At 47.8% G+C, this 72,089-nt stretch overlaps 3 protein-coding genes across 3 annotated transcripts; 1 reads left to right on the top strand and 2 right to left on the bottom strand.

The window, feature by feature from the left end:
* Positions 1–23,617: 23,617 nt before the first annotated feature.
* Positions 23,618–25,346, bottom strand: LOC109747310 (cytochrome P450 76M5). Its single transcript, XM_020306390.4, has one exon. The coding sequence runs from the start codon at positions 25,239–25,241 to the stop codon at positions 23,733–23,735; it is 1,509 nt and encodes a 502-aa protein (XP_020161979.1). The 5' UTR covers positions 25,242–25,346; the 3' UTR covers positions 23,618–23,732.
* A 24,913-nt stretch (positions 25,347–50,259) lies between these two features.
* Positions 50,260–50,836, bottom strand: LOC109747309 (histone H4). The gene has a single exon (XM_020306389.3). The coding sequence runs from the start codon at positions 50,734–50,736 to the stop codon at positions 50,425–50,427; it is 312 nt and encodes a 103-aa protein (XP_020161978.1). The 5' UTR covers positions 50,737–50,836; the 3' UTR covers positions 50,260–50,424.
* A 6,335-nt stretch (positions 50,837–57,171) lies between these two features.
* LOC109747307 (uncharacterized) lies at positions 57,172–61,686 on the top strand. Its single transcript, XM_020306388.4, has 8 exons — positions 57,172–57,360; positions 59,148–59,195; positions 59,625–59,762; positions 59,845–59,988; positions 60,524–60,600; positions 60,691–60,748; positions 60,807–60,908; positions 61,020–61,686. The coding sequence occupies exons 1-8, from the start codon at positions 57,172–57,174 to the stop codon at positions 61,341–61,343; spliced, it is 1,080 nt and encodes a 359-aa protein (XP_020161977.1). The 3' UTR covers positions 61,344–61,686.
* The last annotated feature ends 10,403 nt before the right edge of the window (positions 61,687–72,089 follow it).

The following is a 72,089-nucleotide window of genomic DNA, read 5'->3' as shown; positions in this document are numbered from 1 at the left end:
ACACTGCGGCATGCCCTACTACAACAAACGACCCCGACAACGCTGGCGCTCCTTCATCAACTTGATATTCTTCAGGGTGTTAGTCCTCATTTTCGAACCTTTTGGTCATTCGATGACAAAGGGGGAGAAATTTGAGTTAGTCTTCAAGCGGGTCTATCATATATGGGCGTTTTTTTTCTTAAGTTACAACTCTCGTTCTTCTGATGACTTTGCTGGATCGAGTTGTAAACTTAAAACTCTATGGTGGCCTGATACTTTTGTTGTTTCTTCTGCATGCTTATTCCTCGTTAATGTTATTGCACGCATGCTGAATTACATCAGTCACCATATTTCATCATGCATTTCAAATTCTTCATATTATATGTCAAATGCGTGTATGAATTACAATATATAGGGGGAGATCTCCATGATTCAACTCTTCAAGTGTGCATTGCTTCAAAAACAAATTCCTCACTATGCACATCTTCAGGGGGAGTTCTTCTATATCTTGCAATCAAATTCCTCGATATCAGTATTTACACTTCATATGTTTATCCCCGTTGAAAACTTAACCTATATTGTCATCAATCACCAAAAAGGGGGAGATTGTAAGTGCATCTAGTGCCCCTTAGTGATTTTGGTGTATTGAAGACTTATAGGTTAAGGGACTAATGTGTTTATGAGTGTACATAGGTTTATAAGTCTATGAGGAGTTTGATATTTACAGAGAAAGTCGACCCCTAAAAATGAAGTTCTTCGACTGAAGACTTTGGATTTCTGAAGACTTTCTGAAGACTTTGAAAGTGAAGAAATTGGTGTGACCTTGAAGACTTGGTATTCATTTGAGGAACATGAAGCGTGAAGACTTTTGTTTTCGTAGTTTCATTTTCTCTTTCTTGAGTCATAGGAAACACCGTACTATTAAAGGGGGTCGAGGAAATACTAAGGAAAAATTTCCATGTGATGCTCAACTCAAAATCCTACACCTACCAATCCCTTCGAGTGAAGCCATTGGAAATCTCATACAGTTCAGTCATATTCTTCAGTGATAGAGACGAAGTTCTTCTGGTCTCTGAGGAATTTGTTCTGACTGAGGAATTAGGAATTCGCCAGTGCAGATTGCCTACACAGTGAGGAACATGATAGCCCCGAGGAATTTGATACTCAAATTTCCGACCATTGCTATGCTATGCGCCAGCTGTCCCAAAATATCTACCCACCTAACGGTCATATCATTGAAGGGCATTTATGTCTTATCATGCCGGGTTGCTCCCTAGGCTATAAATAGCCGCCCCCTACAACCACTAGCTGGTTGGCTGCTCCGAGAGAAACTGACACTTGTCATTTGAGAGCATCCCATCCTCCGAGGACTTTGAGCGAAAATCATCAAGTGAGGAAAACCCAAACCCAAACACCTACAAACCCCGAGTGATTGAGCATCACTGAAGAGATTGATCCTGCATGGATCCGACACTTGTTACCTTCGAAGACTATGCTTCTTCCAGACGGTTAGGCGTCATGGTCTAGAGCATCCAAGAGGAAATTGTGGATCGCCGAGTGACCGAGTTTGTGAAGGTTCGGAAGTCACCTGAAGACTTACCATGAGTGATTGGGCGAGGTCTGTGTGACCTTAGCTCAAGGGGAATACGGTGAGGACTAAGTGTCCTGGACTGCGTGTTCAGGACTGGGTGTCCGGGACTGTGTGTCCTCAGGTTTAAATACCTAGCCGCCCTAACCAGACGTACAACTGAGACAGCAGTTGGAACTGGTCTACCAAATCATTGTCTTCACCAAGCTTACTGGTTCTATTTCCTCAACTCTTTCATTTCCTCATTACTATGTTGTGTGCTTGTCATATCTGTGTTTGAAGACTTTGACTGAAGACTTTCTCAATTTCCTCAGTTCAATTTCTTCAGTCTGTTTGTCTTCATCCTATGTTATCCTGTGTTTACGCTTTTTGTACTCTGTGCCTGTCTTCATTTCATCATGATGACCATGCTTGTATCCTGTTATGTTTACTTCTGAGTACTTATTCCGCTGCAAGTAGTTCTTCGCTAAGGAATTTCCTCACCCGCAAATTCCTCAGTGAAGAATTCATAAAAATCGCCTATTCACCCCCCTCTAGTCAATATAATGCACTTTCAGTACTGCGGGAGATAAGGGTTTGTGATGGGTACTTGGTATGTTGACTTTTGCGTAGACCTCCCCGGCAACGGCGCCAGAAATCCTTCTTGCTACCTCTTGAGCACTGCGTTGGTTTTCCCTTGAAGAGGAAAGGGTGATGCAGCAAAGTAGCGTAAGTATTTCCCTCAGTTTTTGAGAACCAAGGTATCAATCCAGTAGGAGGCTACGCGTGAGTCCCTCGCACCTACACAAACAAATAAATCCTCGCAACCAACGCGATAAGGGGTGTCAATCCCTACACGGTCACTTACGAGAGTGAGATCTGATAGATATGATAGGATAATATTTTTGGTATTTTTATGATAAAGATGCAAAGTAAAATAAAAGCAAAATAAAAACAGCGCCAGAAATAGCTTGTTGTCGGGAGATTAATATGATGGAAAATAGACCCGGGGGCCATAGGTTTCACTCGTGGCTTCTCTCAAGAGCATAAGTATTTTACGGTGGGTGAACAAATTACTGTTGAGCAATTGACAGAATTGAGCATAGTTATGAGAATATCTAGGTATGGTCATGTATATAGGCATCACGTCCGAGACAAGTAGACCGACTCCTGCCTGTATCTACTACTATTACTCCACACATCGACCGCTATCTAGCATGCATTTAGAGTATTAAGTTCTTAAGAACAGAGTAACGCCTTAAGCAAGATGACATGACGTAGAGGGATAAACTCATGCAATATGATATAAACCCCATCTTGTTATCCTCGATGGCAACAATACTATACGTGCCTTGCTGCCCCTACTGTCACTGGGAAAGGACACCGCAAGATTGAACCCAAAGCTAAGCACTTCTCCCATTGCAAGAAAGATCAATCTAGTAGGCCAAACCAAACTGATAATTCGAAGAGACTTGCAAAGATAACCAATCATACATAAAAGAATTCAGAAGATTCAAATATTGTTCATAGATAAACTTGATCATAAACCCACAATTCATTGGTCTCAACAAACACACCGCAAAAGAAGATTACCTCGAACAGATCTCCACAAGAGAGGGGGAGAACATTGTATTGAGATTCAAAAAGAGAGAAGAAGCCATCTAGCTAATAACTATGGACCCGAAGGTCTGAGGTAAACTACTCACACTTCATCGGAGAGGCTATGGTGTTGATGTAGAAGCCCTCCGTGATCGATGCCCCCTCCGGCGGAGCTCCGGAATAGGCCCCAAGATGGGATCTCACGGGTACAGAAGGTTGCGGCGGTGGAATTAGGTTTTTGGCTCTGTATCTGATCGTTTGGGGGTACGTAGGTATATATAGGAGGAAGGAGTACGCCGGTGGAGCAACATGGGGCCCACGAGGGTGGAGGGCGCGCCCAAGGGGGGTAGGTGCTCCCCCCTACCTCGTGGCTTCCTGGTAGCTTTCTTGACGTAGGGTCCAAGTCCTCTGGATCACGTTCGTACTGAAAATCACGTTCCCGAAGGTTTCATTCCGTTTGGACTCCGTTTGATATTCTTTTTCTGGGAAACTCTGAAATAGGCAAAAAACAGCAATTTTGGGCTGGGCCTCCGGTTAATAGGTTAGTCCCAAAAATAATATAAAAGTGTATAATAAAGCCCAATAATGTCCAAAACAGAATATAATATAGCATGGAGCAATCAAAAATTATAGATACGTTGGAGACGTATCACATCACTATGTTGATCATATCTACTATATGATTCACGCTTGACCTTTCGGTCTCAGTGTTCCGAGGCCATATCTGCATATGCTAGGCTTGTCAAGTTTAACCCGAGTATTCTCCGTGTGCAAAACTGGCTTGCACCCGTTGTATGTGAACGTAGAGCTTATCACACCCGATCATCATGTGGTGTCTCAGCACAAAGAACTGTCGCAACGGTGCATACTCTGGGAGAACACTTATACCTTGAAATTTTAGTAAGGGATCATCTTATAAAGCTACCGTCGTACTAAGCAAAATAAGATGCATAAAAGATAAACATCATATGCAATCAAAATATGTAACATGATATGGCCGTCATCATCTTGTGACTTTGATCTCCATCTCCAAAGTACCGTTATGATCTCCATCGTCACCGGCATGACACCATGATCTCCATCATCTTGATCTCTATCAACGTGTCATCACATGGTTGTCTCGCCAATTATTGCTTTTGCAACTATTGCTATCGCATAGCGATAAAGTAAAGCAATTATATGGCGCTTGCATCTTATACAATAAGGAGACAACCATAAGGCTCTTGCCAGTTGCCGATAACTTTAACAAAACATGATCATCTCATACAACAATTTATATCTCATCACGTCTTGACCAAATCACATCACAAAATGCCCTGCAAAAACAAGTTAGACGTCCTCTACTTTGTTGTTGAGAGTTTTACATGGCTGCTATGGGCTTAGCAAGAACCGTTCTTACCTACGCATCAAAACCACAACGATTTTTCGTCAAGTTTGTTGTTTTAACCTTCAACAAGAACCGGGCGTAGTCACACTCGATTCAACTAAAGTTGAAGAAACAGACACCCACTAGCCACCTGTGTGCGAAGCACGGCAGTAGAAACAGTCTCGCGTAAGTGTACGCGTAATGTCGGTATGAGCCGCTTCATCCAACAATACCGCTGAATCAAGGTATGACATGCTGGTAAGCAATATGACTATTATCGCCCACAACTCTTTGTGTTCTACTCGTGCATATAACATCTACGCATAGACCTGGCTCGGATGCCACTGTTGGGGAACACGGTAATTTCAAAAAAAAATCCTACGCACACGCAAGATCCGTCAAGGTGATGCATAGCAAGGAGCGGGAGAGTATGTCCACGTACCCTCGTAGACCGAAAGCGGAAGCGTTTAGTAACGCGGTTGATGTAGTCGAACATCTTCGCGATCCAACCGATCCAAGTACCGAACGCACGGCACCTCCGCGATCTACACACATTTAGCTCGGTGACGTCCCTCGTACTCTTGATCCAGCTGAGGCCGAGGGAGAGTATTGTTAGCACGATGGCGTGGTGACGATGATGATGAAGCTACCGGCGCACGGCTTCGCCTAAGCACTACAACGGTATGACCGAGGTGGAAATCTGTGGAGGGGGGCACCGCACACGGCTAAGACAACTATCAACTTGTGTGTCTATGGGGTGCCCTCCTCCCCCGTATATAAAGGAGTGGAGGAGGGGAGGGCCGGCCCTCTCTATGGCGCGCCCAAGGGGGAGTCCTACTCCTAGTGGGAGTAGGTTTCCCCCCTTTCCCTAGTGAGAATAGGAGAAGAAGGAAGAGAGAGAAGGAGAGAAGGAAAGGGGGGGCCGGCCCCCACCCAATTCGTATTGGGCTTGGGGGGCGCCCTCCACCTGGCCACCTCCTCATCTCTCCCACTAAGGCCCAATAAGGCCCATTGACTCCCCGGGGGGTTCCGGTAACCCCTCGGTACTCCGGTAAATGCCCGAACTCACCCGGAACCATTCCGATGTCCAAACATAGCCTTCCAATATATCGATCTTTATGTCTCAACCATTTCGAGACTCCTCGTCATGTCCGTGATCACATCCGGGACTCCGAACAACCTTTGGTACATCAAAACACATAAACTCATAATATCGATCATCATCGAACGTTAAGCACGCGGACCCTACGGGTTCGAGAACTATGTAGACATGACCGAGACTCATCTCCAGTCAATAACCAATAGCGAAACATGGATGCTCATATTGGTTCCTACATATTCTACGAAGATCTTTATCGGTCAAACCGCATAACAACATACGTTGTTCCCTTCATCATCGGTATGTTACTTGCCCGAGATTCGATCGTCGGTATCAACATACCTAGTTTAATCTTGTTACCGGCAAGTCTCTTTACTCGTTCCGTAATGCATCATCCCGCAACTAACTCATTAGTCACATTGCTTGCAAGGCTTATAGTGATGTGCATTACCGAGAGGGCCCAGAGATACCTCTCCGACAATCGGAGTGACAAATCCTAATCTTGATCTATGCCAACTCAACAAACACCATCGGAGACACCTGTAGAGCATCTTTATAATCACCCAGTTACGTTGTGACGTTTGATAGCACACTAAGTGTTCCTCCAGTATTCGGGAGTTGCATAATCTCATAGTCATAGGAACATGTATAAGTCATGAAGAAAGCAATAGAAATAAACTAAACGATCATAGTGCTAAGCTAACGGATGGGTCTTGTCCATCACATCATTATCTAATGATGTGATCCCGTTCATCAAATGACAACACATGTCTATGGCTAGAAAAATTAACCATCTTTGGTTAACGAGCTAGTCTAGTAGAGGCATACTAGGGACACTCTGTTTGTCTATGTATTCACACATGTACTAAGTTTCCGGTTAATACAATTCTAGCATGAATAATAAACATTTATCATGATATAAGGAAATATAAATAACGACTTTATTATTGCCTCTAGGGCATATTTCCTTCACCGATGAATTGTGAGTTTATGATCAAATCTATCCATGAATATTATTTGAGTCTTTGTTGAACTCTTTTATGCATGATTGTTATAGCCTCGTATTTCTTCTCCGAACTTTGGTTTGGTTTGGCCAACTAGATTGATTTTTCTTGCCATGGGAAGAGGTGCTTTATGATGGGTTCGATCTTGCGGTGCTCAATCTCAGTGATAGAAGGAGACATGACACGCATGTATCATTGCCATTAAGGATAAAAAGACGAGGTCTATTCCTACATGAATAGATCTTGTCTACATCATGTCATCATTCTTATTGCATTACTCAGTTTCTCCATGAACTTAATACACTAGATGCATGCTGGATAGCGGTCGATGTGTGGAGTAATAGTAGTAGATGCAGGAAGGAGCCGGTCTATGAATCTTGATTCTTGAACGTGATGCCTATGTACATGATCATTGCCTTGGATATCGTCATAATTATTTGCTCTTCTGTCAATTGCCCAACAGTAATTTGTTTACCCACCGTATGCTATTTTTTCGAGAGAAGCCTCTAGTGAAATCTATGGCCCCCGGGTCCATTTCCTATCATATTAAAACCAAAAATACCTTGCTGCACTTTTTGTTTATTTATTGTATTTTGTGTTTTTGCTAGATCTATTTATCTAATCTCATACAATTTAATCTATCTCAATACCGAGAAGGGATTGACAACCCCTCTTGCGCGTTGGGTTGCAAGTTTTTGTTGTTTGTCTGCAGGTGCTGTTTACATAGTGTTGTTTGGTTCTCCTACTAGATTGATAACCTTGGTTTTATAAATGAGGAAAATACTTACCTTTCATGTGGTACATCATCCTCTCTCTTCGGAGAAAAATCAACGCAGATACAAGCAATCAATGAACAAAAAACTTGACACAACGAGAATGAGCATGACACTTGTTTTTGCGAATTACGAGCATGACTCAGAAGCACGTGTATCTAAAGGTATACGAGTTAGATTAAACATTCAACTCTCATCTAGATGAGAATTAGCAAAACCAATCCAAAACAGGGCCACCAGATCACGCCGCGGAAAACGGTCCAACAAAATACGCACGTGCAAACAGGTCGACTAGTAGACACAAGACAGACTACGCGACACGGGCCCCGCGTGACAAAAAGGACACGCAATAAATATTTGCACAACAGTTAAAGTTAAAAGATGATAGAGTGAAAAAGGTTGATGAATTTAAAACAAATAAATAAAGAAGAAAGAAACGGAAAATAAAAAAAGAAAAGGAAATGGTAAAATACAAAGCATAATAAAAAAACCAAAGATCATGATTTAAAATAGTTCATAATATAAAACAAATAATAAAAAGGAAAAAAGAACCAAACAAAAAAACAAATACAGGGTGTCGAATGGAAGTGGACAAAAACGAGAAAAACATCCTAGTCATAGCACGGCCTTAAAAAGAAAAGGAAAAACGCAGACAACGGCCAAAAAAACAAAGCACTATAGTATAATAAAGGCATGAGGCCCAAACTCGGAGGCACTTCCACGAGCGGACAAGCGAACGGCCCAGGCTCGCACATGGGAGACACTCTAAGGAGGTTATTTGTAAATTGCACAAATCTTATAGCAGTTTGATCCTGTGGTTGTGAACCTAGACGTGAGATAACTATTTTACATCTAAATGTGAAATAGTAAATTTGTTTAGCTAAACAGGCTTGAAGATTAATTGATAATCCTGATTCTCTTTGTGCTATCATCTTGAGAACCAAGTACTTTCCGGATGGAAACCTACTTAATGCTACTCTCAAGAAAAAGTCATGTTATACGTGGGAAAGCATTATGGTAGCAGGGGTGAATATTATCAAACGTGGGTATGGGTGGAGAGTAGGTGATGGTAAGAACATTAACATTTGGAGCGACCTCTGGATCCCACAAGCTCCAGATAGGAGGGTAATTACTAGAAGAGGAGGCATCTTACTATCAAAAAGTTATTGATCTTATTAACTCCGTTACAGGATAATCAGATGAATCACTTATAAATCAAACCTTCTGGCATGTTGATTCAAGAAGCATACTTTCCATACCATCACCGATCCATGAGATATCTGATTTTATTACATGGAGCTTGACGAAGACATGTGTATTCTTCGTATGAACAACTTACATTTAGAGTGGGAGCATCAGTTTCGTAACAGAATAACTGAAACAAATGACATGGGCGCAGTTGAAAATTGCGCTGCCCACCAAAGGTTAAAGTTAGGGCCCGTTCGGAAGCTCTCCAGCTTCCGAAACGGGCCAGCTTCTCGCGGGAGCCCAGCGAGCTGGCTTCTTGCAGGAGCCCAGCTAACGTTCGGCAGCGACTTGGTGGCTGTAGCGAGAGAAAACGCTTCGTGCGGGACTGTAGTGAGAGAAAACGAACCAGTAGGCTGCCTGCAGCTCACTTGGCGGTGGCACATCAGGTAATATTGTCCAACTTCTCCTCCTTCGATTTTTGGGAGCTAGGCTCGTCCAGCTTCTAACTTTTGCACTGCGAGGACGCTCTGCTCCACGAAGCTAGCTTCTGGGAGCTGCGCTGTCCGGCCCTGCTCCTGCGCGGAGCGGATGAAGCTGGGAGCTGGAGACGTTCCGAACGGGGCCTTACTATACGAAAAACTTTACATAGATCGTTACCATGTTGGGTTGTGCTTGTAGATAGACATTTTAATTAAATCCCTCCGCAATGCCCATCATGTAATCAAAGCGTTGAGACCATCAAACATATGCGGTTTGAATGCAAGAAAGCTAAGGGAGTGTTAAATCAACTTGGACTTGATAACGTTATCTGCAAAGCATATGCCCGTGAGGGTGCTGGTGAATCGATTCTTTAATAGTTTATTTGCACCCCTAACAAAGAAGCTTTGGTTCTCGGTCAAGGAAGTTTCTATGAAACTTTTGCGATCATAACCTGGTATTTGTGGTGGGAACACCACAAGCTGGTGCACGGTGAGCAAACTCAAGATGCTTCCCAAATCCCAAATTAGTATGGCCGTGAGAGTGCTTACTAGCAGTTAGTTTCTGGCAAATTCACCGAAAGCTAGCCGTAAGAGCGAAGAGCACTAGTAGGAAAAGGACTATAGATGAAATGGTCACTAATGGCGCACCAGACATGTGGTGCTCCATTGCTATATAGCAGTGGCGCACCATGTGCTGGTGCGCCATTAGTGTGTGGCGCACCAGACACACGGTGCGCCATTAGTAACAATTTTTTTTCCAAACATACTAATGGCGCACCAGGGCACAGTACGCCATTACTAGTTCTAACTAGTAATGGCACACCAGCCACATAGTGCGCCACTACTATATTTTTTTTTGCAAAACTACTAATGACGCACCAGAGAACAGTGCGCCATTACTAGTTTAAAATAGTAAACTAGTAATGGCGCACTGTTCCCTGGTGCGCCATTAGTGTCTTTTTTTTTGCAAAACTACTAATGGCGCACCACCAGCAGGTGCGCAGGGTTACTAATGGCGCGTTAGGTGGTGGTGCGCCATTAGTAACCTGGGACAAGCTAGATATTTTGGACAGCCACACCTACCCACTCACTTTCCCCACTTCATTCTCTCCACCTCCTCCTCCAAGCTTGTCTCGGCTGCCTACTCCTCCTCACCTCATTTGCACCATAAATTCATCCAAATTAAGTGGTTAAATTACCTTTTTTTGATAGGTAAGTAAGGGGGAAGCTATCTTTATGTTGTTCTCCCTCTCGAACAACGTGCACATGCACTTTTTATGGCCTAGCTAGATCTATGTATGTTAGTGGTGTTGCATATGTTTGTGGTGTTGCATATATGTTTGTGTTTGCAGGTACCGGTATTTGAAATGCGATAGTTGCCAATATTTTCCCGGAATGTTGATTCATTTCCGTTTCGGCGAGAATTTTGGCACTATGCATTCTTTTTTGTCCTATTTTTAGGGAAAGTCATGCCAAATTTTTTCTTGGTTCTAAAATATCGTTTTGCTCTACCCCGCAGGCGACCGTCCGCACGATGACCGAAGGCATCGTGAATAGGTTTTTGAGCTCCGCGAAGGCTGAGATGCTTGAAAAGAACGAGACGGAGATAAGATGTCCGTGTCGAAGATGCAAGCTGAAGAGCCTTATTGCGGACCCGGATTCCGGGCAGGTGCGGGACCACCTGCTCTTGCATGGTTTCATGGATGGCTATCGGTGGCAAGGTGATGAAGATGACTATGAAGTCGTCCATGGGGGTCGGGCAAGAAATGAGGATGGGCAGCAAGACAACCACCGCGGCTCGGGCGGGCGAGAAGACGAAGAATCTCCAGGACATGATCACGACGGTGATGCTGTACACAGTCATCATGTAGAAGATGCCGGACATGATGATGAGGAAGATGCGGGAGCAGACGAAGGGCATGATCATGAAGATGAAGATGCCGGCAGAGCAGACGACGATGGACCATCGATGGGCTGGGTGCAGGACCCTCATATTCAAGAGCTGCTTCTCAAGCAGACGGATAACGCAAGAGCTGCCGCCCGAAAGAAAGCCAAGCTGGATCAACTGGAGATAGACGCGGTTACTCCATTGTATGAAGGATGCAGGCCCGAGGATACCCGCCTGAAAGTAACGCTCATGGCTCTGGAGATGAAGGTAAAACACAAAATGACCGACGCATGCTTCGACGAGAACATGTCATTCTGGCACGAACGTCTTCCCAAGAGGAACAAGTGCCCGACCAGTTTCGAGGAGGCGAAGAAAATCGTGTGCCCTCTGGATTTACCGCACATGAAATACCATGTGTGCATGAACAATTGCATCATTTATTGGCACGAGCACGCGGAGTCTACCATATGTCCAGTGTGCGGCTTCACTCGATACAAGAAGAGGAAGAAAGCTCCTCGAAAAGTGGTGTGGTACTTTCCGATCACTCCTCGTCTGCAGCAGTATTTCGCGGACCCTAAGGTAGCAAAGCTCCTGCGTTGGCACGCGGATAGGGAGGAGAAGAAGCGAGAAGATGACGCAAATGATCCGGAGATAAATAAAAAAGACAAGATGCTGAGTCACCCTAAGGATGGGAGCCAGTGGCAAGCGTTGAACTTCGAACACCCAGAATTTGGGAACGATCCAAGAAACATCGTGCTGGGCGCGAGCACCGATGGAGTCAATCCGTTTGGCAGCCAGAGAAGCACACATAGCACCTGGCCTATGTTTGTGTGGATGTACAACCTTCCCCCCTGGTTGTGCATGAAGAGGAAGTACATTCACATGAGTATGCTAATTAAAGGGCCGAAACAACCAGGGAACGACATCAATCTGTATCTGGGGCTGCTGAAAGAGGAGCTAGACACGCTGTGGAAAACGCCAGCCAATACGTGGGACGCCGCAGAGAAAGAATATTTCCCTATAAGTGCCGCACTGCTCATGACGGTGCACAACTATCTCGGTTACGGATATCTCGCGGGGCAGGTGGTCCACGGATTTTATGGATGCGTCAGGTGCATGGATGACACAACGTATCGCTAGCTAGATAGAGATCCCGGGTCTTCGAAAACCGTGTTCATGGGACATCGAAGGTAGCTTCGCGACGATGATCCGTGGAGGAAACGCAAGGATCTGTTCGATGGTGAAACCGAACCCCGAAGACGCCCGCGTACGAGGAGCGGCGAGGAAATAGACGAGCTGTTGAAAAATTGGAAAGATTGCCCACTGCCGGGAAAGAAGCAAAAGGCGCCAGAGCCGGGAAAGAAGCGAAAGGCGCCAGAGCCACTGCTGAAGGTATGGAAAACGAGGTCTGTTTTCTGGGACTTGCTGTACTGGAAGATCCACCGTGTGCCTCACAGCCTTGATGTCATGCATATCACGAAGAACGTGTGCGAGAGTCTGCTTGGTACCCTGCTCAACATGCCAGAGAGGACCAAAGATGGGCCGAAAGCAAGGGCAGACTTGAAATCAATGGGCATCAGGGAGGAGCTTCACGCTAATGATGATGATGATGATGAGGCGAAGCAGGACACGGAAAGTCGTCGCAAAGGCAAAAAGGCCAAGAAGACCGGAAATGACTTCCCTCCCGCGTGCTTCACTCTAAGTCAGGAGGAGATCGATCAGTTTTTCACCTGCCTCTTAGGAGTAAAACTTCCTTATGGTTACGCGGGGAAGATAAGCAGATACCTAGACTCAGCGAAGCAGAAGTTCAGCGGGATGAAGTCTCACGACTGTCACGTGCTGATGACGCAGATACTTCCAGTTGCAATCCGTGGGATCATGGACGCGCACGTCCGTGAAACGCTATTTGGCTTATGCAACTTTTTCGACGTCATCTCTCGGAAGTCGGTTGGCGTGAGGCAACTCAGAAGGCTACAGGAAGAGATCGTGGTGATACTATGCGAGCCTGAGATGTACTTCTCGCCCGCATTCTTTGACGTTATGGTGCATCTGCTGGTCCATATCATGGAGGATATCATCCAACTCGGGCCGACGTTCCTGCACAGCATGATGCCGTTCGAAAGGATGAATGGTGTCATCAAAGGATACGTTCGCAACATGTCACGTCCAGAGGGAAGCATAGCCAGGGGCTTTCTGACCGAAGAGTGCATCTCCTACTGCACGAATTATCTAGGCATCGAGAACCCCGTTGGTCTGCCCGTCAACAGGCACCTCGGCAGGCTCGCTGGATGGGGTCACCGTGAGGGTCGCCGCGAAATGCATGTCGACTTCGATGGTCGACTCGCCGACTTTGAAAGAGCAAACCTAGTCGCGCTACAACACATAGACGTGGTCGATCCTTGGGTGGTAGAGCACAAAACGTTTATTGAGAAGACGTACAATGACCGAGGCCAATAGAGGACGGACGGAGATATAATCAAAGAGCACAACTCATGTTTCACTCGTTGGTTCAAGCAGAAGCTTCTGTCGTACCCTTTACATGAGGATTCTTCCGCGGAAGAACAAATCATATTCGCCTTGTCACAGGGCGCCGAGCACAACCTATGACGTATGAGGCGTACGATATCAACGGCTACACATTCTACACCGAAGACAAGGACATGAAGAGCGATGGTTATCAGAACTCCGGGGTAACGATGGAATCCTACACCGGTAACGACAAGGACAGATACTACGGAAGGATCGAGGAGATCTGGGAGCTGAGCTACGCTGGAGAGAAGGTCCCGTTGTTCCGTGTCAGATGGGCCAAGAGCGTCATAAAAGAAGACCGGTATTTCACCACCATGGTTATACCCGAAGCCAAATTCAAGACCGCAGGCACGAACGTCACCGCGAAAAATGAGCCATGGGTACTGGCTTCCCAAGTGGACCAATGCTTCTTCATTACCGACCCGTCAAAGCCCAGTCGTGTTGTCGTGAGGAGAGGCAAAAGGAAGATCATCGCAATGGATGGAGTTGCCAATGAGCAAGACTTCGACAAGTACGGCGACCCGAAGATGGAACATGACGACGACGATGAAGTATCAGCATACACCACAAGAAGAAGCAGGATCACCCTACCTAAAGGACGTCCGTTCAAGAGAAGAACTCCATTTACGAAAAATAAGGGCAAGAAGATTGTGAACAGATAGCTAGCTAAGATCGATTGTATTTAAATTGTAGCCTTCATTTCTCGATTGTATTTCATGGGCACTTTTTGAACTCATGAATATTTTTAAATTTCATGAACACTCGATCTCGATCCCCCTCCATCTCGATCGCTATCCCACCTCGCCAGATCCGGTCCCCCTCGCCGCCGAGCACCCCCCGCACCCTCTACCCCGCTCCACCGGCCGCCGTCGTCGACCCCCCGCACCCTCCCCCGCTCCACCGCCGACGACGACCCCCCGCACCCTCCCCGGCCCGCTCCACCGTCACAAATGAATGCAACTAAAATTGCAAAAAAAAAAAACAAATTTGATTATATTTTCAAATAATAAATTTGATGATTTTTTTCATATTCATAAATATTATTACTGTTTTTATAAAAAATTATTACTGTTTCATATTCATATTCATTTTCTAAAAAATTATTAGATGCAACAAAAAATAATAATAATAAATATTACTAATGGCGCACCTCTAGCTGGTGCGCCATTGCTATATAAAAAAAAGTTTACTAATGGCGCACCGATCGTGGGTGCACCATTGCTATATAAAAAAACATTCTAATGGCGCACCGCTTCGTGGTGCGCCATTAGTAAGCTTCCCCCCACACTAAAATCCCCAATCTCTCACATTTCTCTCTAATCCCTCCCCTGCCTCATCTCACCCGCGCCCGACCACCATCGACCACCACCGCCCCCGTGCTCGCCGTCCCGGCCGTGCTCGCTGCCCCCGCCACACCCGACCACCACCGCCCCCAACGCCCCCTCCCCAAGCCGAGCGCCGCCTCCCTCGCCGTCCCCCCTCCGCCCGCGCCCGCGCCCTCGACGTCCTCCCGCCCAACCGCCCCCTCCGCCCGCGCCTGCGCCCTCGCCGTCCCCTCCCCCCGCGGCCCCACCTGGGTCAACCTCGTGCTCGCCGTCCAACACCGCGCGGCCTGCCCAGGAGGACCGCCGCCATCTTCCTCTTCTTCACCCCCCCCCCCCCCCCGGCGTGAGCTCGGCGGCGACAAGGAGTGGCGACCGCAACGACCCCGTCGCCGGCGTGATTCTCCCCCGCCGGACTCCACCCCCGCCGCCCCCGCGCCCCCCACCACTGCAGCCGGCCGGCGCCGTGTACGCCCTCGACTGCAGGTGAGCCCCTCCCCTCCACTTCCTTCTTCTTCTTCTTCCTCTTGCCCTCAACCTCTGCTCTGAGTCTCGACCGCTGTGCAGGGCCCATCCATCTCCGGCGAGCTCACCACACCGCGCGAGCTCAACGACCGCTGTGCAGGGCACCTCCACGCAGGTGACCCTTCTGGGTTTTTGTTTGCTGTTGTAGCTGTAATGTAATTTCAACATCAATAATCTATTTTATTTTGATATGTGTGTTCTGTGCTTGCCTGTAGTCAGATAGGAGCAGAGGATCACAGCCTCCCCTGCTGTGAGATAATCCCCTGATAATTAGACGCACCCGCTAGTAATGCTCCATCTTCGTCTTGGTCATTGCTTACATCTGCACATAAAATCTATAGCATTAAGACAGCTGTGGTCTATTTGTTGTTATCGCCAGCAGCATCATTTGCTTTCTAATGATGGTATGCATGCTCGATGCTTGTCTGTAGTTTGGTAGGTGTAAAGGATGATACACTTGTCAGTTTGCGGCTAATCGCCTGCAAACTTCAACAGCAAGAATGGCCTTTATCTGCAAGTATCGTTCAGCATTGCTTACATCTGCACATATATGAATCCTCGGCTGTGACCCATTTGTTGTTATTGTTACATCATCATTTATTTTCTGATGATGGCTTTGCGTGTTCGGTGCTTGTCTGTAGTTAGATAGGAGTAAAGGATCACAACCTCATTTGTTTGTGGGCTTAATCACCTGTGAACTTTTATAACAGAAGCATAAATGGTGTTTACCTGGGAGCATTGTTCACCATTGCTTATATCTGCACATATGGTCTATTTGTTATTACTACAGCACCATGTATTTTTCTGATGATGGCAGTTCGGTGCTTGTCTGTAGTCTAATAGGAGCAAAGGATCACAGCTTTGTCTGTTGTGGGGTAATCACCTGTAAACTTTAACAGTTGCTAAAAATTGTAGTAACCTGTCCACTTGACCCAGGAGATCTCCTTTGGTGTGGTGTTTAAAATGGTATCTGGATAGGCTGGTCATCTGTAGCGCAATGACATTTGCAAATTACTGTAGATGGCCTTGATTTCCTACTCCTTTTGCTGGTTTGTTAAGTCTATTCACCTTTTATTGGTTTGTTTGCCCCTTGGACTGCTAATGTGCAGTCTGTAGACCAAATGATTTGATTTGCCCTTATATTTGCCAGTATTTTTTTTGTGAAACATATATTTGCTAGTATCTAGTACTGCCCAGGGTATTTTGTTTGTCGTGTATGTGGCAAAGTGATTGAATACAAGGTCTATGCTGCAGTTCAAAGGTGTAAAAACATCATCATGCTTTATGAGTGAAGTAATGTTTGTTATACACAAATCTCCAAACTCTTTAAATGTGTAGGCTGGCATAGATAGATCATGGCCATGCTATGCACTGTGTAGGCTTCTTGGCCATGGCGGACGCTCTATTATCAACACAATACCAGCATGTCGATAATGATTTTGGCAGCAGTGTGAGGCAACAGTGTGCGGCGCAATTCCTTCATTGGATAATGATTTTGCAGGTACCCCGAGAGGCCCATGAGTTTGCCGGAATGTCGATTAACTTCCGTTCCGGCAAATTCGGGTACTCCATATGTCCTATTTTCAGCAAAGGTCATGCTGAAATTTTCCGTGAATTTTAGCATGACTTTGCTAAAAATAGGACATATGGGGTACTTGCGACTAATGCATGGGCCGGGGTATCTTAGTACTTAATTAAGTAGGATCAACTGCCTCTTGTGTTATTCATATAGAAGTGTGATATGTTTACTGTCTCTTGGTGTTTGTCCTTAATTAAGTAGGGTATATTATTAGAAGATACCCATATATATCAGTCAACCTAGGGTGCCTCGGCATCGATAAACCCTAAATGATGAAAACTTAACTTAGCATTTAGGGTGCCTCGGCGTCGACAAACCCTAAATGATAAAACCTTGGCTTTTAGGGTGCCTCGGTGTCGATGAGAACCTAAATGATGTACGCTTAGGCTTTTAGGGTGCCTCGGCGTCGACAAACCCTAAATGATAAAAGCTTAGCTTTTAGGATGCCTCGGTGTCGACAAACCCTAAATGATGAGACCATGATCTTGTTCCTTGACAATAACCAACTTTTTGACCAAACTTTTTTCCTATTTAGAGCGAAACATGGCCCACAACGATGAGGCCGGCGGTTCGGGCGGCAAGCAATTCTGGGAGCTGTCCCAGGAGATGGAGGAAGAACCTCACCGCTATGAGGACGCCGCCGCGGAAGACACCGATCCTGACTACACAACCCCTAGTGGCGTCGGGGATGACACCACTAATGGTGCCGCCGAGGATGCCACCACTGATGATGGCGGCACACGCACAGATGGCAGCCAACCGAAGAGGCAACGGAAGGATCAGCGCCCGAACGTGCTCGGCACCGTCAAGGAGGAATTTACTGAAGTGAACTCCAACGGGCATCCAACGGCGCCCAAACATGTAGTCAAGGGGTACTCGGTTCAGCTCGGGTGCATTCTCCGGAGCACCGTCTCGATCAACACCGAGAACCTAAGGCATAAGGACCGAGGGAATTTGCGCAGCCTCCTCTTCACGAAGCTGCACGAACGATACAAGTTCCCCGCTGAGTTTGCAAACACACGCCTCTCAGGGAATAGAGTGAACAGTGCCGCCCTCACGAGGATGAGCACGGCCCTGTCTACATGGAGAAGCACGGTGAAGGCAATGATTGAAAAAGGTGACAGATATAAGAAGATCAAGGCGAAATATCCTTTGATGAGCGAAGATGACTACAAGGAGTTCAAGATCAAGTGCGAGAGCAGCGCAACCTCCGAATCAAGTCAGTGGGGGAAAGAAATGCGGGAGTTGAACTTAGGGGTCCACCAACTCGGTCCCGGTGGTTACAGAGTGGCGGAGCCTATATGGGACAAGGAGGACGCGGAGCGTGCCGAGCAAGGCCTACCGCCCCGCTTCGAGAAATTACGTGACAAGCAGACCAGGAACTTTGTCAGGGCCCGGTACAAGGAGGACCCGGTAACAAAGGAGCTTACCACAGATCCGAAGACCAGGGCGCTTGAGCTTGTTCCGGTAAGGAATACACCCCCGCGTAATTAGCTCCATATGGTTGCATTCTAATTAATGAAGCCAAATTTCTAAATGGTTCACATTCCTTCCGCAGGAGGCTGAAAGTAGTAGCGCGGGGTCGTCTCAGAGCTCCCCTTTTGACACCCCTTTAAATAGGGCGTTGAACGTAATGAAAAACAAGGATAAGCTCAGTAAGCCGTCGTCAGCTGGTCGTGTGGCCGGCAAAGGCTTGTCCACAAAATGGTCGTCATACTATACCGCTGGTGGGCGAAAGGAGAAAAAGACCAGCTCGGAAAGCCTGTCGCGCGAGGTTCAAGAACTCAAGGCACAAGTGGGGCGGATTCCGGAGATTGTCCAAGAGCAAGTGCAACAACAACTGGGAACGACGCTCACCGCCATTGTGCCTACCTTGATTCAGGGGCTGACGACATGGATTGCGGGCGGCCAACAGGGGCCTCCCCCGGTTCCTAGCTTCATGGCCAGCAACTCGCACAACGCACAGGCGGCGCCATTGGTGTCTCCGGCGGAGGCGGTATTCGTGTCTCCGGCGCCGGCACGGGCATTGGAGCTTAATGCACCCGGGTGTACGCCGGCCGGCACCTCGCCAGCAAGCGGCCCCTCCGTCAGTTGCACGCGCACGCCCGCCGTTGGCGGTGCCTCGACATTAGCCGAGCTCGACGGCATCACGATAACTAAGCCTCTCGGCCGATGACTTCATCTCCTTGCCTTTGACTGGGCATCCCTGACGCCCTACATGTTTTCGCAGGGCGCCACCGATGTTCCTTGCACTCTCCTGCACTTCGTGGGTGGCGAGTTGGTCGATGTCGCCAAGGGCAGAATCGTTCAACCGGGCAACCGCGTGTTCCACGGTAATCCGATGCCACCCACCTTGTATAGGGTTGAACTGGTTCGGGTGCTGCCAGGCTGCGACGAGTTGTTACCTCCGATTCGACCCGCTGGGGCCGACGAAGATGATGTGATGACCCTCAGCGCCTGTGTAAGCTGGCCCCTGCTTTGGCCGAAGAGCCAGATTCGTTTGGGGGCGGGGGACACCACTCCACAGACAAGACCGCCAGTCGTGCCAGCGCCAAGCCATGGCAAGAACGCCGCAACGCTACCGGACATGCCGGACATCCCTATGGCACAGGATCCGGACATGCCGGACATCCCTATGGCACAGGATCCGGGCGACGACGACAACGACGACGGTACATTTTCCAACGTCGATAAGTACTTTGCCGAACATGGGTACGGTGACGAGTTCTGCGGGCCTCCTTCTCAAGAACCCAACCCTGAAAAAGACGACCGCGATCTAGCTGGTACGGCGGAGAAACCCAATTGCAACAGGCGTCGTCTGGCGTTCAGTTCTCAGGAGACGCCTCCAGCTGCCGCCTTCACCGAGCCTCAGATAGCTGAGGTGCCAAATATTATTAGCCCTAACACGCTCAAGAAGGCGGTCTGTGAGCAGAACTCGATCCCATTACAGCAGATCAGGAAGAAGGGACGGAAACGAAAGACTAACAAGGGTGCCAGTGCGAGCCAGCCGGCACCGAGTACGATCCGTGCTCAGGACGGGCCACCTTCACCTAAGGATATCTCGAGGAGGGTGCATGTGGCGGGTAGGCCGATGCTACCGACAAATATGCTCAATGCTGCAACCGGTGCTATGCGGAGTCTCCATGACAGTATTCTTTCTTTGGAGAAGCGGCGTCTCAGAGAGAATGATGTGGCATACCCGGTTTTCGTGGCCAAGGTGCCAGAGGGCAAGGGCTTTGTGGATAGCGCCGTCGGGGGTACGATCGTCTTGCGGTTTGATGACATCTTTGCTATGCTTAACCTTCATCCGCTGCACTACACCTTCGTTCGGCTGTTTTCGCTGAGTATGGAGATGCGGATCATTAGAGAAAAGACCCCGGACATTGTGATAGTCGACCCCTTCTACATGCGTGCCAAGATCTTGGGCAGCGCTGGGGACCGGCAAGTCACGAGTTCACACCTCGAAGGCGTCATTCTGGCAAACCCAGATAAGGATAACTTCCTCGTGCCTTACTTTCCCGAGTAAGTCATCTCCTAACCGCCCCGTAACATATGATTTCTTAGATTTCGATCGTTCTTTTTTTTCTAACATTCTGTGTTCTGTGCAGTGACACACATTGCACACTCATCCTCTTAAGCCCGAAATATTCCATGGCCACGTATTTCGACCCGGACCGTGACTCCAAGATAGACTACACAAATATCAAGAAAGTTCTTGATGATGCTCTCCCGGCTACGCCGCATCTGGAGGCACCTTTAAAAGGCCATCTCGTAGGTACGACAGGCACGTGTTCACCCACAATACGACGTTCCCCTGCGTCAAGCAGCCGCCTGGCGGTCAGAAGGATGCCTACTACGCCCTCCATCACATGCGGGCGATCGTACGGGACCATAATCACCTTCTGCTACCAAATAATCTCAAAGATTGGGCCGCAAGCTTGGCGGCAATCCAGGACGCGGACATCCGACAAGAATTCTTTCGCATCCAGTCGGAGTTTGCAGAAATCATCCATCAAGATGTCCTTCGTACCTCGGGGCAGTTCTACCTCAAATTTCAACCCTCCAACAGTGAGATAGACACAACGCTACAAATGCAGGCTGACAACGCCCGTGACTTCATGACCATCACGACAGACGGTGGCTTCATCCACGCTCCGGTCCCATGAGTCGAGTCGAAAGTAGTGATGCTATGTGTAGTTCTGAAACATTGATTAGCTCATGTTGTAATTAAACTTTAATGAACTTGTATGTCTCTTTGGTTTGGACAGTCGTTCAACTTAGATGTAATCGATGCTATTTATTAGTAGGAGCATGAATCGTGCTATTAATGTCTTGCTTTTCTCTTCCGATCCTTTTGTTGCATACTTATATATTGCTTATGTATTGTCTATTGTTTGGCTAGTGCATAGAGATGCCGTCGTATGTCGTGTACAAGGGTAAGGTTCCCGGAGTCTACGACGACTGGGAGGAGTGTCGGAGATAGGTTCACCGTTTCAGCGGTAACAGTTACAAAGGGTACACCACTAGGGCGGAGGCGGAATCTAGATACGCGCGCTATCTAGCGGGAGAGAGGAGGGAGCATTGGAGGAAACCGGATGAAGACCAGTTTCATCGCGATGATGCTCATCGTGATGACCGCAGCTCTCTTCTATGTGATGGTAGTTTAGATGATCGATATCGACTTGTAATGTGAAGACAAACTCGCTACTCGCGGTCTGGAGACTTGTAATGTTCTATCTTTGTTCGGTCTTTTGAATTCGGAGACTAATATGATGAATTGTATTCGGAGACTAATCTTCTATTGTATTCGATGAATCTGATGTTGCTGTGTGGTGCTGCTTATATTCTGTCCAATAATATATTTTGTAATCAGTGCAAAAATCAGAAAAGAAAAAAAAATCCCTAATATACATACTAATGGCGCATCACCCCAACGTGCGCCATTAGTATGCCAAAGGATACTAATGGCACATCACACCGCGGTGCGCCATTAGTAAAAAATACCAGATACTAAAGACGCACCAGTAGTGCGCCATTAGTAAAAAATACTAGTGGTGGTACTAGTGGCGCACCAGTAGTGCACCATTAGTAGGCAAAACTGGTACACCACTAGTAGGCCTTTTCTTAGTAGTGGGGTGGTCAAAACCGAAGCGAAACTATGTTAAACTAAATGTTGATAATGCTTTTGATTTGATTCTCTGAAGGGTGCGGTTCGTGCTGTGATGCGAGATAGCAATGGAAGATTTCTTGCAGTGAGCAATAACAATATTAATTTATGTGTTGATACCTTAACACAAGAGATCAGAGCGCTAAGGTTCAGTGTGAATCTGGCCTAGATAACATGCCGTTTGGGGAATCAATCATAATATAACAATAATAATATAGTTAGAGCATCTATAGCCAGGCGTCCCAAACCCTTCTTAAACACCTGGGTGGCCTGCCCGGTCACTGACTAGTCACGAATTTTTTACCCAGATGAACGCCTCAAACGGGCTTTAAACGTCCGGGCTGACCGGCACCCCTCATATCTAGCCCAAATATGGGGCGGATAAGGGGGCGCCCGGGCGTGTCGGCCACGTCGGACCTGGCCCACGCTGGCCCACCCGTCCCCACATATATTCGTCCCCACCCACGCGCCGGACCAAACCCTAGACATTTCACACTCCTCTCCCCTCCTCTCCCTCTGCCACCCGAGCTCACCTCCGGCGATTTTCGACCATCTCCGACATGGCGGGCAGCGGATCTGACTCCGACCAGTCTAGATCCGTCGACTGGGGTGTCATCCCGTGCGGGTTGGAGGAGGCAATGGCGGTACACATTGCACTCCGCCGCTCCCAGCAGGACAACGACCGGTTGACGGACGGATCTGTCCGGCATGACTCCATAGTGTCGTCTCAACGGGCGCTCGGGTCCTCTAGGGCTGGATCATCGCGGTCCCAGCTGCCGGAAAATCTCTCCTTCCCCATCACCGGTCGGGCAGACTATGAGTGCCACCGGGAACAGGCAGCCGTCATGGGAAGGACAGGATAAGGGCCGTCGAGGCCCGTATCGCGGCGGAAATGGCGGCAGCGGAGGCGGCTGATGAAGTGGCGGGGGCGGTCGCTGAGGAGGAAGCCATCCACGCCCGCATTGTGAAGAAACGGCAGCGGAGGAGCACGCGCGCCCTCGCCCGATAGCAGAATCGGGCAGTCCGTGCCATGGCCGGGCTGCCACCGAAGGAGGAGGAGGACAGCTCCGGCGAGGACAACTCCGACGACGAGCAGATCCGGCTCGATCCCTACTGTGTCTTCAACCGATACTTCCGCGAGAAGGACGGCAAGGGCGTCGGGAAGGGCAAGGGCATCCGTGGATGGTCTCCACCATAGCCAAACATGCCAAATTTTGATAGTCCCATGGCATGTTAGTAGTGATGGAGTAGCCGGATGATGTGTGCAATCCATCACCGTAGTTGCATGAGTTTGTATGGATTTGAGATATGATAATTGAGGAGTGCGGATGTGGATTACATTATTTGAGACGTGACCAGTCAGTGTCCACAGACACGTCATCCACGCATCCGCGTGCGTTTAAGGGACCGGATTTGCCCATCACGGCTATAGATGCTCGGCTCCGATGGATTTCAGAAAAGTTAGTGAAAACCACCAAATCTTGTACTAGGATCTAGAGCGATGTTATGTGCTACAAGATTGGCGAGTGGCCACAGATGACCGACGCGACGTCTAAGGAATGTCTGGCTACTCAATTTTCATGTGATTTTCGATACAGTGTAAAGCGGGCCCATCTCGTCCGCACGATACAAGATAAGATTGCATGCATACACAAGGCTAGCAGCTAGCTAGGTGACCACGACGGGGACGGCCCTGAGGGGCACCGCGAGCGTGTTCACCGTGGTGAACTTCTCGGTCACGTCCATCTCGTCGGCCGAGACGCCGTCCGGGAGCCGCCACTCGAACGCGTGCAGCAGCGACGCCAGCACGAACGGCACGACCCGCTCCGCCATCGGCAGGCCGGGGCACAGCCGCCGGCCGGACCCGAACGGGAGGAACTCGTAGTCCTTGCCCCGGAACTCCACCCCCGCCGACTTATCCAGGAACCTCTCCGGCACGAACTCGTCCGGCCTCTCCCACGCCGCCGGGTCCCGCATGATCGCCCACACGTTGAAGATCACCGTGGCTCCCCTGGGCACGGCGTAGCCGCCGATCTCCACGCCGTCCTCCGCTGCCTGGTGCGGCAGCATGAGCGGCGCCACCGGGTGCAGCCGCATCACCTCCTTCACCACGGCCTGCAGGTACGGCAGGTTCGCCGCGTCGGGCTCCTCGAGGGTGTCCGTGCCCTTGCCTCCGAGGATGTCCGCCATCTCCGCGCGCACCTTGGCCATGGCATGCGGGTGCCGGAGCAGCTCGGCCATCGCCCACTCCACCGTGATGGCCATCGTGTCGGTCCCGGCCGCGAACACGTCGAACAGTATCACCGTCACCTTGTCGCGACCGATCTTGCCTGCGGAAACGAGCTCCAGCAGCGAGTCCAGGAAGTCGCCGTGGGCGTGCTCGCCCTTGGACGTCCGGGCATCTGCCAGACGGCGGTCGATTATGCCGTCAAGTATGCCGAAGACCTTCTGGTAACGCGCCCCCGCCCAGCGACGCCAGCCCTGCAGGTCCAGCGGCCGGAGGAAAGGGAAGATGTCGGAGACGTTGGGCTTGGCTAGCGCGGCGATGATGTCCTCCACGACCTCCCGCAACCCGCTAGCGGACTCGCCGCCCACGTCCACCACGTCAACGGAGAAGAAGGCGCTGGACACGAGGTTCAGCACGCCGCCGTACACGGCCTGGCCGACGTCCACCTCCTCCCCCGCGTGGCGGCGGAAGTAGCCCACCATGTCGCGCACCTTGCGCTCGCGCACGCCGCGCGCGGCGGCGAGGCCACGCGGCGAGAATATGTGCGAGGCCACGATGCCGCGCAGCGTCTTCCAGAGCGGGTCGGAGCTGGGCAGCCAGATCATGGACCGCCCGGAGTTGCCGACCGCGTTGGCGGCGTCCGGGACCGCGCGCGCGGCCAGGTGGCGGTCGTACCTGGTGTAGGCCTCCCGCGCGGCGTCACGCGAGGAGACCACCACGGTGGTGACCAGGCCGAGCTTGAGCTTCATGACGGGGCCGTGGGCGCGGGCCAGGCGCGCCAGCGTGTGGTGGAGGTTGCCGCCCAGGTCGAGCAGGTTGCCGAGGACCGGGAGCGGCGTCGGGCCCGGAGGCTGCCGTCCCCCGGTGCCCCCGCTGCGGGCTGCGCTGGTCAGGTGGTAGAGGAGCGCGGCGGCGAGCGTCGCCCATAGCAGCCAAGCCTCGCTCTGCATCGCTGTGTGGCCTGCGATAGTACGTACAGTACGTCAGTACTGGGTGGTGTGCTCAGGCAGGAGGCTGGCCAGTGGCCTTGTATAGTGACGGCACGATAGAGTGCTGGTGCGGTACGGGAGTGCGATGCCGTTTGTCTGGTTGACAGAATTTTGTGGAGGTTTGAGAGTGATGTTTCTATCACGTGCTCCCTCCGTATCATAATATAATACAGTATGTTTTTGCATTTCAATTTCAAAATCTTCTTTATTTTTGACGAATTTTGTCTTCTTTCAAATCATTACATCATGTTTCTTTCGATCTGATGCATTCCGCAAAAAAAAATTATTACAAGATGTTTCTTTTGGGCCCTATCTTGTTCCGAAGTGTGACGTAATATTTCGTTATGTACTAGCAAATCCACTTGAAATATGTGCACTCTTATTAATTGTTGGTACACAACGAAACATTATGATATACATTGAAATGGAAAAGAAAGATACTATGATACATTATGGAACACTATGAAATCAAACAATTTTTGTCAGAAACTAGAAAATGCGGCACAAATCTTGAATCGGTGATATGCGATGGATACATGCACGGGATATCCTAGAAAATGGTAAAATATCATTTCTCCTACATTCTTGCACAATTGTGTTGGTTAAGGCATTCCGTAGCCGGTGGACCCATGGTGTGCCTTGATACACTTATAGGTTCCTTGTGTTGGGATTTGGTCGGTCCCATATCGTTAGCATGTGCCTCCAGTTTACTCACCTACACCTTATTTTTGTCAATAACCCACCCCCCCCCCACACCCCCCCCCCCCCCCCCCACACACACACACACATACACAGTCATTGTCATTATCCACATCCTCTACCTATTGATGCCACTCATCCCACTCCCTCATCGCTCCCCTTCCTACACCATGGGGATCTCTGCCGCCCAGATTATGTGCCTTTGTCTTCACCTTTGGACCGCCCTCCGAGCAATGCCGACTAGCCTTTTGGCTTTGGGATCTTCCTCATCATTGGTGATGACCCATGTTAATTCCTCGCACTAGAAGATATCTGACCATGCACTTGCCGCCTCCACCGCCAACCTATTGCACAAAATGAACACAATTTTCATTCTTGGAATCGTCTTCGAAGATGTCGCACGGTACTCTCTGGTAGCGGATACCTTAGCGGTTGAGGAGCATGATTGGCTCGATGCCAAAAGTTCGTATGCCGATATTTGGCAAATGCCAAATGTTGACTAGTGATTGGTTCCCTACCAATTTTTCTTATCAACCTCACCAAAAAATTACCAGCTTTTGACGACTTCTGGTTTTGCCAAATGTTGGCCTCAAACATTTTGTTTTTTTTAAACGGAATGGCATCAAAGATAAAACTAAGTAGGGCATGGCCAATGTATAGTCCCAGACCTACTGCCCCATGAGCCAACTAGGTTTGGATGCCACCATGGGTTGAAAGTACGTAGATGCCTCAAATCTATTAGTGTAGCTTGCTTGCGGAAAAAGCAAGGAAAAAGATAGATATGTGGTCCGGACGCATAGGCAACAACTCACCCATCCATCGTGGCTCACGCCATGAGGATACATGTGTGTTAGATAAACGTGAAACCGGACGGTGCTTCAACTCTATGTGCTGATGTAGCTGGGTTGGGTGCTGTCACCGTAGTTCATGCCCTTATGCTCGAGGTATAAATAGGCCAGCGTTGCATCTCTTCAGCTGTTTTACGTTTTCAGTTTTCGCCTACTTTTCCTCCTAGTCCGTCCCAATGTGTGATTACCTTTTTCTTTTTCTATCAACTCCCTTCATTTCTAAATATAAGTCCTTGTTTAAACATTTCAATATATACTACATTTGGATTTTTTTTTTTCAAAACGGAACATTCGGATGTATTTTAAAGTGTACATTCACTCATTTTACTTTGTATGTTGTCCGTATTGAAATCTCTTAAGGGCTTAGATTAGGAACGGAGTAGGGTATATAAAATCGCAGAAGAATCCTACACTCTGGCGAGGTTACGTTGGAACAAAAATGGATGCAAGAACGCTTGGCGCCCGCTCAGCCCCCTGTCGCCGCAGCGGTGTCCCAGGCCTCACGCTCACGGGGCCGCCGCTCCCCAGGTTCCTGCTCGTGGATGCCTACTCCTCAAGCTCCTCCGCAAGCTCAAGTGTGTCACTTGCCGGCGCCTGCAGTACCTCGGCCTGGTGTCACCTCTGGGATCGGGGTGATTCCAGCTGCTCCAGAATTGCAGATGGAGGCTGCTCTCGGTTCCACATGTGCGGCGGTCGTTTGGCCACGTGTGCAAGCCTGTGCAGCAGTCCGGCGTCGTCGACATTGCGGAGTGCAGCCGCAACCAGTGTCATCAGAGACGCTCGCCATCCTCCCCAACCTCTGTGCTGCCCTTGCAGGCAACATCCCCAAAGGACGGCTCCGGGCTGATGCTACTGCTCCATCGTGCTAGCCCAAAGGCGTCGTCACGCATTGCAAGTCCGGTCAGGGCCAGCAGTGCCTGCGGCCTTACCCCGGAGCGCCCACCTGGCTTCGAAGCCTCCTCTGACGCCACGCCTGCTGCTGTGACGGCCACAACCCCGCTGAGTGATGTTCACAATGCGCCCAACATCACAGCCATTCCACCGGTACCTACACTGGCAGCTCTGAAGATCCGGACGCCGTCACGCCTCGCCGGTCCTCTGTTGTCTTCATTGTGTGCGGACACGGGCGAAGACCGTGAGCTACATCCAGGTCTCGACTCCTACTATACGCCGGCAACGTCGCCGCTTGCACGCGACTTTGAGGTGTCGAACGACTGGCCGGAGACCTTAACGCCGCTCTTCGCGGATGGCTCGCCGGCACGTACTCCCTTGCCACCTCGTCGTGGTGACGGCAGAGTGTTGTCCAGGTCGCTGTCCCCGGTTTCTTCAGAAAGGGTGTTGGTTGACGATGCCTTGTTTGTACCTGCACAATCACCTCTTATCAGCCCGGCGCCGGCGCCTCCACCTGCGAACAGAAACAGGAGGAAGACATTTGCTGTTGGATACACGGTGCGACGGAGCAGTATCAGGATCAAGAGTAGCCACCGGGGCATGCCCATAACGAAGATGGCTGAGCGAAATTTGTGTCGTCGTCTTGGCATAGTGGATGGCGCGGAGCAGGTCACCGAGCATGCCATTGACGAGTTCGTCTGCATGTTCAAGCAGAAGCTCCCCTCTACAGCTGTGGCAGCCCTGCGTGCCCTTTTTCTCCTGGATTGTGAGCAAGCCGGGGCCATGGAGGAAGCCCTGATGCGCCGGGGTGGGCAGGACGCCCTGGACCAGGAGGTACATGGAGATGATCCAGTGAGCTAATGTGTGCAGCTATGCTGTTGTTTGGGGTCGTCCAAGTTTCAAATGTTAGTACAACATACTATGTATGTGCTAGTGACCACGCCCAAGTCTGCTGGACTCATGCTTTTGTGCTTTGGGCTGTGTATGGATGTATTATGTCTCCTGATCTGTTTCGTCCAAAGCAAGATTGCATGTGTTACTTTGTTCTCCTTATTGTTGGCCTGTTGGTGCACTACCAAGTTTCCAATGAATGACGACGGTCTTTCTATTGTCAACTGGAACGTCAGAGGTCTGAACTGTCCGGCCAGGCGGACTGCAGTGCATGAGTCCATTGTCGCATCGGCTTGCAACATTGCTTGTCTTCAGGAGACAAAATTGCAGGACTTGGACGCGGCAACATCAGCTTATCTCGGCGGTTTTAGGATGAGAGGATTTGAACAGAGGTCGGCAACCGGCACTAGAGGAGGGACTGCAATTCTCTGGAATGACGATCTCTTCCGCATCTCGAACATCATCATGGGCATCTACTGCCTCTCTCTTACAGTTACCACTGTCCGGGAGGAGAGCTCCTTTAGCCTCACCTCTGTGTACGGCCCAACTGCGAGCAATCAAAACGAGATTTTTTTCGAGGAGCTTGTGGCTCACAAGCCGGGGCATGGAGGAAAGTGTCTTGTAAATGGGGATTTCAATCAAATTTACTGTGCAAGAGACAAGAACAAGAGGAACGTCAACCGCAATCGTATCAACCGGTTCCGCGCCATGCTTCATGGTTGTGATCTACGCGAGATTCACCTTCAAAATCCTCGTTTCACTTGGAGTAATGAGCGGCAAAATCCCACCATGAGCAAACTTGACAGTGTGTTTTGCAACGCCGAATGGGACACTGAATTCCAAAATCACATCTTGCATGCCTTATCTTCGTCCCTGTCTGACCATTGTCCCATGCTGTTGACACCTATAATTGGCCCCAAAAAGCCTAGAAGCTTCAAGTTTGAGAACTTTTGGATCAAGATGCCGGGTTTTCAAGGGGCTGTCTCTGATGCTTGGGCTGCTTCGACCCCCCACTACGAGCCTTGTCAAATCCTCTTCCATAAGCTTCGGACAACCGCTGTCCGGTTGAGAAAATGGAGTCAATCCTTCTCCTCAAATGCAAGGCTGCACCTTCACATGGCACTTCAAATTATTCTCAGATTGGACATCGCTCAGGAGTCGCGCTCCCTCTCGCCGGAGGAGTTTGACCTTCGTAAGCGGCTTAAGAGGCGCGTCGTCAGTTTGGCGGTTCTTGAGAGGGCTAGGAAAAGGCAGTGTGCCCACATCCGTAACTTGAAGGAGGGGGACGCCAACACCAAATTTTTCACTTGAAGATTAATGGGAGGAGGCGCAAGAATTTCATACACAAGTTGAGCAATGGGGCTGGTTGGGTTACGAAGCATGAGGATAAGGAGAATATTATGTACCAGCACTTCACCACCGCTTTGAGCAAAGGGCCACGCAGAACCACAGACTTCAATTGGCAACTCCTCCACTTTACAGATTGTGATCTTTCCAGTCTTGGGGATGAGATGACGGACGAGGAGGTGATTGCAGCCATCAAGGCTATGCCTAGCGACAAGGCTCCCGGGCCTGACGGCTTTACTGGGGCATTCTTCAAGAGCTGTTGGCCAATTATAAAGGACGATCTTATGAAGGTCATCTCCGCCTTCTCGAGTTTGCATCCAGACAACTTTCACTGGCTCAACTCCACAAATGTGGTTCTCTTGCCAAAGAAGGAGGGGGCTAAGGCAATCACGGACTTTAGGCCTATCAGTTTGATCCATGCTGGCGCCAAGATTGTGGCCAAGGTGATGGCGATGAGGCTCACCCCTTTTATGAATATCCTGGTATCCCGTGCTCGGAGTGCCTTCATCAAATCTCGGTGCATCCACGACAACTTCATGTACGTTCGCGACTATGCTCGCCGACTCCAACGAACAAACACACCATCACTCCTGCTCAAGTTGGACATCAAGAAGGCTTTTGATTCAGTTAGATGGGAATATCTTCTCGACCTGTTACAGAGGAGAGGTTTTCCTTCGAGGTTTCGTGAGTGGATCACGGCCCTTCTTCGGACGTCTACATCGAGGGTTCTTCTCAATGGTGTTCCTGGCAATCCTATCCAGCATGGGCAGGGCCTCCGGCAGGGGGACCCAGTGTCTCCCCTTTTGTTTGTCCTTGCTATTGACCCCCTTCAGCAAATCTTGGACGTGGCAACAGAGAATGGAGACCTACATAGATTATGTGGCCGTGGTGCCCGCCTTCGCACCTCCCTATACGCGGACGATGCTGCCATATTCTTGGCGCCCATCAAGGAGGATGTGGATATGCTTGCCACCATACTTCAAAGCTTTGGAAACGTCACCGGCCTAGTTATGAACATTAACAAGAGTTTGGTGGCCCCTATTAGATGCTCCAATGTCGACCTTGACATGATTCTGGGTGCCTTCCCAGTGGTCAGAGCTCATTCCCCTTGCGATACCTCGGCCTTCCGCTATCCATTCATCGTTTGCGGGTTGTGGACTTCCAGCATTTGCTTGATAAGATTGCTAGAAAGATCATGACTGGCCAGGGAAAGTACATTACGATGGCTGGGAGGAGCACGTGGGTAAAGTCAGTTATCACTTCGCAGGCCATCCACCACCTCACTTCGCTTGTGGTGCCTAAAGGAATGATGGCGTCCATCGTCAAGCTGCAGCGGGCTTTTCTTTGGGGAGGCACGGATAAAGTTTCTAGAGGCAAATGTAAGATAAGATGGGAGAAAGTTTGTACGCCCAAGGACATGGGCGGCCTAGGCATCCTGGACATGGAAAAATTCGCACGTGCCTTACGGCTCAGATGGCCTTGGTTGGTTTGGAAGGACGCGGAAAGAGCTTGGGTTGATTTGGGGCACCCGTGCGATGAAGAGGACATGGCGTTGTTTTATGAGTGCACTTCCATCACTGTTGGCAACGGGCAAAGGGCCTCTTTCTGGCACTGCCCTTGGCTTGGGGGTCGCAAGCCAAAAGACATAGCTCCCTCCATTTTTGCAATTTCCAAACACAAGAATGACACCATCCATAGGGCTTTGGATCTCAACAAGTGGATTGTCAACATCAACACAAATTCCGGGCTCACAATTCAGCACATCCTTGAATACTATGAGCTTTGGGTTGGATTACGAGAGGTCTTCCTTGATGAGGGGGTGGATGATGAGATTGTTTGGAAGCTTTCGCCTTCCAGTGAGTACACGGCATCGTCGGCTTACAAAGCTCAACTCGACGACTCCTCTGCATCAAAAATGAAGTCTGCAGTGTGGAACAATTGGGCGCCGCCAAAGCACAAATTCTTTGCTTGGCTTATCATTCAAGACCGTGTTTGGACGGCGGACAGGCTTCAACAGAGAGGATGGCCAAATTGCGGCCTATGCCAGTTATGCAAGAGGGAGCCAAAGATGGCGGCACACATCATCTTCCGCTGTCGATACACGGTACGCATTTGGACGGAGATCAAGACTTGGATGGGTTTGACCGGTGTGGACATCACCGACTGGAGTAGCTTCAACAGCGTCAACGATTAGTGGCACCACATGGTAGGCGTCAATGGCAATGTGAGAAAGGGCCTCGCATCTCTCGTCATGTTGGTTTCATGGGAGATTTGGAACGAGCGGAATGCGAGAGTATTTAGGATGGTGTCCTCCATGCCAAATGTAATCACGTCTAGAATCAAGGCGGAGGTCAGACTTTGGGGGTTGGCAGGGACCAAACGTCTGAGTTCTTTTATGCCGCGAGAGTAGGCTTATCGGTTTCGGGCTATCTACGGACGGTCGGTCATGTAATTCAAAACTCTTCTTAATTAATGAGATGAGACAAATCTTTTACCTCCGTCTCGAAAAAAATGGAGCAGGGTATATAAAATCGCAGAAGAACCCTACACTCTGGCGAGGTTACGTTGGGAAAAAAACAGTAGCCACACCACAGAGAATGGTAGAGTCCCTCTCCGATTTCTCATCCTCACACAGCATAAGTCAATTCCGAATGGATTCTGAGTACACGTCACTTCAGTCGTGATCGCGCGCAGATGTGATATGTGTGTCGAGAAAGAAAAGACGTCGCCATGCATCCAACCGGAGACCTTTATGGAGTAGCGTAACCACCACCACGACGTCCCGGTTTTGCCAACAAAACTCTAGAGCTAGCTTGATCACATCACTTGATCGAGCGAATGTTGACTGATGACCGCCATCACTTGCTGCCGCGGAGGTTGAGCAGGTAGACACATCACATCGCTCCATCACACCACTTAGAAAAGCACTCTGGTCCCTAGCCATCATCCCCCAACACGATCCTGTTAAATCAGCCTAGATCTTGTCGTCACATGCATTTGTAAAAAATTCTTAAAAGTCATAACTTTTGATTCAAGTATTGAAATCCAGTTTCGTTTTCACCGTTGAGTTTCTCACGACGAGTTCTTCAAAACTAGATCCCGTATGGGTAGGTTTCGTCAAACTTTTTTTGTGGGCAACTTTCGGTGAGATGGAGGCAACTATAGTGCTACACGGAAGCAACTTCTTCTTTTTATCCTAATAGACTGTCTATTAGGTTGGTTTGCATAAAACGAGAAAAAAACACAAAACATCATACCCCTTTAGTGTTACATGCAAAACAACTCCGCTGGACTATGTGTACCTGTGAATTTTGCTAAACATTATCCTAACTTGCCGATCACGGCTACTCGGTTGTCTATTTTTTGATGGGTAGTTGCCTATGGTTGATGTTTAGTTGCCTATAAATACAATAAATTGTCTATCATTGATGCCTAGTTACCTGATATTGGTAATTAGTTGCTTATTATTGTTGCCCAATTACCTAACTTTGCAGAAATAGTTGCTACAGTATTGTGAAGTGGCTTATCATTATTTTTCTAAGTTGCCTACAAATACTCTGAAGTTGCCCCGATTCACCACCAAGTTGCCTACCATAACTAGCAATAGCAGACACAAGAGTATCAACGGTAGATGACATTATAGTATTATAAGCAATTTAGAAACAACGACTTGTGACCATGAACAATAGGAAACTTAGAAGTACCGGTGAGGAGGTTAGGAGAATTCCAGACAAAATTAATTAGGACACAAAATGTAGAGAAGTTGCCTATTATTAGCACTAAAGTTGCCTCTAGTAGAAAGGAAGTTGCTTATGAAGGTGATGTGATGTTATACACGTCTGTTTCAAAGTTGTTCTCTATTACTAGTTCGTTGCTTATTGTTGGTAATTAGTTACTTTTAATGAAGTGAAGTTGCTTCTGCTTAGCACTAAAATTGCCTCATTTGGCATTAAAATTGTTTTTTTTAATCACCGAAACATATCCATGTGGGGTTTAGTTTTGAAGAGCTCGTCGCAACATGGGTAGCCAATACTTGCGCGCTCAGTACTGTTGGTGGGCAGACTCCCCCTAGAAAAGGAAAGCACACAGATCGTATACCATCCATCCCCACACAGTTTCGAAATTTGAAATCCTAACCCATAAAAACCTTTTGAAATTGTAGGCAACTTAGGTCCCTTATGGACAACTTTCATGGTATTCTAGGCAATTGTGGATCACTCGTAGCCAACTTCGTAGCGACTTAGGCAACTTGGTTTCTGACGCCATGTTAGAGAAGTTTCCACTCTATGGTAAGCAACTTTCACAGTACGGTAGGCAATTAAACAATCTACAACATAGTTTCTAGACCATGGTAACCACCTATTACACAAGTGCACACAGCTAATTAGGAGGCTACTAGGCGAATTCACTTATATACACGGTGCAATTCCTTTAATATCAAAGTTGCTGATTTTTAGCACTAAAGTTGCCTCATATAGCATCAAAGTTGCTTTTTAAAAAAATCATCAAAACATATTCAAATGGGATCTACTTTTGAAGAGCTCATCACGAGGAAACCAACAGTGAAAACGGTTCTTCGTTCTGAGACCCGGTTCAAAAGTTGTAACTTTTTGAAAAAATTGGAACGAAATAAATAGGTGACGTTAGCACATGCATGTGCATCGGTGGTGGCTATCCACATGCACGCTAGCACGGTCCCCACACACTGCCACCAACTGTTGTTTTAAAATAGACAAAGCATCAGCTCATGCATGCATCAGACGGATCACGCGCGTGCGCTCGCAACGTCCAGATAGCGCAGCTGCGCGTTTAAGTATTTAGGCAAAAACAAGCGTGTACTAGGGTTACGTTCTGCTAGCTCCATCACACCACTTACGCATATGCCTCTCGTTATCATAATCAAAACATTCTTTCGTTCTTCCATCAAAAGGAAATTCCTTTTACTTCTTTTATTTATGGTACCCTGTAATGAATACAGGTCGTGCATTCACACAGATCCAACGGTGCATAGCGATCTGTGCTGATGGAATTGAACTAGCAGTATGGCCACTACCGCTCGTTGCGCGACTACCAGAATATCTGCTTGGAGGGCATTATAGGGAGATCAGATCAACCCGACTCACGTGTTTTCCTTGTTTTTTCTTTTCTTTTATTGGAACAAGAGGAGGGTCCAAAGGGACCTAGAGTCTACATTAAAGATCAAGTGGCGGTACAATATAGATTACAACATGACCCCAAAAATACACAAATTACAATCTACTCCCTGACTTTTATGAAGAGGAACCTAGACAAAGAAATCGGAACACACTTGGGGTCCAGAACACATTCCATACATCTGCAATCTCGTCGACGTCGGGGACTGCGCCACTTGGTTCGTCGAGACCTCGACCACTCCACTGCCCACCGTCACGCATGCCCGAGAAGGAATCTGTCAAAATCAAGCAGGAGATGTATTTTCTCCCATTTGGCACGAAAGACAGGGGTAAATAGATCGGTCGCCTATCGACCGGAACATTCAAAAGCAACGCAGATGACACCGACAATCGGTGGCCGAAGGCACTGTAGCTCCGCAGCCACCCTATTGGCGAGCATCTTCTTCCTCCTCTCCATGTCCACCACCTCGGTGATGCCTGAAGAAGAAAGGGCAGTGGATCCACCCCCCAAACTCAGGGCATGAGGAGTTCTTGGCTTTGATTCCTGAAGCTGCAGCTGACACCCCGCCACCACAACCCTGGCAATCATTGCCACCAGCATCTCTCACCACCTACAGGTTGTGCCCTAGTTCAATGTCGTTTTATTTCTCTTTTGACCTGCTTGTATGAGGTTTCCTCACCACTTTGTATCGGTTCAGTTGTGTGTGCCTTTATTTACGATTGCGGGAGGGGGCAAAAGCCTGTTGCGAGAAATGCAATGCAAATTTGAGTTTGAGATCGGCAACTTACGTAAACACAAGCAAAGAGTTTCTTTAGAAATGTTAGCCATGCACTAGTAGAAAAAGGTCATCTGTCCCGGTTGGTAAGGGCCTTTTGTCCCGGTTTTTGAACCGGGACTAAAGGGTCGTTACTAATGCCCTAGCCCTTTAGTCTCGGTTCTTACATGAACCGGGACAGATGGGCCTCCACGTGGCCGGTGCGGCGAGCCCAGGAAGGAGGGCCTTTGGTCCCAGTTGGTGGCACTAACCGGGTCCAATAGGCATCCACGCGTCAGCATTTCAGGGGTAGGGTTTTTGTTTTTTTTTGAAAGGGGGGGGGGGGTTGGGGGTTTTGGGGGGTTAATTTAGGTGTTTCATATATTGTGTTAGCTAGCTAATTAATAGAGAGAAGTGTCCTCTCTTATCTCCGTGGTTGGTCGACGCTACGTACTATATACGTATAGAGAGGACTAGACACGCTAGCTAGTAAGCAAATGAAGGAAACAGAACATCGTCATGAACATATGCATACAGAGAGAAGTTATCGACCACCTCTCCTTCTCCGAGAGATTGGTCGAACAACAAGTTCTCGTATATCTATCCGACACTACCGGCTACATATATACAATAATTATCTCTTACAATATAATCTCCTAATTATATATGAACACAGGGTCCACATAGTATTCTCTGTTTTCAGCGATCACGTGGTCAAGGAAGAATGCCGCCAATTCCTCTTGAATTGCTCGCATACGATCTGGTGCTAGGAGTTCATCTCGCATCCGAAAGATCTACTTCGAAGAAGGGGGTCAATACATATATATATATATATATATATATATATATATATATATATATATATATATGAATAAATGAAACTCAACACAAATGATGGTAATAAAATAAAATTTTGAATATTATTGCTTACGCACTTCATATTGTTCGTCAGAGTAGCCCTACTCACAGGTCGTGTGGCGGATGGACTCGCAAACGTAGTATCCACAGAAATCATTCCCTTGTTCCTGCCACAACCACTTTATAAGAAATAGATGTTAATCAAACTGATAAGCAAGCATGCTAAATGGTATTGATGAAACTAGCGCTTGAATCACTAGGAGATGCGCGGAACATGCTACTATAGTACTTACTTTCGGGTGTCTAAATTGCAGCTTCTTCGGCAGTCCCGGAGCTTTTTTGGTGACTTTTCTCCAAACCCTGCCAGACAAAGAAAACAATTACTTGATATCAGGAAATGAACAAAGTTGCTGATATGGTGGATAATGATCGATTTAACTTACTTCTCGAGCATTTGAGTCATGTCCGCATAGTCCTGGGGATCTTTTCGTCTCGAGTCTAAGACGGTTACTACTCCCTGCTCAAGCTTAATCTCTAGGATAATATAGTGGAAGCTGCGCACGCATGCATAAGTCATCAATTACATTACTATAACCTGGACTAATAAGGGAAACCGAATATGCACAAGACAGTAACACTCACTTGAAGTTGTAAGGAAAGAGTATTATATCTTTGTTTTCATTTATTACCAACGATCGTAGCAAGTTGGCCTCGGTATTTTCGCCATGATATTTAACCTCAGTTGCATCTATGAGATTTGTGTTAATGAATCCAATATCACCGATTTGTCTTTTCTTCAATTCGGCGATCTTCAATCTGCATAATATAGTGAGGATAATTATAAATACATGCAATGAAAGAGCCGACCTATATAGAGAGACTTAATGACAGAAGTAGTACTACTTACAGACAGTAGCAAGTGACCGTTGATTTATCGAGGGCCTTTTGATTGAAAAACTGGAAGAACTCCTCAAATGGAACATTCAACAGTTCAATTCCAACGAGGTCATGCTCCTCTTTAACTCTCAGCATCAAAGTATTCCTCCCCCCAGACTCTCTGCAGGTTTTCATGTACCAATCATGTAATCTTCGCATCATCGTTGTTAGAGATCTTTCATCTTTGACGAGAGGCTTCCCGTAATGGTATTTGTGTTCGTCCACCTCCAAGAAATCATAATGTACATCGTCGGGCAGGTAATCTCCAAGATTGCTATAACCGGGCACCATCCTCGGATCATTAGCGACGATGTCGCTAGACACCTTGAGCGGGGGGCACAATTGGTTCGCTTGTTCGCCGAGCTGGGCAATTTTTTTTCCCATCTCGTCGTTCTTTTAACCTTTGATCACTGACAGTACTTCCCGACCGCTCCGCTTCGACAAATGTCTTTGCAATAATGCGCTCATAGTAGCCTTTCGGTGGAGACTTTGGTGGTTTTGTCAGGGCAGCCAGAGTGTGCTTCGCTTTCACCAGATCTACCTTCTCCTCCGGAGGTGGATGTTTCTTTGCTTTCACCCCTTCAAAGAAGTTCGTCACTTCGGCTCGCACGATCTTCATGGTTTCCTCCTCGGTCCTCTCGTATGGTAACTTCTCTGGAGTCTTCAGAGAAGGACCGAATCTGTATTGTCTCCCGCCTCTAGTTGTACTGCTAGACGCCGGCAGAGCAGACGGAGCGGCTGCGGCTGTCTTCTTTCCTTGCTTATGAGGCGGAGGAGAAGGACTACGACGCGCCAGAGCAGCCGGAGCGGCGGCGGGTCTCTTCCGCCCTTGCTGACGAGGCGGAGAAGGAGGAGGCTGGCTGCTCGGGCGCGCCGGCGCAGGCGGAGAAGGAGGCGGAGTGCCGCCACGCGTCGGAGAAGGAGGCTGAGTGCCCTGATCACTCGCCGGAGGAGGAGGCAGAGGAGGAGGCGGAGTGCCGCCACGCGCCGGAGAAGGAGGCTGAGTGCCCTGATCACTCGCCGGAGGAGGAGGCGGAGTGCCCTTACTCGCCGGAGGCGTCCAGTTCGGAAGGTTGATGAGCTCCTTCCGCCATAGGCATGGAGTCTTCAGAGCAGAACCCAGCCGAGTCTCCCCTTCACCGGTAGGGTGGTCAAGCTGGAGGTCCTCAAATCCCTCCGTTATTTCGTCCATCGTCACCCTAGCATATCCTTCTGGAATCGAACGACAGTGAAAAGTTGCGCCGGGTTCAGGAGGTCGAACAGAGCCGACAGCCGCCTTGACTTTGAAGTTCTCCCATTGCGTCATAAGGTGGCAATGTTGAGACTCAGTGATAGCATCCACAGGGTAGCTAGCAGGAGCCGTCAAGACATGCTCCGGCTGAAGCAGCTCGGTGGAAGCCATGCTGCTTCTCCGCTGAGATGGCGGGGTAGTTTCGGCAGGTCGGTTGCTGCGAGCTACGTCTCGTTCCTCTAGCGCTTGAACCCTTTCGTGCAGCTTCTGAATTTGGGTCTGCTCCACTTTTTTCCTCCTCTCCTGGCATTTGTAACCGCCTGCGTTCGGAAAACCAGCCTTCCACGGAACGGAGCCTGGCGTGCCTCGTGTCCGTCCAGGGTGCTCAGGATTCCCGAGGGCCATTGTGAGCTCGTCGTTCTCTCTGTCTGGAACGAACGTCCCTTGCTGCGCTGCATCGATATAGTGCTGAAGCCTCTTGACTGGTATTCTCAAAAGCTCGTCCGTCCAAACGCACTTCCCTGATACAGGGTCCAAGGTTCCGCCAGCCCCGAAGAACCAAGTCCGGCAACGGTCTGGCTAGTTCATTGTCTCTGGTTCGATCCCTTTATCAAGCAGATCATTCTCAACCTTGGCCCACTTAGGCCGGGCTTTGAGGTAGCCACCTGACCCCGTGCGATGGTGAAGCTTCTTCTTCGCAGCATTTTTCTTGTTTGTCGCTGACAACTTCTTACTCTTTTCCGATGTCTTGTGGGCCACAAATGCGGGCCAGTGATCTCTGATCTTCTCATATTTGCCGATGAATTTTGGTGTCTCTTCTTTGTCGACAAACGTTTTCAGCTCATTCTTCCACCTCCTGAATAGGTCTGCCATCTTCTTAAGAGCACGAGACTTGATTAATTGCTCTTTAACTGGCTTCTCCGGATCCTCCTCTGGCGGTAGGGTGAAATTTGCCTTCAGCTCAGTCCAAAGATCATCTTTCTGCATATCATTGACATAAGACACCTCAGGGTCTTCCTTCTTAGGCTTATACCATTGGTGGATGCTGATCGGGATCTTGTCCCTAACAAGAACCCCGCACTGAGCAGCAAATGCTTCCTTTGTCCGGATGGGTTCAATCGGTTGGCCGTCGCGCGCGATTGCTGTGATCTCAAACCTTTCATCCGAGCGCAACTTTCTCTTCGGGCCTCGTCTCTTTACCGAAGTTGTGCTCGATCCGGAGGGCTAGAAAAAAGAAGAAAGACGAGAGTTAATTAATATGTGTACATACCAAAACAATGAATGCATCAATTAGCTAGTCAGCACAGGCTTAACTAATATATTTACCTGGCCGGACTCTGATCGGTCACCGGAGCCGTCACCACGGGCTCCTTCTTGCACCAGCATTGGGTCACCGGAGCCATCATAATCATGTCTTTCCTCCTCCACTCTTCGATCACCGTAGCCTGCTTCTTCACCCTGTTCTTCCAGACCATCATTGTCGTTAAGATACGACAAGACATCACCTCCGGCTAAGATTATGTCCTCCAACACCTCTTCTGCTTCCTCGTCTCGTCCGTGCTCCATTGTTTCTGCAAATATTACAACATGGCAATTATTACACAAACATGACAGCAGGTGGATATATTAGTGCAAACGTAGACCTAGCTTATTCCGGGTTTGGGGTGGCCTCGGCAACGCTTCAAGGGTAGGGGCGCGGCGGGAGGGGGTAGGAGACTGACATCGTTTTTTTCTAGGGTTTGGGTGTCCTCGAGAGTTTTGGTCGAGCGAGAGGGCCGGGGGGTGCTCCCGTGGTATAAGTTATCACGGTCGAAGTTATCCGGGAGGGGGTTATATCGACAACGACGACATACATACATGGGAAAATAATGTTATCGGGGAGGGGGTAGGTCGACCCCCCCCCCCTCGTGTTGAAGTTATCGGGACACGGGGTATATCGACAACGACATTAATAGAGGAGAAGATTGAAGAAAAAAAAAGAAGAAGAAAAAAGAGGAGAAGAAGAAAGGAATAGAGGAGAAGAAGAGAAAATAGAATATAAAATTTTCTCTTCTTCTTCTCCTCTTCTTTTTCTTCTTTTTTTTTCTTCTTATTTATTTCTCATCTTCTTCCTCTCCTCTTTTCCTATTTTTTTCTCATCTTCTTCCTCTCCTATTTTTTTCTTATTTTCCTTTTTCCTCTCATTCTTTTTCTTCTTCTTCCTTTCCTAGCTAGATATATAAAATTTTCTAAAAATGTAACTTTTGCATATATAAAAAAATTTCTTCTTCCTTCTTCCTAAATATATAAAACTTTTCTAAAAATGAAACTAACCTAAAATGTACTAAATCAGAGAACATATATAGATAAAACTTTTCTAAAAATCCAACTTTTGCATATATGTATTTTTAAAACATCATTACAATTGAAAAAATACATACATACATACAAAAAACATGTAAAAAAATACACACATACATATATGAACATACATCAAAAAATACATATATCTAAAAAATACATACATACATATATGAAAATCTAAAAACATGTAAAAAAATAGCACGGCGGCGGGGCCGGCAGAGGCGCGGTGCTCACAGAGGGAGGAGCGCGCGGCGGGCGGCGTCGAGGCAAGCAGGGGCGCGGAGACGGCGTCGGGCAGGGGCAGCGCGCGTCAGGGCAGGGACGGCGCGCGGCGACGACGTCGGGCGACGGCGAGGGCGCGGGCGACGGCGACGACGGGCGCGGGCGATGGCGATGGCGGGGCGGGTCGGGGGCGCGGCAGGGGCGGCGCGCGTCGGGGCAGGGACGGCGCGCGGCGACGACGTCGGGCGAGGGCGCGGCGACGATGAGGGCGCGGGCGACGCCGAGGGCGCGGGCGACGCCGAGGGCGAGGGCGCGGGCGAGCTCGGGCAGCCTGGCGGCGGCGTGTGGAGGGATCGAAGAACTGACGAAATTTTCACAAGTGCTGGCTTATATAGCAAACCCATTGGTACCGGTTGGTGGCACAAACTGGTACCAATTCCACCTTTAGTCCCGGTTGGTGTCACCAACCGGGACCAAAGGCCTCTTTTCAGCAGCCCAAAGGGCGGGAAGCGGCGGCCTTTGGGCTGCTGAAAAGAGGCCTTTGGTCCCGGTTGGTGACACCAACCGGGACTAAAGGGGGGGGCATTGGTACCGGTTGGTGCCACGAACCGGTACCAATGCACCCCTTTAGTATCGGTTGGTTCCACCAACCGGGACCAAAGGCCTTGTGCTGCTGCGCCCGTGTCGAAAGTTTAGTCCCACCTCGCTAGTTGAGAGGGGCGCGCAGTGGTTTATAAGCCCCACTGCCGCTCCCCTCTCGAGCTCCTCTCCATTGCAGGCTTACGGGCCTAATTGTCACTGCTATGCCTGATGGGCCTGCTGGGCCTTCTGCGGGCCTGAATCCTGGCCCATCGATGGGTTTCTAGTCGTATTCAGGCCGTGGTGGCCTGGTAGGTGGCATATTTTTTATTTTTTGCCTATTTTTTGTTTTCTTTTTTGCTTTATTTATTTTGTTTTGTTTCTGCTTACAACAAAAAACTTATTTATTTTATTTTATTTTGTTTCTAATTACTTATTTATTTTACTTTATGATAATTCTTTTTGCTATTAAAGTTTCTAACAAAAAAAGTTCTTTATGAAAATTCTTTTTGCTTTCAATGATTTTGAACAGAAAATACTTCGATAATTTTAGTTGCATCAATTTTATATAATTTTAGTTTCAATAATACTAGAGGTTGCTTATAATGTTTTGAACAGAAAATACTTTGATAATTTTAGTTTCATAAATTTTATTTATGTTATTAAAGTTTATTTATTTTGTTTCTACTTATATATTTTATTAAAGGTTATATTATTTTGTTTCTAATTACTTATTTATTTTATTTGTTATTTTTCATGCACCATTTTTCATTCATTTACTGATTATTTTGAGCTATAAGACCCTAAAATTGAAAAGCATTTCAAATGAACTCTGAAAAGGTTGAAAGTTGGCATGGTATCATCATTTCATCCACATAGCATGTGCAAGAAAGTTGAGAGGGTTACGACAAAAACTGGATGCACTTCGTGTACAAAATGGACAATCTCTTTCGAAGTATCAGGATTTCATACGGAAACTCGTCTGTTACAAAGGGATTTCATTTTTTTTAAACTTATTTGAACTCCTGACTTTTTGTGTGTTCAAAATGCACCATTCAAAGCCACATCATCAATTTTCAACCCTTTCTGACTTCATTTGTTATTTTTCATGCATTTACTAATTATTTTGAGCTATAAGACCCTGAAATTGAAAAGCATTTCAAATGAACTCTGAAAAGGTTGAAAGTTGGCATGGTATCATCATTTCATCCACATAGCATGTGCAAGAAAGTTGAGAGGGTTACGGCAAAAACTGGATGCACTTCGTGTACAAAACGGACAATGGTATCATACTCGTCTGTTACAAAGTTGGCATGGTATCATCATAATAGTTGCGGGAGAAAGTCTTCACTTTTTCTTCGCTTGTGTCATTTGCTTATTGCGCCGTAACCATGGATAATCTTCATCGTTTATCAGGATTCTTGGGTCAGCCTTGACTTTGAAGGGAGGAATTTCATGAAACTTTTCATAATCTTCAGACATGTCTGTCTTGCCCTCCACTCCCACGATGTCCTTTTTCCTGAAAGAACTATGTGTCGCTTTGGCTCATCGTATGATGTATTCGCTTCCTTATCTTTTCTTTTTCTCGGTTTGGTAGACATGTCCTTCACATAGATAACCTGTGCCACATCATTGGCTAGGACGAACGGTTCGTCAGTGTACCCAAGATTTTTCAGATCCACTGTTGTCATTCCATACTGTGGGTCTACCTGTACCCCGCCTCCTGACAGATTGACCCATTTGCACTTAAACAAAGGGACCTTAAAATCATGTCCGTAGTCAAGTTCCCATATGTCCACTATGTAACCATAATATGTGTCCTTTCCCCTCTCGGTTGCTGCATCAAAGCGGACACCGCTGTTTTGGTTGGTGCTCTTTTGATCTTGGGCGATCGTGTAAAATGTATTTCCATTTATCTCGTATCCTTTGTAAGTCAATACAGTCAAAGATGGTCCCCTGGACAACGAGTACAGCTCATCACAAACAGTGTTGTCACCTCTGAGACGTGTTTCCAACCAACTGCTGAAAGTCCTGATGTGTTCACATGTAATCCAGTCGTCGCACTGCTCCGGGTGTTTGGAGCGCAGACTGTTCTTGTGTTCATCGACATACGGGGTCACCAAGGTAGAGTTTTGTAGAACTGTGTAGTGTGCTCGAGACCAAGAATGTCCGTCCTTGCATATTATTGAGTCCGCTCCTAGCGTGCCTTTTCCAGTTAGTCTCCCCTCATACCGCGATTTAGGGAGACCTATCTTCTTAAGGCCAGGAATGAAGTCAACACAAAACCCAATGACATCCTCTGTTTGATGGCCCATAGAGATGCTTCCTTCTGGCCTAGCGCGGATACGGACATATTTCTTTAGGACTCCCATGAACCTCTCAAAGGGGAACATATTGTGTAGAAATACGGGCCCCAGAATGACAATCTCGTCGACTAGATGAACTAGGACGTGCGTCATGATATTGAAGAAGGATGGTGGGAACACCAGCTCGAAACTGACAAGACATTGCGCCACATCACTCCTTAGCCTTGGTATGATTTCTGGATCGATCACCTTCTGAGAGATTGCATTGAGGAATGCACATAGCTTCACAATGGCTAATCGGACGTTTTCCGGTAGAAGCCCCCTCAATGCAACCGGAAGCAGTTGCATCATAATCACATGGCAATCATGAGACTTTTGGTTCTGGAACTTTTTCTCTGGCATATTTATTATTCCCTTTATATTTGACGAGAAGCCAGTCGGGACCTTCATACTGAGCAGGCATTCAAAGAAGATTTCTTTCTCTTCTTTCGTGAGAGCGTAGCTGGCAGGACCTTCATACTGCTTCGGAGGCATGCCATCTTTTTCGTGCAAACGTTGCAGGTCCTCCCGTGCCTCAGGTGTATCTTTTCTCTTCCCATACATGCCCAAGAAGCCTAGCAGGTTCACGCAAAGATTCTTCGTCACGTGCATCACGTCGATTGAAGAGCGGACCTCTAGGTCTTTCCAGTAGGGTAGGTCCCAAAATATAGATTTCTTCTTCCACATGGGTGTGTGTCCCTCAGCGTCATTCGGAACAGCTAGTCCGCCGGGACCCTTTCCAAAGATTACATGTAAATCATTGACCATAGCAAGTACGTGATCATCGGTACGCATGGCGGGCTTCCTCCGGTGATCTGCCTCGCCTTTGAAATGCTTGCCTTTCTTTCGACATTGATGGTTGGTCGGAAGAAATCGATGATGGCCCAGGTACACATTCTTCCTGCATTTGTCCAGGTATATACTTTCAGTGTCATCTAAACAGTGCGTGCATGCATGGTATCCCTTGTTTGTCTGTCCTGAAAGGTTACTGAGAGCGGGTCAATCGTTGATGGTTACAAACAGCAACGCATGCAGGTTAAATTCCTCCTGTTTGTGCTCATCCCACGTACGTACACCGTTTCCATTCCACAGCTGTAAAAGTTCTTCAACTAATGGCCTTAGGTACACATCAATGTCGTTGCCGGGTTGCTTAGGGCCTTGGATGAGAACTGGCATCATAATGAACTTCCGCTTCATGCACATCCAAGGAGGAAGGTTATACATACATAGAGTCACGGGCCAGGTGCTGTGATTGCTGCTCTGCTCCCCGAAAGGATTAATACCATCCACGCTTAAACCAAACCATACGTTCCTTGGGTCACCTGCAAACTCAGCCCAGTACTTTCTCTCGATTTTTCTCCACTGCGACCCGTCAGCGGGTGCTCTCAACTTCTCGTCTTTCTTATGGTCCTCACTGTGCCATCGCATCAACTTTGCATGCTCTTCGTTTCTGAACAGACGTTTCAACCGTGGTATTATAGGAGCATACCACATCACCTTCGCAGGAACCCTCTTCCTGGGGGCTCGCCGTCAACATCACCAGGGTCATCTCGTCTGATCTTATACCGCAATGCACCGCATACCGGGCATGTGTTCAGATCCTTGTACGCACCGCGGTAGAGGATGCAGTCATTAGGGCATGCATGTATCTTCGGCACCTCCAATCCTAGAGGGCATACGACCTTCTTTGCTGCGTATGTACTGTCGGGCAATTCGTTATCCTTTGGAAGCTTCTTCTTCAATATTTTCAATAGCTTCTCAAATCCTTTGTCAGGCACAGCATTCTCTGCCTTCCACTGCAGCAATTTCAGTACGGTACCGAGCTTTGTGTTGTCATCTTCGCAATTGGGGTACAACCCTTTTTTGTGATCCTCTAACATGCGATCGAACTTCAGCTTCTCCTTTTGACTTTCGCATTGCGTCCTTGCATCGACAATGACCCGGCGGAGATCATCATCATCGGGCACTGGTTCCTCTTGATCTTCAGCAGCTTCCCCCGTTGCAGCATCATTGGGCACATCGTCTGGTTCCTCTTGATCTTCAGCAGCTTCCCCCGTTGCAACATCACCGTATTCAGGGGGCACATAGTTGTCATCGTCCTCTTCTTCTTCGCCGTCTTCCATCATAACCCCTATTTCTCCGTGCCTCGTCCAAACATTATAGTGTGGCATGAAACCCTTGTAAAGCAGGTGGGTGTGAAGGATTTTCCGGTCAGAGTAAGACTTCGTATTCCCACATTTAGGGCATGGACAACACATAAAACCATTCTGCTTGTTTGCCTCAGCCACTTCGAGAAAATCATGCACGCCCTTAATGTACTCGGAGGTGTGTCTGTTACCGTACATCCATTGTCGGTTCATCTGCGTGCATTATATATAATTAAGTGTGTCAAAAACCATTACAGAACATCATGAATAGATAATTAAGTGACCAAATTAATAGAAGTTCATCATCACATTAAAACCAAAGTACATACATAGTTCTCATCTAACAACATATAGCTCTCCAGAGCATCTAATTAGTTAAACCATACATTGAAACTATGTAAAACATTTCAATGCGAAAACAAATGCGATCATAATCGCAACCAAGGTAACAATTGATCCAACGACATAATGATACCAAGCCTCGGTATGAATGGCATATTTTCTAATCTTTCTAATCTTCAAGCGCATTGCATCCATCTTGATCTTGTGATCATCGACGACATCCGCAACATGCAACTCCAATATCATCTTCTCCTCCTCAATTTTTTTTATTTTTTCCTTCAAGAAATTGTTTTCTTCTTCAACTAAATTTAACCTCTCGACAATAGGGTCGGTTGGAATTTCCGGTTCACATACCTCCTAGATAAATAAAATCTATGTCACGTTGGTCGGCATAATTTTCATAAGCAATAAATGAACCAATAGTTATAAAGATAATATATACCACATCCGAATCATAGACAGGACGAGGGCCGACGGGGGCGGATACCAAAACCATCGTACTATATAATAACAAGCAATAAAATAGTAAGAAAATTAGACAAGTATCTATCTAAAGTAAGAATTTTTTTCTTTCAGAAAGAAGATAAGAACAAGAGGCTCACCACGGTGGTGCCGACGACGAGATCGGCGCGGGCGATCAACGGCGGTGAAGACGGGAATGGGACGTGACGGGCCGCTAAACCTAGACAAATCTCGAGGAAAATGGAGCTTTGAGGTCGAGCTTCGAGACGAGAAAGCTTAACTAGTGTGGCTCGGGCATTTCATCGAACACCTCATGTGCATAGGAGGTAAGGTAGAGCACCACAAAGCCCTCCCCTCGCCGGCCAGAGAAAAACAGAGCACTGGAGTGCTCTGCTCGCGGGCGAGGGTTATATATAGGCACCTCATTGATCCCGGTTCGTGGCATAAACCGGGACTAAATGGCAGCCTGTGGTCCCGGTTCAAGCCACCAACCGGGACCAATGGTGGTGGGGCAGGAGTGAGGCCCATTGGTCCCGGTTCGTCCCACCAACCGGGACCAAAGGAGCCAGACGAACCGGGACCAATGCCCCCACGAGGCCCGGCAGGCCCCTGGCCTCACGACCCGGGACCAGTGCCCCATGGATCCCGGTTCTGGACTGAACCGGGACTAATGGGCTGACCCGGCCTGAACCAAAGCCCTCTTTTCTACTAGTGATGAAAGAGATCAAGTGGGAGGTGAGTACAAGATCTGAGGTCTTGTGACCAACCTGCAATTACCGCACATGTTCATATCTTGTTATGGGATTTGGGTCGGATATCTTCACAAAAATCGCAACAAATTAGATTCATTCAAGCATGTAGTATTAGATTTTCATCTACATGTGCTTGCATTAAAGGTTAAGCCGGCCGATGGACAAGGCATGCTCAATCGTGCACAACATTAGGAACTAGGTCGACTAGCGTGGTGGCCGACACAGCCATAGGTCTCCCACCCCCCCCCCCCCCCCCCCACCCCGGTCAGCCCAACCAGCTCATGTCCGGTTTTTATTTTTGTTTCTTGTTGTTTATTTTGGTTTTCTCATTCTTTTCTCTTACTTTATTCCTTTATCTTTTAATTTTTTTTTCTTTTCAAAATTCATGAACATTTTCTGAAATCCGGAACAGTTTTTTCAAGTTGGTGAACATATTTTCAAATTCAGATATTTTTTAGTCTGTGTAAACATTTTCTGTATTCACAATTAATTCATCGAACTAAAATAATTACATATTTTTTCTGCGCACATTTTTTTTACAAATTCCTGAATACTTCTTCAAATCATGAACTTTTTTTAATTCAGGAACATTTTTTAAATCGTGATAATTTTTTAAATTTGTGAATAGTTCTGAAATCATGATCATTTTTAAATTCACAAAGAATTTTTTGAAATCTTGAACATTTTAAAGTTCGCAAACAGTGTTTAAAATTTTTGGAACATTTTTTAAAATTGCATCATTTTTTCGAATTTAACAAACATTTTTTGAAATTGTGTACATTTTCTGAGTATTTTCAAAATATTCCTGAATATTATTTTAGAAAATTCTGGAACGTTTTTAAAATTGTGAATATTTTTTATTACAGGAACTTTTTTTTTTTGAAATCCCGAGCATTTTTTGAATTCACATACATTTTTTTTCAAAATTCAGAACTTTTCGAAATCCTGAATTATTTCTAAAAAATGTTCCATACTTAATGAGGGCACGTGGGGGAGGGGGGTGCGCGCTTCCCTAGGGGGGGTCCCGATCATTGCAAAGACGGCGAGCGTAGCAGCGAGACCCAATGTCATACCTAATGGGCCAAAAATGACCCAAAAATAGCCTAGCCGGCCGAACAACACATCGGCTTACCGTGCCTGGAGGGCCAGCGTGTCGGGCGGTGCCATGCCAAGCCGGCCTGTTTGGCCAGCTCTTCCTCGGACCACCGCTTTGGCCTCGTTAGGCGTAGTGGAGGGATCCTCCTCTCTCACCTTGTGTAGTACTCCCTCTGTAAACTAATATAAGAGCGTTTAGATCACTAAAGTAGTAATCTAAACACTCTTATATTAGTTTACGGAGGGAGTACTTGCTTTTGTGTTGCAGTGATGTCGCTCCAAGGGTGATAATGGTGTCATCTAGAATGAAGGTTCTCTGGTTCCAGTCTGTGTGACGCCTAGTGCAATATTGTGGAGCCGTACCAAATACAATGATTACTCGAAAAACATGTCACAGTAGCAAACTAGCAGCTGACAAAGCAGCACAAGATTGCCAGCAAGGATGCAACTCTGTTTGTTCTGAATCTCTCTCTACTCTCTGGGTCAAGGATGGCAGATCACACAAACATAGCAAACAACTTTTTTGTTGTGCAATGGGCAATTGTATAACCAGTTAACTGAAATAGTCAAATTGTGCAATGGGCAAATTGCATAGCCCCTGCTTCGATCTGACATCTCCAGAGTTTCAGAACAAAAATCAGTATGACTGATGATGAACACACCTAAGTCCAGTCCAGCGAACATTTGTCAGTGAATTCAGCGAACGCAACGAAATTTCGTGCTAGTGAATTCAGCGAACAAAGCTGCAGCGAAGTACTGTACTAGGATGCAGCAACAAGATAATATCGCGAGGACCCTGATTCCATTGCGTTCGTAACCATCGCCTTCCACTGACTAAGCAGAGAAAACCAACCCATGAAGGAACAACATTCAGACCAATTCCAGAGTTTCAGAACGCAGGTCCGCATGACTGCTGAAGAAACACATTTAAATTCAGAGGATGTTTCTGCATAACCAAATATGAATGCAGCGACGAAATGTTGTCGCTCATTCAGCTAAAACCAAATTAAACGAATACAGCGTACTGAATCACACAAGCATCGAACAAAGACGCAGCAGAGTAGGATGTAACACATCGAGAGATGCGGAAAAGATACGGAGTAGTATAATACCAACGCTGATTCCCCGTTGCATTCATACACATCGCTTTGCACTAACTACACAGACCAAAGCTAACGATGAAACAACAACACACGCACTGGGACAGATGGAACAGCGGGGAGCAGAGACTGGACGGAGCAGAGGGGGCTAGCCGCCGAAGCCGTAGAGGGTGCGTCCCTGTCGCTTGAGCGCGTAGACGACGTCCATGGCGGTGACGGTCTTGCGGCGGGCGTGCTCGGTGTAGGTGACGGCGTCGCGGATGACGTTCTCCAGGAAGATCTTGAGCACGCCGCGGGTCTCCTCGTAGATGAGCCCCGAGATGCGCTTCACGCCGCCCCTCCGAGCGAGACGACGGATGGCCGGCTTGGTGATGCCCTGGATGTTGTCGCGGAGCACCTTCCGGTGGCGCTTGGCGCCGCCCTTGCCCAGCCCCTTCCCGCCCTTGCCGCGGCCGGACATGGTCGACGGCTTCCTCCTTCCTTGGAGCTGCGAGCGGGCAGATTGGATCGGGTGGATTTGGAGGGGAACGGTGGTGGCTGCGTCTGCTGGAGTGCGGTGGGGAGAAGGGCGATTTAACAGGGGAGGAGGGCCGGCCTGCCGTTCGATCCGGATGGAATGGACGGTCAAGATCTCGATCCGGGAAAGAGATGGCGCGGATCGCTGACGTGGCTCTCAAATTTCGTTCGGTGAGGCGGGCGGGAGCTCAGAAAATTTGGATTAGTACAGACACTAATTTCGTTCGGTGACGTTGGTGACGTGGCTCTCAAATTTAGGGATCGTACCAAAATCGTATGCGTAAGTGTCGTACAGACACTAATTTTGGAGAAATTGGACCCCATTTTGCCTTCCCGTTTTATTATTTGAAACATTCAATTCATCCATCATCGGTCCTCTGCTTCTTGCAGCGTACGCGTAGTCATTCGTCCACGAGATTTTCTTTTTTACGAACAACGGTGAACGCTACATTTCATAGACCGTCCGAGCCGGAAAGTTACAATGTGAAACATGATGAGATGAACAAGACCCACCAAAAAGAAAGAAAAAGACATAAGAGATATAGGGAAAGAGTCGCCACTTGCAATCACCGATCTCGTTGACATGGCCAACAGGACGACTTCGGCTTTCATCTTCATCTAACCAAGCAAGCAGAGGTTTGAGCTTGGTCGTTTGGTCGCCACCCGGCAACACCCTCAAGGAGGAGTGTTGATAGGGAACGAGGGGATCCAAGATGGATCACGGACTCACTAACCCGACTTAAGATGAGAGCATCCGACTCTTCCACAAACTCAAATCAACAAGACCAATGAGCACACTCAGTAGAACGCACCTCCAAGCCGCTAGTCTCCAAAATTGGAATCCTGCTCCAAGACGAAGGCCTCAAAAAGTGCATGACCTCACCACATCTCCACTGCCTCGCTCGCCATACTTAGATTGTGAGATGAAGCAGGGCGTCGCCAACACGCGTCCTGGAGGGCACCGCTGGAGCTAGGCGTGTCCGGCGTCGCGCCCCATGGATGAGGAATGCCAGGCGTCGACACGACTAGTACACAGGTCCAAGGCCCAGAACAGGCACTCCCCATGTCGTCGAGCAACCACCACCAAGCACCGCTCAGGGAAGGCCCTATCGCCATGTGGAGACGCCACCCCAAGAGCAGCAGGACCACTAGACCGACACGCGCCACCGGCCATCCTGAGACCCGCGCAGGACACCGGCTGACCAACGAGGATGCCCCGCCGCCACCTTCCCTCGAGCACACGTGGCTTTGCAGGTAAGGGGAGGGGAGGCCTGGTGGGGCGGCTATGTCCCCCCCCCCCCCCCCCCATGTTGCGAGAGGAGACTAACTAAAGAATTTTATGCATGAGATTCATTCATTGTATGTGAGAAAGAAGCACGAAGACGAACTCAATACGAAATTCTTAGCGATAACTAGCGTTGGTGATGGCTGCTGAAAGTTTACATGTGCCTTCATACCAAAAAGATTACTACTAGTAGTAATATTATGGCAGTTTCAGATTTGTAAAGTGTTTGTGTCCAGTTTGATGTGGCGTGCTTGGTAACATGCCTGAGGCCCAACCAGATCTGTGCGGTGCAAAAATTGAGCGTTTGATAGGCTGGCGTGCACCGGAATCTTGCCTCACACGAAACTTAAACCACTCCTGAGCCAAACCTGCCAGGAATGACTGAAACTACCGTTTCTAGCGAGGCAGTATAAGTCAAGCCATATCGAGCGCATGTGGTGGGTCCGATTGCACGAAAGGGCGCGAGAGGATGTGAGCGAGTAGGCAACATGTACTTGGGTTGTTCTCTTACCTCACTTAATTTCCTTCTCTATTCTCCTTTTCTCAGTCCCATGAAATCTTCACAAATGTGTTTTGATTCGAGATAGATGAAAAAGATTTTCAATGATGCTATGGTTCATAATCAGGAAATCAGTTTGCAGTTTTGTCGATCGTAAATGCTCAATTACGTGTTGATGTTTGGAGCTATTTGGAAGAATTTTGAAAAGTTCATCGCGTATGGTTGACCGTTTGAATTTTCCTTTTAACGGTAGTTTCATCTCGATGATTCACCCAACTTCCATGTTGTAAGTTCTCTGTTTTGATTTCAGTTTGACCCCCGCGTCGCTCAGCTTGGGCGACCCGGGGGAGACAACGCGCGCCGCCGGCAGGCTCCCCCCCTCGCGCTACCTCCCCTCCGCCGCTGCTGCTGGCCTCGCCGGAAGTGGCAGCGGGCCCTGCCTCCGAAGGCGGCTCGGGGTGAACTCGCGGTGGACGCGCGGCGGACGGGTGGCGGTCGTCGTCAAGGTGGCGGCTGCCGTCGATCTTGGGGATGGGGGGCGCTACGTGCGCTCGGGGAGCTGGAAGGCGTCGTGGCGGCGCTGTGCCTCTCGACGGCGTCTGGTCGCGGCGTTCGCGGGCGCTCCCCCTTCTGCGGCGGATCTTGCCATGGATCTGGCGGGGGTCGTTGGAGTTGGCTTGGTGCGTGCGGCCATGGGCGCAGGGCGCGTGGTTGCCGGACTTGGCGTCCTCCCCGGCATGGAGATCCCTGCGCTGCTGGTGGCTGCTGCATCTTCCCCGGTGGTGCGGTCGTCAGATCCGGATTTGGCGCGAGTGGTGGTCCGGCCGCCGGCCTGACCTTCTACGGTATGCTTGTGTGCGCCTTGGGCAGGTTCGATTCGCTTCGATCCGGCCTGCGGTGGTTTGAATCTGACCATGTGCGGCGGCGGGGTGGCCATGGTCCTTTGTGGTGGTGCAGATCAGCTAACCACCTCACTCAACCGATCTTCGGGAGTGTGTCAGATCAACTTTGGGCGAAAGCCTTGCTCCATCTGGAGCCGGCGGCGGCGACGCCCGTGGGCGCCGCTAACCTCCTTGGAGGCGTCGTTGTATTTGTTGTCTGCACCCTCCACGTCGAGACCCCGGGGGAAACCTGTTGGGAATCGTAGCATAATTTTAAAATTTTCCTACGCTCACCAAGATGCATCTATGGAGTATACTAGCAACGAAGGGAAGGAGTGCATCTACATACCCTTGTAGATCGCGAGCGGAAGCGTTCCAATGAACGTGGATGACGGAGTCGTACTCGCCGTGATCGAAATCACCGATGACCGAGTGCCGAACGGACGGCACCTCCGCGTTCAACACACGTACGGTGCAGCGACGTCTCCTCCTTCTTGATCCAGCAAGGGGGAAGGAGAGGTTGATGGAGATCCAGCAGCACGACGGCGTGGTGGTGGATGTAGCGGGATGCCGGCAGGGCTTCGCCGAGCTTATACGAGAGAGAGAGAGAGGTGTAGCAGGGGAGGAGGGAGGCGCCCAAGGCTGTGTTGTTTCTGCCCTCCCTCCCCCCCTTTATATAGGCCCCCTTGGGAGGGGGGGGGGCGCCGGCCAAACCCATCTAGGGTGGGGGGCGGCGGCCAGGGGGGGTGCCTTGCCCCCCAAGGCAAGTGGGAAGCCCCCACCCTAGGGTTCCCAACCCTAGGCGCATGGGGGGAGGCCCATGGGGGGGCGCCCAGCCCACTAGGGGCTGGTTCCCTTCCCACTTCAGCCCACGGGGCCCTCCGGGATAGGTGGCCCCACTCGGTGGACCCCCGGGACCCTTCCGGTGGTCCCGGTACAATACCGGTAACCCCCGAAACTTTTCCGGTGGCCGAAACTTGACTTCCTATATATAATTCTTCACCTCCGGACCATTCCGGAACTCCTCGTGACGTCCGAGATCTCATCCGGGACTCCGAACAACTTTCGGGTTTCCGCATACACATATCTCTACAACCCTAGCGTCACCGAACCTTAAGTGTGTAGACCCTACGGGTTCGGGAGACATGCAGACATGACCGAGACGCCTCTCCGGTCAATAACCAACAGCGGGATCTGGATACCCATGTTGGTTCCCACATGTTCCACGATGATCTCATTGGATGAACCACGATGTCGAGGATTCAATCAATCCCGTATACAATTCCCTTTGTCAATCGATATGTTACTTGCCCGAGATTCGATCGTCGGTATCCCAATACCTTGTTCAATCTCGTTACCGGCAAGTCTCTTTACTCGTACCGCAATGCATGATCCCGTGACTAACGCCTTAGTCACATTGAGCTCATTATGATGATGCATTACCGAGTGGGCCCAGAGATACCTCTCCGTCATACGGAGTGACAAATCCCAGTCTCGATCCGTGCCAACTCAACAGACACTTTCGGAGATACCCGTAGTGCACCTTTATAGTCACCCAGTTACATTGTGACGTTTGGCACACCCAAAGCACTCTTACGGTATCCGGGAATTGCACGATCTCATGGTCTAAGGAAAAGATACTTGACATTGGAAAAGCTCTAGCAAACGAAACTACACGATCTTTAATGCTATGCTTAGGATTGGGTCTTGTCCATCACATCATTCTCCTAATGATGTGATCCCGTTATCAACGACATCCAATGTCCATAGTCAGGAAACCATGACTATCGGTTGATCAACGAGCTAGTCAACTAGAGGCTTACTAGGGACACGTTGTGGTCTATGTATTCACACATGTATTACGATATCCGGACAATACAATTATAGCATGAACAATAGACAATTACCATGAACAAAGAAATATAATAATAACCATTTATTATTGCCTCTAGGGCATATTTCCAACAAAACCCCTAGTCCAGGTCCTCCTGTATGGATGATGGCGGCGCAACCAGCGTCACGGCCCTTCTTGAAGGCGTCATCTTTGGGGTCAATATGGTTGTTGTGTGGGAGTTGCTTCTTGAAGGAATGTTGGTGGTGGTGGTGCGGCCGATTGGGGTCGACGGTGGTCTGTGTTGTTGCAGCCATGTTTCCTATGTGTTCGTCTTCGGTGGTGTTCCCTGGTTTCGGCCATGTTGCTGTGCATGTTCAAGTACCTCCTTGGTGGCCATTGTGGTGCGGTGAGCCTAGTGCTCTTGGTGTCGTTCGGGTTCATCTTTGCTCTTCGATGACACAAGATGCCTCCCCAACTTGCTAATCATTCTGGATTCTCGTGACGGAGCTCCCAATCAAGGTTCGTGTTATCACTCGTTGGTTGTGGTTGCTCCTGAGTTGTGTCGTGAGGTTCGGTTCGCACGCCGGTGCGGTGCGTTAGGTTGCTTGCTTAGTCTTGGTATTGTGATCCCTTCACGACACCCCACATATACTTGTGCCTCCCGTGGTGTTAGTCCTTCAGTCTGCTAGCTAGGTCGGGCCTTGTCTTGGGCATCCTTTTTCCTCATCTTTTGTAACTCTATTACTTGTACGGTTTTCGGCCCGGTTTCCCTCATAAACGGGGTCAACTTGTTTAGGTTTTTGATCCGGTTTCCCTTATAAACTGGATCAGCCAAAGCTTGAGGGATGACTCTTGGCTTTGGCAGCTTTTTGAGCAATATATTCAGGTGGGGATCCTCTCCCTCCGGTGACTGTTAAAAAAAAGTTCTCTGTTTTGACGGTCGTAGACGAGTATATCTACATCTACATAGTGGACTATACAAATGCATATATGTTATCTATTTTAATCAATGTCCAAAATATCATTTGATTCACTGATTTATCAGTCGATTTATCGCTTAGCGATGGGTGGCCGCTAAGAGCGATTAATCAGGAATCGACCGATTAATCAATCGGGCCCCTGTGGTCAGAAACCTCAAACCATGGCCTCCCCTTCAGTCGCCTCCCGCACATCACACTACATATAGGACATGTGGTATAGTGTTGTCCGACTTTAGTTGTCATTGACACATTGTTTAACATGTAATATGTAGTTATGTATTGATGTAGTGTTGTCCTATTTAAAGGCATCGAGAACACTGGTGGTTGTTTCCATTTTAGTTGTTGAAACCTGGCAATTCCAAGCAAAATTTGGCCAATTAATAGTCAACCAATTAAATCAATTAATGATCAATTTCCGATTAATATCTAATCCCAGCCGACCAAAAGGCTAACAATAAGCGATATACTAAACATTACTTTTAATGACACTCATTAATCTCCTTGAGCTAATACCTTCTAATCTACACAACGGTGCTTTAATTTGAGATAAGCTCTACATGAAAAAGATGCACATCGACGTTGTGGTTCCATTCATGCGGCCAGTTGTGTAGTTTCGTTGACCGTAAATGTTCAACTCCATGTTCATGTTTGGAGCTATTTTGGACGAATTTTGTCAAACTAGTCGCACACAGTCGGTCGTTTGTATTTTCCTTTGGCCAGTACCTTCATCTCATTGTTTCAAATGACTTTCGTGTTGTATGTTTTCTGTTACAACAGTTGTGTACTATGTGTATCTGCATATTGTAATGTATTAAGGTGTTCATGTGATGGTTTACATGAAATTCAGAGTGATTTCTTTTTGTTCTCACTGATCATCGTCAACCTTGCCGCATGGATGCCATGCCGTGCCTGGCACCGCTGTCAGCGTCATTCCTCTTGGCCTCCTCGCTCGCGACCTACTACACTGATGCCGTCATCGCATGCACACTGCACTTCTCCTCCATGTCGTCTGCCTTAGAGCCTCCATGCTGCGATGATGCTAGGAAACAGTTTGTCGTGCCGCTGACGAGGTTGCTCGTCCGCGACTTCGTATTCATCACATCGGACGCAGCACCGGGACCACCGACCACTGTAGTTGCCAAGGCACTCTAATGTAACTCTATATGTCATGTGTAGTCATTAACTCTTAATGAAGTCCATTGTATGGAACCAAACACCATGGGGTTGCATCAACCCAGCCAACGCAGGCCACCAAATGCAGACAAAAATTGTTGCCCTAATGCAGTCAGCCTACATGCAAGCTACCAAACAACATGCACAACAGGATTTTACTATGCATGTGCTCAACTAGGCCCAACCGAGTGAGAGATGCAAGTAGGCAAATGATGTGCAGGTAACCAAATATGCCCATGATGCATCAGCAAAGCAGCGCTCATGTGTTAATGACGCGTTTGAAATCCTGCATCATCACCAAAACATGCTCACTGGGTGCAAGGAATATATGTTTGGTAGCATACACGGAGGCCTAACTCGCATGCATGAACCTTAAAGCGGTCCAGAGTATGGCTTGCTAGGAACGCTCGAATCGCCCGTTTCTAGCGAGCTAGGCTGAGTTTAGCGCAAAAGTGGGGCACAACGTATGCAGCGGTGCAGGAGAAATCAGCACAGAGATAGCGAGATACGGAAATCGATCGGGGAGGCATGGCACAAAATCTAGCACCCCCCCCCCCCCCCCCCCCCCCCCGCGTCTCCCAGAATGATGAACCATGAGTTCTATGCACTTGTGTTATATATGAAAATGTTGAACTATGACATGTATTGAAGTTCAACTTTAATTTGTACTATTGATGAGTTTCTTCGGATATGGTGTCAAAGTTTTGTTTAAATTTTCAAGATTATTATTGTACATATCATATTCGATTGCCTCATATTAAAATTTTACAAATTAAGGGGTAATATGACCACCTCAATTAAAAAGGGCCATCACAACCCCAATCCACTACTCATCCCTCAAACCAAACACTTATTGGAGTAGTATGACTATCCCCAACCATAATTCATCCTTCGAACCAAACAAAACATCGGCTAATCTCATACATCAGCCAAACAGAAAAAGGGTTATCCCAAGCCAACTAGTTGGGATACACATAACCACCCTAGCATGTCCCTCTAACTAGTTTCCAGTGTAGATGAATAGCGTTATAGGGGAAGTTAACCTGAAGGTTTGCTTGGGATTACTTAACTTGACGTACATTATCTGAATCTTGGTTAGAACGTCATGTGGCATCCTTAGAATATAGGGGGAATCTTGGGCATATGTTGGCAGCAGTACACAGGTCCTTGTCGCTCGTGAGTCTTGCCACAATCTGGCATCTTATTCTGAAGCAAATGGCTATCTTGTTGAAACTGTTATCTGTAAAATGTGGGGAAATCATGAGGTCATGTCCTGATTACTGCAATATTTTGGTAACAGAGCCTGAAGTCGAATGTATGAGCTTCCTTTATTTGTAAACGGATGCTGTTATCAGAAACTTTAATCTAGGCATTAGTTCAAGACTGCATAAATGAATATAATAATTCCTGTAAATCAGTTGCCATTTACATGCAAAATCGGCAACCACTTTAGGATTTAGTCGAGAAGTTTCGCCATTTGGGCGATTGGAGCCTGGAACTGATTCAGAAGCCTCAGAATAATTTCATGTAAATAGTTGCAAACAATAAAGAAGCTTTGGACACACGTTTTGTGGTCTTGCTATGTATCATTGTTTTTTTTTTCTTGTTTCGAAATACCCGATCTTCTTGTTGATTCTGTTTAATTGTAAGACTGGCAGGATGTATGGTCTTTAACTTCGTTTTCTTCATTTCCTTTCAAATAGATTCGTAGAAAAGGAAGGGAGATATGTTCGGAACATGTGAAGCACCAGGTTTGTCTCCATTTTGTCTAATGTAATGTTCAAAATGGAAGTGCAAAAAATCAGGATCAAAGCCCTATATCACAAGATACTGTGATGAGTGGTTCATGTACAATCAACTGTTCAGAAAGATTATGTTCTCTTTTATAAATACTAAGTTGTATGTTCACTCTTGGTTGTGATAGTCTGATGGGACCTGAATCGTACTTGTACTGTTGTTGAGTTTATCATGTGTTAATAGATATCTTCTTGTTTTGTTACAGAACAACAACCGATCGGTATCAATGATGGGATTATATACTAGTGGTTCCAAACATTTCCAGAGAACATGGAAACCTGAATATTTGAATGAAAACAAAATTTCCATCACATTTTTAGATATGTTGTTTCCATGTTCAACTCAGCGTAATTTGAATTCTCATATTTGTGTGTTCGTTGCAGACACATCCCATCACTGAAGTCAGAAGGCATCATAAGCTTGCTTCTGATGAGGCGAACCATCTTGATGCCTATTCGGAATGTAGATCGGTGATTGGAGATGGGGAGTGTTTCTACAGGAGTTTCATATTTTCGTACCTTGTAATCATCTTCCCCTCTTTTCCTTATCATAAGATGTAGGTTTAGTTATTTAACTTTCTCTGTTTTCGCGAATGTACAACAGGAGCAAGTTATTGATAGGCAGGACACACATGAGGAGCACCGTCTCCTTCAGGCTGTTGATATGGTGAATCTGCACTTTGCAGCTCTTCGATGGAACGAGTCTGAGTTTCGATGGAACGAGTCTGAGTTTTCGAGGAGCAGCAGAGTAAGTTCTCGCCTTGTCCATAACTGTTATTTCTTGGATAAACATGCTTGCAAGGGATGATGATTCTATTCAGGTTACAGTACACTTCAAGCAGCATCTCTGCATCTGGCATCTCACTATCTTTGTCACTTGCAGGAGATGCACAATTGCTTAACAGTAGTTGGATGCTGTCACAGTTTTATACACTGTTGGCAATAACTGAATTGAAGTTTATTGTAAAGTTAACAGCCCGATGGTAACAATGGGCTTAAGAAAATTTACTTGTAAAGGAACAACGGCAGTATAATGAGGAAATAACATAATTTTATGCTTGTTTGAGCACTGTAACAGTGCGTACCTACTGATTGTTATTGTACAGGCACCACACTGTTCTGTTACTATGCTATAGTATATGCTTAATGACTGAAGCTTCTCAGGCGAGTTGTCTTAGCTGTGTTCTTTTATATCTTGCTATTGATCAGTATTCTGTATGTATCATTGTAACCTATGATATGTGATTATCAACTGTGAATTATTGAGTCGCTTGTTCTTTCAGGCATTTAAGAATCTGATCGAGAAAGTAATGAGATGGAAGAGTCATGGCAGGTGGAAGAGCATGGAATCAACTAGCAGGTTTTTGACTCCCTTGGTTTTCTGCAATTCCATCATAGTATTGTGGCCGAATGCATTCCATCTCACTGACATAATATGTGCCATTTTTAGCTACCGTAGAGAGGAGCTTCTCGAGTTCTTCAGCGAGTACGATACGACGCAAGACAGTGAGAAAAACACCCTTGAAGTCATATTTCCTTTTGTTCTCATGTAATTCATGTTTCTGACTCATTTTCCTCAGATTAGTAGTAGCTGTCGAGATATGCTGGCACGAAGAGGTGTATGAACCGCTTATACCAGGGCTCAGTGGAAATTACAATCTTAAAGATGTGAGTGATGCATATCCTCCCGTACATTACCTCATGCTGATTTCCAATGCATCCATTCTTGGATACATGACACTCAACTTACCTAACCTCCTGTTGTTGTTGTACGAACAGTGGTGCTTTCAGCGCGTCACTCCAGCTCGTCGGTTCACGGATCATGTCATGATGGTGGCCTTGGCCAGAGCGCTTGAGATACCCCTCAGAGTGGAGCGAGTCCGAGGAGGATATGATCCAGATATCTACACTGTCCCTGGAGTTCCCCGTCCGAGAGTGACCCTGCTGTACTCGGCAAATCACTACGAAATCATCTACCCGCGTGCTCCTCCAGCTGAGAGTTCGAGTCATCAGGCTTCCCAGATAGAACATGCTGCTGATGAGGGTTCAAGCCAACAGACTTCACAGAGAGAACATCCTGGTGATGAGAGTTCAAGTGAATAGATTCCGCTGGATCAAAGTTGAGTTGGGCTGCTGCCTATGAAGGAGAGTGTTGCTGAGTTTAGTGGTACAGTAGATGCACCGACGAAGTTGGGGTAGGCATAGCATATACACTTGTGCATTCTTCTTCTGTTGGCTGGTATACAGTGAATCTTGTGTGACCACATTGAACTTGTTGCTAATTGTTAGCTGGTATATACTAATAGATCTCCCATGCAACAGATTTTGCTAGGTTAATAATGTTGAGTTGGGCTGCTGCGTACCTATGAATGAATGCACTAATGAAGCAGTTTCTTTCTTCTGTTGGCGCATACTCTGCTGGTGCCGCTGGATGGATGGACATTCTTTCTTGTGTCAAAGATACATACTGCTCGTGCCATTGGATTGATTAGTTTGGCATCTAATTGATCAGTTTGGCATATATTGCTGGTGCCATGTGATGAGTATATAAGGAAGAAAATAGGCAGTGGTTTGATTAGTTTGTATGATTGGTGTATGTGTTCCGACCTTCTGTCTCTTGATTCTGTATCTCTGCTGGCTACCCTGCCTTGCCAGTGTCGGAACCTGGTATATATATCATTAGTTTGTATAATGAGGCTAGTCATAGTGGGAGTAGTAACATAACATATCCCAAGACAAGTTTGCTTATGTGGCAGCTAGTTAATAAGGAGAAAGGTGTTTAGAGTAACATATTATGTTACCATCACATAGCGCTTCCTAAGAAAAGTTGGGTCTACAAGCTAATAAATACAACCATATATGACACTACTTCTATGTTACTTTGCACTATGAAAATAGTAACATAGACTAGTGTCATATGCATGACACTAGTCTAAGTTACTCCCCACTATGCATGACCAGCCTGATCTACTAGTAGTATTTTGTATTCCAAGAATTTACTCATATTACCCTGTCTGCTTCTGCTTGGTATGCTGTTTGAATCACAACCTGGCTACTACTACTACTTTGCAATGTACTACCTCATATCCATAATAACAACCGAAGTTCAAAACCGCGGCATTTATTATGGATCTAAGGGAATAATAACTATGCTCAGGATGTAAGTGGACAATTTTTTTTAGGGGCATGTAAGAGCAACTCTAGCAGACCCCCCATCCGGCCGGCCCGCAAAACGCGTTTGCAGTTTGTGGGAAACCGCTTTTGCGGGCTGGCTCGGACGGCCGCAGATGCAGACCCCCAAACGGACCCGTATAAAAGGATATTCGCGGAATGTACTTTTTTACGGGTTGGCTTTTGCGGGGTCTGTTCGGACACCGCCGCGTCGACCCGCAAACTGAAAACGCTCAATTCTCGCATTTGACATAAGTTTTCACAAATAAGTTCAAATTCAAACAACATAACACAGTTTTACGCGCAAATAAAAGCCAAGTTCAGTACGACAAACGCAAAAGAGGGCCTTGCAAAAGTTACGCGCATGTCCGGTATCATCTTGGTCGATCTTCACACCGCGCCATCGAGCCCATCTTGAAGTTCATCGCCACCACCGAATCCACCCCCGGCGCTTGTCCCAACTCCTGCACCAAAATCATCGACATTGCCACCATATGGAGCAGAGAAAACATCTCCGGAACTGTAAGACGGACCGGCCGACGCGACCATTCTCCTCTTCAAGATTTCTCTCCTTGCCATATCATGCCATGTTTTGGTGAGATCGTCCATGTCATTGCGGTTCATTAACATGATCTTGTTCTCTTCGGCCAGCAACAAGGACATGGATTTGTTTTCAGCGGTGCGTGCTCTTCTCTCCTCAATGGCAGCTTTGCGGAGCCCCTCTTCCTTGAGCATTTGCCACTTTTCTTGCTTCTCTTTTTCCTTCTTCTCGGCCAACTCTTTCTTGATCTCCAATGACTTCAACAACATCAACTCGTTTGATTGCACCATGGCATCAATCTTCTCCCTCAAGCTCGATGCTTCTTGCTCTCTCTTCATCTTCTCCTTAGTCTTCTTGTCGCCATCGGGCTTGTTCAAATTTCTTGGGCCATCATCATCCTCATCTTCATCCATGGTTGTAAGTGAGCCTCCCTTCAGTGGTGATTCTTTGTCGATCAACCTCCACTTGTCACAATTTTTTAGCAAGTCCCAACAATGCTTTAGTTTGAAGAATTTGCCTTCCGAAGCTTCCATGTGTTTGTATCTAAGTTGGGCAATTTTCTCCTACACAATGTGAACAAAGTTAAATAAGCAATCATTTCATATGATGCAATATGATGATGCACAACTTGAACAAAGGCAAAACAAACTCACATAGTCGAACTCCACGGTTCCACTTGGAGGTGTATTGCGTACTTGCTCCATGCAAGCTGCCCAACGGCTGCACATAGGCTTGATATTCTCCCAACGCCCTTGAAGCGACCGAAATGTGCGTGGAGTCCTATTGGGATGCTTTGCCATAATGCGGAAGTATTGATCTTCGATCCTTTGCCAATATCTCTTGGCGGTTTGAGAAGTACCCGTGCATGCATCAAGAGACACCGCACTCCATGCTTTGATCAAAGCTTGATCTTCCAAGATCGTGTAGTTCTTTGATCTTTGGCTTTTCTGTTGGGAATCGTAGCATAATTTCAAAATTTTCCTACGCTCACCAAGATGCATCTATGGAGTATACTAGCAACGAGGGGAAAGGAGTGCATCTACATACCCTTGTAGATCGCGAGCGGAAGCGTTCCAGTGAATGTGGATGACGGAGTCGTACTCGCCGTGATTCAAATCACCGATGACCGAGTGCCGAACGGACGGCACCTCCGCGTTCAACACACGTACGGTGCAGCGACGTCTCCTCCTTCTTGATCCAGCAAGGGGGAAGGAGAGGTTGATGGAGATCCAGCAGCACGACGGCGTGGTGGTGGATGTAGCGGGTCTCGGCAGGGCTTCGCCGAGCTTCTGCGAGAGGGAGAGGTGTTGCAGGGGAGGAGGGAGGCGCCCAAGGCTGTGTTCTTGCTGCCCTCCATCCCCCCCTTTATATAGGACCCCTGGGAAGGGGGGGCGCCGGCCAAGACCCATCTAGGGTGGGGGCGGCGGCCAAGGGGGAAGGGGGGGTGGCTTCCCCCCCAAGCCAAGTGGGGCGCCCCCCCACCCTAGGGTTTCCAACCCTAGGCGCAGGGGGGAGGCCCATGGGGGGCGCCCCAGCCCACTAGGGGCTGGTTCCCTTCCCACTTCAGCCCACGGGGCCCTCCGGGATAGGTGGCCCCACCCGGTGGACCCCCGGGACCCTTCCGGTGGTCCCGGTACAATACCGGTAACCCCCGAAACTTTCTCGGTGGCCGAAACTGGACTTCCTATATATAATTCTTCACCTCCGGACCATTCCGGAACTCCTCGTGACGTCCGGGATCTCATCCGGGACTCCGAACAACTTTCGGGTTTCCGCATACACATATCTCTATAACCCTAGCTTCACCGAACCTTAAGTGTGTAGACCCTACGGGTTCGGGAGACATGCAGACATGACCGAGACGCCTCTCCGGTCAATAACCAACAGCGGGATCTGGATACCCATGTTGGCTCCCACATGTTCCACGATGATCTCATCGGATGAACCACGATGTCGAGGATTCAGTCAATCCCGTAGACAATTCCCTTTGTCAATCGGTAAGTTACTCGCCCGAGATTCGATCGTCGGTATCCCAATACCTTGTTCAATCTCGTTACCGGCAAGTCTCTTTACTCGTACCGCAATGCATGATCCCGTGATTAACGCCTTAGTCACATTGAGCTCATTATGATGATGCATTACCGAGTGGGTCAGAGATACCTCTCCGTCACACGGAGTGACAAATCCCAGTCTCGATCCGTGCCAACTCAACAGACACTTTCGGAGATACCCGTAGTGCACCTTTATAGTCACCCAGTTACATTGTGACGTTTGGCACACCCAAAGCACTCCTACGGTATCCGGGAGTTGCACGATCTCATGGTCTAAGGAAAAGATACTTGACATTGGAAAAGCTCTAGCAAACGAAACTACACGATCTTTATGCTATGCTTAGGATTGGGTCTTGTCCATCACATCATTCTCCTAATGATGTGATCCCGTTATCAACGACATCCAATGTCCATAGTCAGGAAACCATGACTATCGGTTGATCAACGAGCTAGTCAACTAGAGGCTTACTAGGGACACGTTGTGGTCTATGTATTCACACATGTATTACGATTTTCGGACAATACAATTATAGCATGAACAATAGACAATTACCATGAACAAAGAAATATAATAATAACCATTTATTATTGCCTCTAGGGCATATTTCCAACAGTCTCCCACTTGCACTAGAGTCAATAATCTAGTTACATTGTGATGAATCGAACACCCATTGCGTCCTGGTGTTGATCATGTTTTGCTCTAGGGAGAGGTTTAGTCAACGGATCTGCTACATTCAGGTCCGTATGTACTTTACAAATATCTATGTCTCCATTTTGAACACTTTCACGAATGGAGTTGAAGCGACGCTTGATATGCCTGGTCTTCCTGTGAAATCTGGGCTCCTTGGCAAGGGCAATAGCTCCAGTGTTGTCACAGAAGAGAGTCATCGGGCCCGACGCATTGGGAATCACCCCTAGGTTGGTAATGAACTCCTTTATCCAGACTGCTTCCTGTGCTGCCTCTGAGGCCGCCATGTACTCCGCTTCACATGTAGACCCCGCCACGACGCTTTGCTTGCAACTGCACCAGCTTACTGCCCCTTCATTCAAAATATACACGTATCCGGTTTGTGACTTGGAGTCATCCAGATCTGTGTCGAAGCTAGCATCGACGTAACCCTTTACGACGAGCTCTTCGTCACCTCCATAAACGAGAAACATATCCTTAGTCCTTTTCAGGTACTTCAGGATATTCTTGACCGCTGTCCAGTGTTCCATGCCGGCATTACTTTGGTACCTTTCTACCAAACTTACGGCAAGGTTTACATCAGGTCTGGTACACAGCATGGCATACATAATAGACCCTATGGCCGAGGCATAGGGGATGACACTCATCTTTTCTATATCTTCTGCCGTGGTCGGGCATTGAGCCGTGCTCAATTGCACACCTTGCAATACAGGCAAGAACCCCTTCTTGGACTGATCCATATTGAACTTCTTCAATATCTTGTCAAGGTATGTACTCTGTGAAAGACCAATGAGGCGTCTTGATCTATCTCTATAGATCTTGATGCCTAATATATAAGCAGCTTCTCCAAGGTCCTTCATTGAAAAACACTTATTCAAATAGGCCTTTATACTTTCCAAGAATTCTATATCATTTCCCATCAATAGTATGTCATCCACATATAATATGAGAAATGCTACAGAGCTCCCACTCACTTTCTTGTAAACACAGGCTTCTCCATAAGTCTGTGTAAACCCAAACGCTTTGATCATCTCATCAAAGCGAATGTTCCAACTCCGAGATGCTTGCACCAGCCCATAGATTGAGCGCTGGAGCTTGCATACTTTGTCAGCATTCTTAGGATCGACAAAACCTTCCGGCTGCATCATATACAACTCTTCCTTAAGGAAGCCGTTAAGGAATGCCGTTTTGACGTCCATCTGCCATATCTCATAATCATAGTATGCGGCAATTGTTAACATGATTCGGACGGACTTCAGCTTCGCTACGGGTGAGAAAGTCTCATCGTAGTCAACCCCTTGAACTTGTCGATAACCCTTAGCGACAAGTCGAGCTTTGTAGATGGTCACATTACCATCCGCGTCCGTCTTCTTCTTAAAGATCCATTTGTTTTCTATGGCTCGCCGACCATCGGGCAAGTCAGTCAAAGTCCATACTTCGTTTTCATACATGGATCCTATCTCGGATTTCATGGCTTCTAGCCATTTGTCGGAATCCGGGCCCGCCATCGCTTCTTCATAGTTCGAAGGTTCACCGTTGTCTAACAACATGATTTCTAGGACAGGGTTGCCGTACCACTCTGGTGCGGAACGTGTCCTTGTGGACCAACGAGGTTCAGTAGTAACTTGATCCGAAGCTTCATGATCATCATCATTAACTTCCTCTCCAGTCGGTGTAGGCACCACAGGAGCATCTTCCCGCGCTGCGCTACTTTCCGGTTCGGAAGGGGTGACTATCACCTCATCAAGTTCCACTTCCCTCCCACTCAATTCTTTCGAGAGAAACTCCTTCTCCAGAAAGGACCCGTTCTTGGCAACGAAGATCTTGCCTTCGGATCTGAGGTAGAAGGTATACCCAATAGTTTCCTTAGGGCATCCTATGAAGACGCATTTTTCCGACTTGGGTTCGAGCTTTTCAGGTTGAAGTTTCTTGACATAAGCATCACATCCCCAAACTTTTAGAAACGATAGCTTAGGTTTCCTCCCAAACCATAATTCATACGGCGTCGTCTCAACGGATTTCGACGGAGCCCTATTTAAAGTGAATGCGGCAGTCTCTAAAGCATAGCCCCAAAATGAGAGCGGTAAATCGGTAAGAGACATCATAGATCGCACCATATCCAATAGAGTGCGATTACGACGTTCGGACACACCATTTCTCTGAGGTGTTCCAGGCGGCGTGAGTTGTGAAACTATTCCACATTTCCTTAAGTCTGTACCAAATTCGTGACTTAAATATTCTCCAGCACGATCTGATCGTAAGAACTTTATTTTCCTGTCACGTTGATTCTCAACCTCACTCTGAAATTCCTTGAACTTTTCAAAGGTTTCAGACTTGTGTTTCATTAGGTAGACATACCCATATCTACTTAAGTCATCAGTGAGAGTGAGAACATAACGATATCCTCCGCGAGCCTCAACACTCATTGGACCACACACATCGGTATGTATGATTTCCAATAAGTTGGTTGCTCGCTCCATTGTTCCGGAGAACGGAGTCTTGGTCATCTTACCCATGAGGCATGGTTCGCACGTGTCGAATGATTCGTAATCAAGAGACTCCAAAAGTCCATCTGCATGAAGCTTCTTCATGCGCTTGACACCAATGTGACCAAGGCGGCAGTGCCACAAGTATGTGGGACTATCGTTATCAACTTTACATCTTTTGGTATTCACGCTATGAATATGTGTAACATCACGTTCGAGATTCATCAAGAATAAACCATTAACCAGCGGGGCATGACCATAAAACATATCTCTCATATAAATAGAACAACCATTATTCTCGGATTTAAATGAGTAGCCATCTCGAATTAAACGAGATCCAGATACAATGTTCATGCTCAAAGCTGGCACTAAATAACAGAGGTTTAAAATTAATCCCGTAGGTAGATGCAGAGGTAGCGTGCCGACGGCGATCACATCGACCTTGGAACCATTCCCGACGCGCATCGTCACCTCGTCCTTCGCCAGTCTCCGTTTACTCCGTAGTTCCTGTTTTGAGTTACAAATATGAGCAACCGCACCGGTATCAAATACCCAGGAGCTACTACGAGTACTGGTAAGGTACACATCAATTACATGTATATCACATATACCTTTGGTGTTGCCGGCCTTCTTGTCCGCTAAGTATTTGGGGCAGTTCCGCTTCCAGTGACCACTTCCCTTGCAATAAAAGCACTCAGTTTCAGGCTTGGGTCCATTCTTTGACTTCTTCCCAGTAACTGGCTTACCGGGCGCGGCAACTCCCTTGCCGTCCTTCTTGAAGTTCTTCTTACCCTTGCCCTTCTTGAACTTAGTGGTTTTGTTCACCATCAACACTTGATGTTCTTTTCTGATCTCCACCTCCGCTGATTTCAGCATTGAATATACCTCAGGGATGGTCTTTTCCATCCCCTGCATATTGAAGTTCATCACAAAGCTCTTGTAGCTTGGTGGAAGCGACTGGAGGATTCTGTTAATGACCGCGTCATCCGGGAGATTAACTCCCAGCTGAGTCAAGCGGTTGTGCAACCCAGACATTCTGAGTATGTGCTCACTAACAGAACTGTTCTCCTCCATTTTACAGCTGAAGAACTTGTCGGAGGCATCATATCTCTCGACCCGGGCATGAGCTTGGAAAACCATTTTCAGCTCCTCGAACATCTCATATGCTCCATGTTTCTCAAAACGCTTTTGGAGACCCGGTTCTAAGCTGTAAAGCATGCCGCACTGAACGAGGGAGTAATCATCAGCACGTGTTTGCCAAGCGTTCATAACGTCTTGGTTCTCTAGGATTGGTGCTTCACCTAGCGGTGCTTCTAAGACATAATCTTTCTTGGCTACTATGAGGATGAGCCTCAGGTTCCGGACCCAGTCCGTATAGTTGCTGCCATCATCTTTCAGCTTGGTTTTCTCTAGGAACGCGTTGAAATTGAGGACAACGTTGGCCATTTGATCTACAAGACATAGTGTAAAGATTTTAGACTAAGTTCATGATAATTAAGTTCATCTAATCAAATTATTTAATGAACTCCCACTCAGATAGACATCCCTCCAGTCATCTAAGTGAAAACATGATCCGAGTTTTACTAGGCCGTGTCCGATCATCACGTGAGACGGACTAGTCAAGATCGGTGAACATCTCCATGTTGATCGTATCTTCTATACGACTCATGCTCGACCTTTCGGTCCTCCGTGTTCCGAGGCCATGTCTGTACATGCTAGGCTCGTCAAGTCAACCTAAGTGTATTGCGTGTGTTCCGAGGCCATGTCTGTACATGCTAGGCTCGTCAACACCCGTTGTATGCGAATGTTAGAATCTATCACACCCGATCATCACGTGGTGCTTCGAAACAACGAACCTTCGCACCGGTGCACAGTTAGGGTGAACACTTTCTTGAAATTATTATAAGGGATCATCTTACTTACTACCGTCGTTCTAAGCAAATAAGATGCAAAAACATGATAAACATCACATGCAATCAAATAGTGACATGATATGGCCAATATCATTTTGCTCCTTTGATCTCCATCTTCGGGGAGCCATGATCATCTTCGTCACCGGCATGACACCATGATCTCCATCATCGTGTCTTCATGAAGCCGTCACGCCAACGATTACTTCTACTTCTATGGCTAACGCGTTTAGCAACAAAGTAAAGTAATTTACATGGCGTTTATTCAATGACACGCAGGTCATGCAAAATAATAAAGACAACTCCTATGGCTCCTGCCGGTTGTCATACTCATCGACATGCAAGTCGTGATTCCTATTACAAGAATATGATCAATCTCATACATCACATATATCATTCATCACATCTTCTGGCCATATCACATCACATAGCACTTGCTGCAAAAACAAGTTAGACGTCCTCTAATTGTTGTTGCAAGCTTTTACGTGGTTTGTAGGTTTCTAACAAGAACGTTTCTTACCTACGTATGACCACAACGTGATTTGCCAATTTCTATTTACCCTTCATAAGGACCCTTTTCATCGAATCCGTTCCGACTAAAGTAGGAGAGACAGACACCCACTAGCCACCTTATGCATCTAGTGCATGTCAGTCGGTGGAACCTGTCTCACGTAAGCGTACGTGTAAGGTCGGTCCGGGCCGCTTCATCCTACAATGCCGCCGAAACAAGATACGACTAGTAGCAGCAAGAAGAATTGGCAAACTCAACGCCCACAACTGCTTTGTGTTCTACTCGTGCATAGTAACTACGCATAGGCCTGGCTCATGATGCCACTGTTGGGAATTGTAGCATAATTTTAAAATTTTCCTACGCTCACCAAGATGCATCTATGGAGTATACTAGCAACGAGGGGAAAGGAGTGCATCTACATACCCTTGTAGATCGCGAGCGGAAGCGTTCCAGTGAACGTGGATGACGGAGTCGTACTCGCCGTGATTCAAATCACCGATGACCGAGTGCCGAACGGACGGCACCTCCGCGTTCAACACACGTACGGTGCAGCGACGTCTCCTCCTTCTTGATCCAGCAAGGGGGAAGGAGAGGTTGATGGAGATCCAGCAGCACGACGGCGTGGTGGTGGATGTAGCGGGTCTCGGCAGGGCTTCACCGAGCTTCTGCGAGAGGGAGAGGTGTTGCAGGGGAGGAGGGAGGCGCCCAAGGCTGTGTTCTTGCTGCCCTCCATCCCCCCCTTTATATAGGCCCCCTGGGAAGGGGGGGCGCCGGCCAAGACCCATCTAGGGTGGGGGGCGGCGGCCAAGGGGGAAGGGGGGGTGGCTTCCCCCCCAAGCCAAGTGGGGCGCCCCCCCACCCTAGGGTTTCCAACCCTAGGCGCAGGGGGGAGGCCCATGGGGGGCGCCCCAGCCCACTAGGGGCTGGTTCCCTTCCCACTTCAGCCCACGGGGCCCTCCGGGATAGGTGGCCCCACCCGGTGGACCCCCGGGACCCTTCCGGTGGTCCCGGTACAATGCCGGTAACCCCCGAAACTTTCTCGGTGGCCGAAACTGGACTTCCTATATATAATTCTTCACCTCCGGACCATTCCGGAACTCCTCGTGACGTCCGGGATCTCATCCGGGACTCCGGACAACTTTCGGGTTTCCGCATACACATATCTCTATAACCCTAGCGTCACCGAACCTTAAGTGTGTAGACCCTACGGGTTCGGGAGACATGCAGACATGACCGAGACGCCTCTCCGGTCAATAACCAACAGCGGGATCTGGATACCCATGTTGGCTCCCACATGTTCCACGATGATCTCATCGGATGAACCACGATGTCGAGGATTCAGTCAATCCCGTAGACAATTCCCTTTGTCAATCGGTAAGTTACTCGCCCGAGATTCGATCGTCGGTATCCCAATACCTTGTTCAATCTCGTTACCGGCAAGTCTCTTTACTCGTACCGCAATGCATGATCCCGTGACTAACGCCTTAGTCA

This window comes from Aegilops tauschii, chromosome 6 (genome assembly GCF_002575655.3).
Source record: "Aegilops tauschii subsp. strangulata cultivar AL8/78 chromosome 6, Aet v6.0, whole genome shotgun sequence".
Taxonomy (NCBI): domain Eukaryota; kingdom Viridiplantae; phylum Streptophyta; class Magnoliopsida; order Poales; family Poaceae; genus Aegilops; species Aegilops tauschii.
This window is presented reverse-complemented; position numbering and strand designations above follow the sequence as displayed.

Excerpts from the sequence above, each read along its gene's own strand:
- LOC109747310 (XM_020306390.4), bottom strand. The coding sequence starts at position 25,241 with ATGCAGAGCGAGGCTTGGCTGCTATGGGCGACGCTCGCCGCCGCGCTC.
- LOC109747309 (XM_020306389.3), bottom strand. The coding sequence starts at position 50,736 with ATGTCCGGCCGCGGCAAGGGCGGGAAGGGGCTGGGCAAGGGCGGCGCC.
- LOC109747307 (XM_020306388.4), top strand. The coding sequence starts at position 57,172 with ATGCCGTGCCTGGCACCGCTGTCAGCGTCATTCCTCTTGGCCTCCTCG. Across the intron at positions 59,763-59,844 it reads GTTTCATATTTTCGTACCTT|GAGCAAGTTATTGATAGGCA; the intron begins GTAATCATCTTC and ends AATGTACAACAG. Across the intron at positions 60,909-61,019 it reads GAAATTACAATCTTAAAGAT|TGGTGCTTTCAGCGCGTCAC; the intron begins GTGAGTGATGCA and ends TTGTACGAACAG.